The sequence below is a fragment of the Dama dama genome, chromosome 32 (genome assembly GCF_033118175.1).
Source record: "Dama dama isolate Ldn47 chromosome 32, ASM3311817v1, whole genome shotgun sequence".
Lineage (NCBI taxonomy): Eukaryota > Metazoa > Chordata > Mammalia > Artiodactyla > Cervidae > Dama > Dama dama.
In genome coordinates, this window is record NC_083712.1 from 13,893,996 (window position 1) to 13,963,981 (window position 69,986).

At 44.3% G+C, this 69,986-nt stretch overlaps 6 protein-coding genes across 6 annotated transcripts; 4 read left to right on the top strand and 2 right to left on the bottom strand.

The window, feature by feature from the left end:
* Positions 1-874: 874 nt before the first annotated feature.
* On the bottom strand, positions 875-4,459 carry LOC133050390 (beta-defensin 107A-like). Its single transcript, XM_061134540.1, has 2 exons — positions 4,390-4,459; positions 875-1,014 (listed from the first exon to the last, which is right to left on the bottom strand). The coding sequence occupies exons 1-2, from the start codon at positions 4,457-4,459 to the stop codon at positions 875-877; spliced, it is 210 nt and encodes a 69-aa protein (XP_060990523.1).
* Positions 4,460-10,843: 6,384 nt separating this feature from the next.
* Positions 10,844-12,583, bottom strand: LOC133050391 (beta-defensin 105-like). Its single transcript, XM_061134541.1, has 3 exons — positions 12,514-12,583; positions 12,132-12,173; positions 10,844-10,971 (listed from the first exon to the last, which is right to left on the bottom strand). Exons 1-3 carry the CDS (start codon positions 12,581-12,583, stop codon positions 10,844-10,846), a joined length of 240 nt encoding a protein of 79 aa, XP_060990524.1.
* A 2,514-nt stretch (positions 12,584-15,097) lies between these two features.
* LOC133050392 (beta-defensin 106A-like) lies at positions 15,098-18,037 on the top strand. The gene is made up of 2 exons (XM_061134542.1): positions 15,098-15,146; positions 17,883-18,037. The coding sequence occupies exons 1-2, from the start codon at positions 15,098-15,100 to the stop codon at positions 18,035-18,037; spliced, it is 204 nt and encodes a 67-aa protein (XP_060990525.1).
* An 8,517-nt stretch (positions 18,038-26,554) lies between these two features.
* On the top strand, positions 26,555-31,246 carry LOC133050394 (sperm-associated antigen 11B-like). Its single transcript, XM_061134543.1, has 3 exons — positions 26,555-26,609; positions 27,606-27,752; positions 31,113-31,246. The coding sequence occupies exons 1-3, from the start codon at positions 26,555-26,557 to the stop codon at positions 31,244-31,246; spliced, it is 336 nt and encodes a 111-aa protein (XP_060990526.1).
* Positions 31,247-39,958: 8,712 nt separating this feature from the next.
* LOC133050395 (sperm-associated antigen 11A-like) lies at positions 39,959-44,971 on the top strand. Its single transcript, XM_061134544.1, has 3 exons — positions 39,959-40,013; positions 42,137-42,326; positions 44,911-44,971. Exons 1-3 carry the CDS (start codon positions 39,959-39,961, stop codon positions 44,969-44,971), a joined length of 306 nt encoding a protein of 101 aa, XP_060990527.1.
* A 19,708-nt stretch (positions 44,972-64,679) lies between these two features.
* On the top strand, positions 64,680-65,807 carry LOC133050587 (beta-defensin 103A). The gene is made up of 2 exons (XM_061134851.1): positions 64,680-64,812; positions 65,477-65,807. Exons 1-2 carry the CDS (start codon positions 64,755-64,757, stop codon positions 65,620-65,622), a joined length of 204 nt encoding a protein of 67 aa, XP_060990834.1. The 5' UTR covers positions 64,680-64,754; the 3' UTR covers positions 65,623-65,807.
* The last annotated feature ends 4,179 nt before the right edge of the window (positions 65,808-69,986 follow it).

Genomic DNA, 69,986 nt, shown 5'->3' on the forward strand with positions numbered 1-69,986 from the left:
GCTAAAAGCTGTTCCATCTTTAGTGTTGGCCTTGTTCTGTGCTCATCCAGCAGTTTTCTATGGACATGCTGAGAACACAAGACCAAATGAGAAGTCTGACTAGAGCAGTAACTAAGTCTGTAACTGTGTGATCTTGAACTTGGACCGCTTCACCTATAATGAGGGTGTTGAATTAGATAACCTCTAGGGAGCTGACTGCTTGAATAGACCATGATTTAATCAGCCCTCACTGCAAGTGGCCACAAAGAGGATGCTACTCAGTCTGGCCAGCTTAAATTTGGACGAGGTCCAAACCTTTAGGGAACTCAATGTTCTAGATCAGACAAGGAACAGGAGACATTCTAAATAATTCCTCTGTATAAAGGAGAGAGAGGAGGAGGATGTGTCAGGGGTGCTGCTGAGGAGGTCACAGTTGGTGTCCAGCAAGGGGTCCGTTTACCACAGAGTTGAGTCTCCTCACATTGCAGATAGCAGAATCTCGGTGGAGACAGCCCCAGGTCACATGTCTGGTAGAAGCCAGGAGTATAACCTTGGAACTCAATTCATTGACTTGATCTTCAACCTTTCCATCCTACCTCTTTTATTAATTAGTTTACTCACTTTATCCATCAATAAAGTAACTAACAGCCCCTATGTGAGGAAGGGGGATGCAAAGCAAACAACACAGAGAGCTTCCGTCCCTGCCCCCAACTCCTCCCCGGAAGCTTGCAGCCTAGAAAGGGTATTTCCTGCAGCATCAGAGACTGGACTGACAACTTCAGAGAATCCCTATGTGGACGTCAAGGAGAAAAGATCCAGAGAGGTTTGCTGCACTGAGATCAAAGCCAGAGTGTCTTCTTCTCTTTCATTTGTGTAGCTGCTGCTTAGCTTTTAATTATTGACTCTTTTTTCTGCAGCAAAATGGTGTCAGTTCAGCTCTGCAGCCCCCAATCTTATCTTCAAAGGAGAGGCATTCGATTTCACAGCGACCATCCATTTTCAGACAGCGTATCTGTCTTTGAAGGCTTCTTGGGGCTAGAAAGCAAAGAAAGCAATTAGTCTTTAGTTATCTAGTACTTAATGCTTAGAATTCCCTGTCACCCAAATTCCAAGGAGATTCGGAGTGTGAATCTAGCTATCAGATAAAGCAGATGTGACCTAAACAGCTGTGTCTGAACTCACATCTCTGGTTCAGTATGTATAGTGTCCTTCCATTGTATTCAATTAGGAAAAATAAAGAAGAGTTCCCTCTGCTATTGTCTTTATTGGACGTGTACAAACAGAATGTTTCTTCCTGGGAGGAGACGATATACTTTTGAATTCCAATGAACAATCTTTTCTAAGAAGTGGTTTTTTTCTTGTCTCCAAAATAATAGTCTCTGATAAATAACAAAGATAAAGCTTGTGCTATTTACATTATAGGCAAATTGGTACTTTGGCATATGGTTGTGGAATTTCACACTTTTGGTATAAAGATTGAAAGAAACATAATGCACTAGCCTGCTCCATAAATACCATCAACGGAATATTATCTTTACCAGCAACCTTAGGGAAGCTGAGGCAATGTGTGCTCATTCAGAACAAAGAGACTAAGCTGAAAAGAGTAAAATGTTTTGAGAGAGGAATGATCGACAAAATATTCTCTGGAAAAGTAATTGAAAGAGCTGACAGTTATTCTCAAAAGGTGTAATGCTTATATGCTTGCAAAGCAACTCTGGGAGGGATGTGTGCATATTAGCTGTCACGCATCTCAGACATTACCATGTTGAAAGCTTGTTGATGCCCAGGGTAGGACTAACCAATGGGGAAAAAAAATGTCCAGAACTTAGATTTCTGCTCAGAGTAAAGGGAAACATTTTCAGTAGTCCAAAGTTGAACTCAGGATATTGTGAGTTATAGATCACTGAAAATTATCAAGCACCAGAGCAGTCAATTGATGTGTCATATGTTTACATTGAATTGGGGCAAAGAATAACAATAATAATGATAAGAACAATGAGAACTGAATAATAATAAAAGTTAACTCCATCAAGTGCGCCTGGTACTCTTTAAGCAGTGTATATAGAGACTGTCCCCAAGAAGTCATTTTCACCTTCCATCTGTTAGTAAGTAGTAGAACCTCTGAGTTTTAGCTGGCTGCTCAGGGAAGATCCCCTGGAGAAGGAAATGGCAACCCACTCCAGTACTCTTGCCTGGAAAATTCCGTGGGCTACAATCCATGGGATCGCAAAGAGTCAGACACGACTGAGCGACTTCACTGTCACTTTCACTTTTCAGATCCTTAGCTAAAGACTACTGTTTCTGGTTTTCTATTTCCATCTGGCCTCGTGAATGAGTTTGGACCAATGAAATAGGACTGGAGTGATACAAGCTGTTTCTGTGTAATCTTTTACTCAATTTTTATTCCTTCCTTTTAGAGCATCTTAGAATCAGTGACATAGTCATCTGTTTAGGATGGCAAGATTGACCTTCCTCCCTGGTCCCAGCATGGCTTACCTGATGGAGAAGAGCCTTCTTCCCAACCTACTCAATTACCTATTTTGGAACTTTTACATGAGAGAGAAATAAACTCCATTTTTTCTATTACTCTAGTTTAAGGGTTTATTTTTTGTTTTTTTCTCTTTAATGAAAACCAGTTAGCCTCTAATTAATATAATAAAATGTCTTAATCTTGAAAAAAAAAAAGCCCTATTGTTATTATTTTTTCCATTTATAGGAAATAAATTGAAACACAGAGTTCATAAATCTTATGAGGACTGGAGCTGAGATTGGCCTCAAATATGTTGGCATTATAGTCTATGTTCATCACCTCTTTTATTAATCATTAAACCCACTTGCAATGCTGAGATTCTCTGTGATTGTTGTTGTGGTTCTGGCCCTAGACTGCTCCTTATTGAGAAGCAAGCATGTCTGAGCTGAATTTTGGAAAGAAGAAGCTCTTACACATCTTCTACAGTTGATTCGAATCAGCTGGAGTCTGGCTGGAAGGAGATGGACAGGACAGCTTAAAACTTGTTTCCTTAGCCTGGATCCATTGTCTGACTTCACGCCAACCCCCATCCCCACCCCTGGCACCCCAAGAAAGAGACTGAGGCCGGAGTTAAGAAACTGACTTTACAAGAGATGCTTTGAAACATGAGGGCAATGTTCCTCAGCTCTGTTCTTTATTTCTAGTCCTGCGGGTTTTCAAAATTTTCAAAAATGCAATGCAAACAATGAGCTTCTAGGACGCCTTTCCTGTTCCCCCCAGTTGGAAACAGACTTCTGCTTCTGTGGCTTCTCTTTTACTTTTCTTCTTCATGGCACTTGTGAGCACTGTTTTGTATCATAGTTATTTGTGATATATTTGCATTCTAAACTTATTGCATGCTTATTTGATATTATGGGCAACCTATTTTTGACCAACACAGAAATAATAGACTAATAAACAGTAAGTACATTTAGAGCAAAGGCCACACTCTAATGTTCACCTCCACTTTACCTCCTTTTGCTGCAGTCCCTAGAACGATTTCTCATTAGTGGTAACACACATTCAGTAGATGTTGGGACAGGGGGGCTTGGCATGCTGCAGTCCATGGGGTTGCAAAGAGTCAGACAGGACTGAGCAACTGAACAACAAAAAACTACGGTACTGAGGCCAGATTGTGCAGTAAGTAAGTGTAGCAATTCAGAAACCGTGAAGAAGAAACAGACAGGATGCTGTGTGATGTATGGAGAACCCCATGAGGAAAGGCTTCATAATGGAAGGAATGAAGGATGGTTGAGAAGGGAATGAACATAAAAGTTGATTAGGGATGAAGTCTTGGCTGTTTTGAGTAAAAAGAACCCATTTCTAAGGACCCAAGGGCTTCAAAGAAAACTAATCAAGGCGTTAGTGCTTTAAAGGATATAATTTTCCATCAGTGTGTAAGAGCCAGAAAAAAGGTCCAGGGTAATCTAGGATTAGGAGATTTGCACCAGTTAGTTAGACTTGAAAAAATAGACTAAGGAGCATCATAAGTTTTGTTTCTCTTAGGCTACAGAAGCTATATTTCTCTAAATTAACAAGTTCTCTTGGAGTTTGTCTCTGACATTTTCTCTCATTTTAAAGCAATCACTTTGTCATACTTTGCAGTTAGGTCAAAGATTATAGGAGGAAAGAGATTTAAACATAAAGAGAACTCTGAACCCCTTTGTAGAGCTTTTAGGGAAATTAACGAGATACTCTTCTGGTTGAAGGTGGCCTGGATCAGTGTGGCCACATTGATTTGTGTCTAAGTTTAGGAAAAGATTTCCTGTAACTGGTTTGTTCTGGGACATTTTCAGGACATAGGGCTGAGTCATGTACTCTTCTGAAAGCTGAGCTTTCTTCTCAAAAGATAGATCCTGAAAAGACTGTCATCTTTACATTAATAAAGATTTCCCACTTACCTGAGAAAATCTGAGCAAGAAGAATCATGGCAGCAAACATTAAGAAGAAGGTTTTCATGGCTCCAGGCATTAGTGGAGAGAGGATGAAGGAGGTACAGTGGCAGGAATCTAGCTGCTTTATCGAGGGAAATTGATTAAAACAAGTTCTACAGCTCTGAAACAGTGGGACGTCAATTTTGGTTTGTAGTGTTCATTAAGAGTGAACTATTTTCCATGCTCCACTGAATAATATGTGGGCTGCTGGGTCAGGTTTTACCTAAGTAAACCCTTAGGAGAGAGTACCTTATCTTCTGTCTTCCTACCTGGAATGCTGTCTTCTACATCTCTGTTTAGATCTCTCCTATGTTCCCTAAACCCCTTCTCAAGCCCTACCACTACCATTCCTTTCATCTGTATCTAAGATTTTACATGCAGTTTGCTTTTGTAAGATTCACTCAGCCATTATTGATTGGCACCTGGTATATATCTTTTTCAAATTACACTCTATGAAAAAAAATTTATCTCCTCATTTGTATTATAAACTCCATAAAGGAAAATAACTTTCTTCTCATCTTCTTTCTTCCCATTCATTCCTTACAACAGTGTTTTTAACAATAGGTGTTCAAAATATATATATTTGACTTATTGGTTGTTAGCTGGCTGGTTAGAGGATCCCATGAATAATCAAGCAATCAGTATGAGAACTGTCATGAAATGTTCAAAGTTTTTACACATGTAAAATATTATTACTAAGGGTAATAATGTTAGTATTACATATGCCCATAGTTTATATTTTATGGGAATAGTATTCATTCAGCAAATATGTATTGAACAGTAAATACCATGTGTATTTGTATGTTACTAAGAAATTTGAATTTTATCCTAAAATCAAAGGAAAGTCGTCAAAGGGTTTTAAGTAAGAGAGTTGTCCAAAAGATTTGAAATGAAATAAGATATAGAGGGTTTTATAAAACATTAAGGGAAGAATAAACATTTCTATAGAGAAATGGACTAAAGACATGAAAGAGCAATTAAATAAAGGAAAGTGAAATTGTGAAAGTAGTGTCCAACTCTTTGGAGTTCCCATGATCTATACAGTCCATGGAATTCTCTCAGCCAGAATACTGGAGTGGGTAGCCGTTCCCTTGTTCAGGGGATCTTCCCAACCCATGGATTGAACCTGGGTCTCCCACATTGCAGGCAGATTCTCTACCAGTTGAGCCACAAGGGAAGCCCAAGAATACTGGAGTGGGTAGCCTATCCCTTCTCCAGTGGATCTTCCTGACCCAGGAATCAAACTGGGGTCTCCTGCATTGCAGGTGGATTCTTCATTGACTGAGCTATCAGGGAAGCCCAATTTATAAAGGAAGAAACATGAAAACAATCAAATGAGTTACATTTCTAATAAACTGAAATGAGCTCCTAACAGATGATTGTTTCCATTGATAACAAGTGAAAGTCTGGAGGGAAAAAACAACCTACCTGAAGGATATGAAAGTTACAATAAAGACAGACATGTTTTGGAGAAAAGTCAAACTTGGAAAAATGGACCAAAATGGAATGAGTTCTTTGATTGCAATGTGGCATGAAGCAGTTAAAGCTCCAAAAGTAAATACGTAAAAATAATCTGCCACCTTGCTAAACTTAAGACAGACACAAGGACAGAATCAAAGTTACTTAAAGCTGGGGACTTCCCTGGCAGTTCGGTGGTTAAGACTCCACTCTTCTAATGCAGGGGGCGTGGGTTCAGTGTCTGGTTGAGGAAATAAGATCCTGCAAGCAGTGTGGCCAAAAAGAATAAGAAAATAAAAGAGCATTCTGGAGGCCTGAAAGAGGGGCAGGTATTCCCATGCAAGGTTACAAGCCCAATACCGGCTGTGTGGGCTTTTTATCTCTCGATAAAGAAGTGTTCCCAGCCTGAACTTACCTTCTGTTGCTGAGTAGAGATCAAAAGACTACACGCACAAGACTGCCATTACCAGCAAAATAATAGAAAATGTTATTAACAACTGTATGCCTAAACGTTCAACTACTTACATAAAATAGGAATGTTATTATTAATCAAAAGATGGCTTTGAAAGGGCATCTTTTCACTCCAAAGTACAGAATGAGCTCCAAATACTCAAAAAAGGGTTTAGTTGACGCTTCACTTTTAGTTTCTAAAGGTAGAAAATAAGTTTATTGATTTGATATCTTTCTTCTTTCTAAATATAGGCATTTGAAACTATAATTTTTTTCCTCTAAGCATTGGTTTAGCTGCATCCCGTAAGTTTTGTGTTTTTTGGGTTTTTTTTACATTTTCATTCACCTTGAAATATTTTCTAATTTTTCTTACGATTTTTTTTCCTTTGGCTCATTATTTATTTGGGGGGGCTATGGTTTAATTTTAACACATTTGTGACTTTCCTAAGTGTGCTTCTGTTATTCCCTTGTGGTTGGAGAGCATATTATCTATGATTTCAACTCTTTTTATTGAGGATGTTTTCTGCCTAACATATGGCCAGTCCTTGAGATTACTTCATGTGAACTCGAGAGAATCTGTGTTTTGCTGTTGTTGGATGGGCTGGGCCATAGATGAGGTCTAATGGGGTTTACTTTTTATAAAAATGTTCTTTTGTCTCTAGTAGCCGGTTTGTCTGAGTCTGTTTTGTCTGCTTTTAGTGGAACCATTAGAGTTCTCTTTTGGTGACTGCGTGCATGGTATATCTGTCCTCACCCTTTTCCTCTCTGTGGTCCATGAGAATCACACCCATCTGTCTGCCCAATATCCTGAGGGCAGCTCCTCAGCGTGTTCTGTTCTTGTCCTACCATCAGAGGCGGCCCCAGCCACAGCTCTTTTCAGGCGTGAGCACTAGGGGGTGACGTGTCTAGTTCTCCAGGTAGCCTTCCTTGAATTCAGTCTCTTAAGCATTGATGTGAACGTGATATTTTCCTCACCTTTCCCCGTGAGAGGCTGAGTGAAGTCACAGTCACAGCACCACAAAGAAAGCCTGCCCCTGCCTTCTCTAATTTTCTTTTATACCCTCAGGTAGGTACAAGGCTAAGGGTTTCAGAACACATTTTGAGGTCCGCCTCTTTACTCTCCTTACCTTTGCGATTTAGCACCTCAGTCAGGAATGTGGAAGTTAATGATACTTAGTGTTTTGTCCTCTGCCTTTTGGGAATTTGAGCCAAACTGATCCGTCTTGCTCTGCAGCACCATCATTTCCTTGCAGTTACTGTGAGAGGGCTTTGAGGTGGAACCCAGAACCAGGAAAGGGTAATAACCATCTAGCATAAGGCCTACAAAAGCTACAGCTTCAGAATTGATGGAGTTCAATCCTTGCTAACCAGGAGCATTTTGTAGACCAACTCAAGTGGGGACACTGTAGGAGAGAGTCAGCCCCAGGGTCTCTCTTCCTTGCCACTTCTCTCTGCCCCATCCATCACCTAGAACCTTCCTCTTCAGAAGATTCAGGGGAAACCAATAATCAGAGATCTCAATAATATACTGAGGAATCAACAGACACTTATCTGAGGCATCCGCTTGACATCTGAAAGGGCTGACTTTTCAAGTAACAAGAAGCTAGTGTGAGCTGAGACTATATTATTCTGTAGGAAGGACCGGGTGTCTCAGGGAAAAAGAGGTAACTGAATAGAGAAGTTCTAAAAGGAGCAAAGTATGAAAGAAAGGAGAGAGCAAGAGGAAGAAGGGAAATTTGTGAATGGATGAGCGTTTATGAGAGGTGCCCTCTGAGACCATAAGCCGTCTGACTCTGGATGCTGTTTAAGGTAATGATTAAGGTAATAGCAGGGCACAGCCACGGGTCCACCACTCCATAGGACTCTGAGACATGTACATGAATTCTGTAAAAGAGCATTAGTTTGGATCCAGAATACTTTCAGTTTTTGGAGTCAAGCAGTATGGGATGTGGGATGAGTATGGAGTACCCTGGCTTTGTGATGTTCTGTGAGTCATCAGCTGCACACTCACTGTGGAGATCAGGGGAGAAGGACCATCCTCTGGCAGATGGTGACTCACCCAGATTTTTAGGACCAGATCCTCCACTTGCCACTTCCCTGAATTTTTTCCTGTGAAAATGAAGGAAACACTGGAGAGGCCCACAAGCATTCTGTCTTAGATTCCTTCTGGAGAACAACTGATCAAATGTAAATAGTCAGGCTCTATTGTCTGATCTATTTACATTCATGTCAGACATGAAACGGTTCCCACACCAGAAGCTTGAAGAAATAATTTAGACCGCTGGTGATAAAGTGCTGGAAGAACTGAACTTGTAGAATGGGAGCAGTGAGGCAACCCTAATATTAGCCACAGCTGAAATACCTCTCTGCCAGATGGTTGGAGGGAAAACAAGAGACTCTGGCGTGAGCTCAGGAGCAAGGACGAGATGGTGAGAGCTTGGCCTGAAGTAGGACTTCTGGTGAGGGAGGTGAGGATGCAGAAGCTGAAACCAAGAGAGATAGTGAGGGAGGGAAACCCTGAGTTCTCCTGTTCTCTTATCCACCACTCAGCTGCCAGGCATTTGCAGTAGACTGATACCAGCCAGAAAAACCAGAAAGCTTAGAGAATGTACTTTGCAGACAATATGCTGGTTATACAGAGCAAAGTAGGAAAAAAGACAGGCGTGGATCTGAGCGCAGAAAGACCAATGAGGCCATGGTCCTCTCAAATGTGAAGCAACATATTCATATATTAAAACTGAGTGAGCAAGTTTGAGTAGGGCCAATCATTTTGACCTTTATTTTGTGAACTGCAAATTTTTTCATAAGGCAGAGTTATAGAGTCAATCATTTATGCATAGCCCATGTTGAACATTTTAAATTAATCTGTAGCATTTCATCCATTGGCAGGAAGAGAAGGGCTTCCTTGGTGCCTCAGAAGGTAAAGAATCTGCCTGCAATACTGGAGATCTGGGTTCTATTCCTGGGTTGGGACAATCCCCTGGAAGAGGGCATGGCAACCCACTCCAGTATTCTTGCCTGGAGAATTCCATGGACAGAGGAGCCTAACAGGCTACAGTCCATGGGATCGCAAGAAAAGAGAAACATAAAGCTGGTGTCCTGGACCTTAGCTGAGTGGATGTGAGATGTTTTTAAAAAATACACATCATACACTCTCTAACACCTATTGTCTTGGGTCTTCTTAATTATCACCATGCTGAGTGGTGTGAGGTGTGTGTCTGAGTTGCATTTCCCTGAGGAGCAGTGCTGTTAATCATCTTTTCAAGTCCCTGTTGGCCATTTTAATGCCATGTAGATGGACCTTGAACATATTATGCTAAGTGAGATCATCAAAAAAAGACAAGTACTGGACTATATCTATTATATGTGGACTCTAAAAAAGCCAAACATGTAAAACACAGAGTAAGATGGTAGTTTCCAGGAGATGGGAGGTGGAGGGCTGAAGTCAATGTTGTTTAAGGGCACCAACCTGCAACAGGTAGTAAATAAACCATAGCGATCTAATGTACAGTATAATGAATGCAGATGACAGTTTTGCTGAGAGACTAGAACTTAATTATCCAAACAGTAAGAAGAAAGGATAAGTATGTCCTGTGATAGAGGTGCTCGACATCACTACAACAGAATCATATTATAATATAGAAATTTATCAAATGAATATGTATGTCTTAAATGTACATAGTTTTATGTCAAAGATAGTCAATAAAAATATACCGTAAGCACTAGAGTAAGTGAGTGACAATATATTGGTACAAAAAGAAATGATGTGGAAAAAAGGGATTTGTTACAGAACTATAACTCCATTCACAGTGATGCGGATGCCATGTCCATTTATTTTGTGTTAGAATTAGTCCATAAGGATGAATACACAGAACGTGGTGGTCGTCTGCACACCCTTTGCTCGTTTCCAGCTATGACCTTGAGCAAATGACAACCTTCCTGGTTTCAGTTTCTTCAAATATAAATGAGGACAATAAAATCTACCATATAAGATGTTTGTGAGTCATATGAGAAAAGTATATGGGCGAGATTCATAAGTTATAAGGGACTCTATAAATATATACTAATAGTATCTGACTGTGTGAGTAGCTGTTAGGTACCAACTCATGTCTTGACTTTTTTTAAATTTAAGTATAGTTGGTTTACAGTATTACATTTTTTTCAAGTGTACAACATAGAGATTCCATGTTTTATAGATTATACTACATTTAAAGGTATTATAAAATATTTTTAATCCCGTGCCGTACAATATATACTTATAGCTTATTTATTTTATACATAGTTCATACCTCTTAACCCCCCAACTCCTACTTCCCCCTTTCCTGCCTTCTCTTTCCCCACTGGCAACCTTTTTAGAGATTATCTTCAAAAAGAAGCAAAGGAACAAAACAAAGGGAGAAGGAAATGAGAATGATCCTGAATTCACACTGACTGTGTGACTAGGTTAAGCTACATAACTTCTCTCCACCTTCCTTGAACATCCAGTCCCATTTCCGAAGAGAGCTGGTGTGGCTTACATGATCCTCCGTCGGCAACAGAAAAAGTTCACTTTGCAATTTCCGACAATTTTCTCGTTCTCTTTGCACATCTTCCTGCATCTGCCCCGACCGAGCCAGCACGGCTCACAGGGAGACGTATCACCTGCACCAAGAAAGAGCTGCTGACTTGTCCTTCCTAAGGACTCTCTAGGAATGGGGGAAGTCCTCAAGGCCATAGAAGAAGGGAAGGTTTGTGTTTATGACTATAAAGAGTGTTTTCAAGAAACAGCCTGGACTTCTCTCCAAAGACCTCCACTTTTTTCAGAATAGAGTTGGGGAATTTAATGTTTAAGCAAGAGGAAGATGCAATCCCTGTCTCTCTGTGTTTAACAACTGCCTGGGTCAAAAGTATAAGCGCAGTTGGACAGTGTCATGTATGTTACAGAACTATAAAAAATACATACCTGATGCTGCTGCAAAAGTTACAAAATGAAAATGGGAGAGAGATCTTGTGGTTTTGAAAGATCTTTTAGGGTAGTTTCAAGACTCAGGCTCAGTTTTGCTTGGGCCAGGTAATGGCCGTGTGTCCTCACTAAACTCTTTAGTCTCACCTTCTGTAAAAATGGTGATTATGATAGTATCTGCCTCAAAGGGATGTTTTGAAGATCAAATGACATAATGCGCATAAAGTTGTTAAGAGCTTGCTTGGTACATGGTAAGCACTCAGTGCTAGAGGCAGCCTTTGTCGCTCTCCCACCCTGAAATTCTGTCTGAACCCTTTTAAATGTTGTTTAGAATTACCCAGGAATATTTCTTTCAGTTCTGTTTATAATATGCTTTTTTCCTATACTGGGTGAGTTTACAAAAAAGATCACTGGGCTATTCATTATGAACAGGTCATCTGCAGTGGTGAGGGATTTTCACTGAACCTCCCTCACTCCCTTCTTAGACCACTGGTATACATTTGGGACACAGTTTACTGGATTTAAGAGCAGAGGCTGTTAAGAGTTGGGTAAGTGTGCTCTGAGAGCAGTGTTAATTGGCTGGTACAAGCTTGGTCCTGTGACTTTGGTTTAGTTAGTACCATGATCTCATGAGAACAACCATGAAATCCAAAGCCAAAAGGACAAGCCAGTAACAAAGAGGTTTCTCTGTGAAGTGGAAAAATCCAGATATGACGCTTGGAACAAGAGGAAGAAAAGGTGGAGTTAGTCTGGATATCAGTTGGTCTGGGATGTCAGGCAGTTCTATTTCCACGGCTTCCTTGTCTCTGGAGGTTCGAGAGGCCAGAGTTCCTAAAAGTAAAACAGGGATTTATCTTACCTGCTGAGAGTGGCTGGGAATACTGGAGTCCTGCCTGGCACCCTAGATTCAAAACAAAGCACATTTTGAATATGAAAACCAATGCAGGGAAACAACACTGGGAAAGCTTTTACACAACACTGGTAAGAGTTTTCCCAGCTCACAGAGCTTGACTCTTTATTCTATTTTTGAAGGCTGGAACTGCTGGTATCCAATAAGTTTCTTTCTTTTTTTTTTTTTTAAAGGAATCATAGTTTGCTTTTAGAAAACGCTACTGCCAGTTCAAGAATTGCCATGAGAAGTGCAGTGGGGAGCTGGCTGTCTCTCCTCTTCAGGGTGGTACATAGAAGAATCATCAGGCTTTATGATCTGCCCAGTCAAAATCCCATCTACTCTCATTTACCTGACGGAAATTGAGCCAACATGAAGAAAAAGGCCAAGACAAAATAAAACACCTTCCTGCTCGGCACCATCTCTTCGGGAAGACTCTTCAGAAGGGAGATTTGGGATTCCTTTGAGAAGACGAGAGGCTCCCTTATATTTGAAAGTAATGCAATGTGCTCTTGGTCACTGAAGTGAATCCATAAAGAAAGCACACTTACATGCTCCATTTCCCAGGATCAAGGACCGGGGTGATGCCCTTGGCCTCCACAGGTCCTTGTGTTGGGGGAATGCCTACTGGGCTGGTAGAAGGGATGCCAGGCTAGGAGCTGAGAGACCGGGGCAGCTCAGTCCTGGTGCAGGGAGTAGGAGGAAGCCCCACCTCACTCTCCCAGCTCAGCGAGCTCATCTGTCAAGCAAAGACCACCTCACAGTTGTTGAGAGTGAGCACAGTTACTCTCCTATACCTCTTCCAGCTGGTCTGAGGATCTGGTGTGATGATGACAAGAATGTGTTGAACACGTGGAATGCTCCCAGGAGCCCTGGTGCCCTGTGAGAGCTTGGTAACGTGGAGTATCACTTCCCTGGCCTTCAGGCGTGCTGTCCCTGACTTTCCCAAGGAGAAAGGGAGGGGTAGCAGTCATTTTGCCAAGTTATTTGAGTCCTTGAGCCGTAACAGCCCCACTGAGAAGACCAAAGTCATAACTACCGCATCTCTTTAATTCATTAAGAACACGGGTATTGGGACTTCCTTGGTGGTTCGGTGGTTAGCACTCCTTGCTTCCACTGCAGGGAACCTGGGTTCGATCCCTGATTGGGGAACTAAGGTACCACAAGCCTCGAGGTTTGGACCAAAAAATAAATAAAGCTATGAAAATGGATGAAATAACCTAGGGAGCTAATGGACAAAAAACAAAAACAAACACACACACACACACACACACAAAACCATGGGTATTAAAAGTTATACCCATATCAGGCTTCCCTGGTGGCTCAGTGGTATAGAATTTGCTTGCCAATGCAGGAGACATGGGTTCAATCCCTGGTCTAGGAAGGTCCCACATGCCCCAGAGCAACTCAGCCCATTAGCCACAACTACTGAGTTTATGCTCTAGAGCCCATGCTCCACAGCAAGAGAAGCCACGGCACTGAGGAGCCCCGCACCACAACTCGAGAGTAGCCCCCATTTGCCACAACTAGCGAAAGCCCGCATGCAGCAATGAAGACCCAGTGCAACCAAAAAACAAGTAAATAAATCCAAAAAATCAATGAGATGACAAGATAATAGATGAGATAAATGAAACTGTGTATCACTGAGAATATCCGGAAGTTTGTCTTTTCCTGGGGACTTCAATCTGCTTAGGTGAGGCTGGAAGGAAATAGGAGAAAACACATTGTTTTGGTCAATCATACCTAACTGGATATACGTCAAGAAATGTCTAACAAAAACGTGCTGACAGAGGCCGAAGTTAGATAGGATATTCCCCAACTGCTTTTTAAAATAGTTTTTATTTGGAAAAATTTTAGATGTCCTGGAAAGTTGCAAAGACAATATAGAGTATGACCAGCTACCCACTACCCCCAGCGCCTCCAATGTTAACGTCCATGGTAACAGTTACTCATGTTAATAACCGTGGTTCACTTGTCAAAACAGACAAAGTCACAGTAGGACATGACTACATGGTAAACGCCAGGATTCCAGTTTCTCTGATGTTTTCTCCTGATGGGGACTGGGTTTGGGGTTTGGAGAAGGAGAGCGCAGAGTGATGTGTCCTTCCCAACCCATTCATCACATCAGGGTTACATAATGCGAATGTGACGAACCCCTCCTGAGACTGACCTTGACCACTTGATAGGCTGTCCTGCCAGGCTCCCCCAGTCTTACATGATTGCTCTTCTCCTTCCACAGTCTGTTCTTTGGAAGCAACTCACTTTCCTTTAAACTGAAATCATTAAGCTCCAGCTCCTGGATCGGGAGTATCCACAAGGACCGATTGGAATTCTTCTGCGCAGAAACGTGTCTGTTTTCTCGAATGTATTTATATGTTCATTCACTTATTGATATCAGCAGAACATGAGGAAGTGAACTGGTGAGCTTATCCAGATCACATCTGAAAACCACCTTTCCATAACATAGCTTTTGAGGCGTTTGTGGTTGGCTTGTTGTTGATTTAATTAATATTTATGGGAGTATAGTTGCTCTACAATATTGTGTTAATTTCTGCTGTGCAGCAAAGTGAATCAGTCATATGTATACATATATCCCCTCTTTGGGGGAGGTTTATGGTTGTTCCAACAAATACTTCTAAGATATCTTGACATTAGCAGTCATCATAGCAGTGGAGCGATGCGGATAGATGCATAGCCCCCTAATTCCACATTTTCCTAAAGGGAGGCATCGCGCTCCCTCTCTCCCAAGGGGGAGGGTTAAAGTGAACAGTTCAGGTCTTCCTCTCCACCCAAGTGTCCGTGGGCTACCTTGAGAGGAGCACAGGCTGCCACGCCTCACCGATCAAGAGGTTATCGGGCTGGAGAAATTTATAAATGTGCGTGCTTGCTGCTCCTTCCTCGTGGTCACTGTGCTGATCTCTCGAGACCTGCAAGTCATGAGGACGTCCCTCTTTCTCTTTGCTGTCTTCTTCTTTCTGGCCCCAGGTAAAACGAGCACTTTGGCAGGGAAGGTTATCGGAGGTGGAGGCCCGGAGAGAGGATCTGTCTCAGTGAGCTCCCGGGCACAGTCAGCTCTAGAATGCTGTGACCCCCCTCGGCCCAGGAGCCCTGCAGAGGGGACCAGAGGCTGTTTTCCTCTAATGCCTCTGCTGCAGATCCTTTGCATTTGTTGTTGTCTAGGATGGGCTGTCACAGGTTTGAAAACATCACGATATGCCAGAAAAGATACCTTTTGGTCCTCCCCAGTCTTACGCTCACTAACAAAAACTTGGAAAAAAAATTAAAAGCAAGGTTAGCCATTGATGGATCCCTTAAAAAATAGTTGTGATAGAGATTAAGACCGGGAGGGAAGAGAGACAGAGGAAGGAAGAAATGGATGAGAAAAGAGGGTGGAGCTTGGAGACACTGTGTATCACGCTGGTCATGGTGTTAGCACTTAAAACAGGAAAGCTTAAACTGCCGTTCCTTAATCACAGGCTGTGGTGCTGGATGCTGAGACGAAGCTGTCATGTAATGAAATGCATTTCTCTCTCCAGTGCCAGAGCCTTTAAAGGAGACTCCATCTTACCTCTAATTTACTGATACTTATAGCAACCCTCTTTGGCTTGGAAGTGAAGTCACTCAGTCGTGTCCGACTTTTTGCGACCCCGTGGACTGTAGCCCACCAGGCTCCTCTGTCCATGGGATTCTCCAGGCAAGAATACTGGAGTGGGTTGCCATTTCCTTCTCCAGGGGATCTTCCTGACCCAGGGATCGAACCCAGGTCTCCCGCATTGCAGGCAGACACTTTAACCTCTGAGCCACCAGGGAAGCCCAAATACATGTTACATGTTACATACATGTTACATAATTCAATACATGGATACATGTTACATGTATTTCACAGCTGTAGAAGTTAAACTTTAAATAGGCTGAGAAGCTCCTCAAAGTCCTGCAGAGAAGCAGCAGGGAAGCCAGGACGTGAAACCGGGTCTGTCTCGCCCCAGTGAAGGGAAAGGTCCTTTCCTAATCAGAACCCCAGGACCTCCAAGGGCTCCATTTGGATCCCACCCAAAATTATAGTCCAAGGCTAGGCTCATCCCACACCCCAGAGAGCTGATCGAAGGGCTTTCTAGAACCGATAGTGAGTCCGAGTTTGTGCCAAATACCAGTGATACTCCTGACATGATGCTCAGAAGTTCCACGGCAGCTGTGCATGTCTCTTGTCTGCTCTGCAGTCACCTGTGTGAGCAGATTCTGGGACAAGTGCACATGTGGGGATCTAGCACCTAAACTGTTCCTTCCATTGGCTTTGGTGGACATGTTGGAAACTGACCAAGGCACCCTTTCTAGATCACTCATACTTAGTGAACACAAGATGATATGCTACAAAGTTATCTAACCTAACTAAATGAAACTTACCTATCAATGAGCCATGTGTGCATACATAGGCAGGCACGGGGTTATGTCACCATCTAGATGGTGTCTGTGATGATCCTGAAGAAGCCCTGTAGGCACGAGGGTACGTGCTCATCCCAGAGGCGTTCTCTTTCTGGGCCATCACTGTGAACTGGACCTAATACAAGGACTCTTGTCAGAGTGAGGTCCCACGCCCCTGGCCTGAGACAGCCCTCTACTGTTAGGATGGCACAAGGAGTGTAGTTTCCTGGGGTAGGAGCCAGCGTTCACTGAGCTTTGAAATACTGGGGTATTTAAACTTATAAACTTACATGCTGATGCTCATATGATTAGCACATATGCTAACACTAATCCATCTGGCTTTAGTTTTATAGGTATGTGAATTAGGTGCCTTTATAAGTTGACATGAATTGCAATTTGTATACATCTGACACTTTCGTTACATATACCCAAATTGTGCAACTCTAAAATGTTGATACTGCTAAAATGCATTGCCAGGGGAATTCCCTGGCAGGCCAGTGGTTAAGACTCTGTGCTTCCATTGCAGGGTCACAGGTTTGATCCCTGGTTGGGGAACTAAGATCTCGCATGGGATGGCATGGCCAAAAAAATAAAAAACAAGCAAAACAAAATGTTAAAAAAAAGAAAAGATGCATTGCCTGTCTTTAAGTTGAAACTGGCTAGTCCAGTGATTGCTCTTCATCAAGTACTAAGGCCGGAACTGGCCTCCAGTGCAGAGCAGCAGAAGGAAAGTCTGGGAGAACCACTCCCAACTCAGTCCATCTTCCTGGTCTTGAACATTTTTGATGGAATGTGGCGAGAAAATGAGACTGAACCTCTTAAAGCAATCTCTCAACTTCTATCCTCTACAGTAAACATTTTGCTTTCTATTCATTTACTTCTTTTCACTCCAGTCCTGGGACATCTCCGCAGCCTCAGGTCTTGCTCCACCTTCACCAGATAGCACTTCGAGAGTGTGTTGGGGAAACTTACCAACACAGGTGTTTATAAGAACAAGTTGATGGGATCCCAACAGATTTTGATAAAAGAACATTAGCTTATGTCTCCCAAAGTTTGCTCCCCCCTCAACCCAACCTAATCCGACATACTTGAAGACAGATCTGTCCTTCCTGGTCTTTCATCCTGTGTGACAAAACGACAGGAAAGTCAGATGGGAAACACTCCCCCACTGCCATCTTACTGAGATGAGGCATTATAACAACTCATAAAGAAATTTTCACTGGTTAATTAAATGACTGTACCTGGTAACTAGGCATCTGTGAGAGAAGAATTAATCCAGGTGGCTCTTTCTTCCTTGTGTAGCCAGGAGTGGATTTTTTGACGAGAAGTGCTACAAGCTTAAAGGGAAATGCATGGAGTCTTGTCAGATAAATGAAGAACTTGTAGGTCTCTGCCACAAGTCTCTGAAATGCTGTTTGGCACTCCAACCGTGTGGGATAAATAAGGAAGGCAGTTAAGATCCCAGAGCAACACGGATGACCCAGCTCCCTCTTGCTTTTACTCTGGCCTCCAGTAAGAAGACACTTTAATAAAAATAAATGACTGTCTTTGATCCCTTTGTCAAGTGCTTCACTTAGAAGGGGAATATGAGTAGCTAACTTTGATGGTTCCCGACTCTTGGCTTAATTTTCTGTAGTTTTTTGATAAGGGGCTTGTCCCTAAGCCACCTGATATTTCTTTTTAAAAGGGGACTAGATGTTATTGTAATCAACAAACCTCTAGTTTGCTCTCAGGCCGTCGTCAACCTCTACCAACCTACTGAGATAGATAGATGACAGATAGATGATGGGTAGTTAGAGAAATGAACACATATCTAGATGGATAATTATATTAATGATATATGAATAGACAATCTATTTATTAAGGACTACCCTGTGTTACTCACCTATCTAAATTTATCATCTTGACTCCTTGCTGTTAATTGTAATTGGAGACAGTTCCTATGGACTTGTTCCTTATCTATAAGTCTGGAATCAAATTTGCTGATGGGCACAGAGATTGTCAATATCTCTATAATTGCCAGAAGCTCCAATGACCAGGATTCTGGTCTCACGTTGACTTTCTACTATTTTCCTAAGAACTGGCTAACCGCCAGATCACCTTCTGATTCTAGACTCTCATGTTACCTAGTTCAGTCCTTACCTGAACTAGGTGATATGAGAGCTAAGGACTCATGACAGGTAAGGACTCCCTGCCATGTTCCCTAGGCTTAAGATCCAACCTGGGTTCCCTGCTGGGTCAGAAATCTTGCCTTAACCTCCCTTTTAATTCCTCAAGGTCAATGTGCTTAATCCTATTGGAACCAATGTCCCTTTTAATGACATCTTTCTGTTTCGAGACAATTGTGGAGTCACACATGACTGTAAACACATAACACAGGAACATCTTCAGCAGGCAGGACTACACAAAAAGTTCTTAGACTTGCTAAAAAACCAAGATCCATGAAAAGAAAATACATGCGACCTCACAAAATCTGCTCTGCAAAATATCCTGTTAAGAGTTTGAAAAGATGAACTGGGGATTGGGGATAAGTGTCTGAAAACCACATATCCAAACAAATAACTAATATCAAGAATATATCAAGGACTCTCAAAACTCATTAGTAAAAACAAACAAAAAGCAACCCAATTAGAAAATAAACATGTGACAGATATTTTACTGACAGATGTTAAATATCATTAACATTTAGAGAGTTGCAAATTAAAATCACAATGAACCATCAATATACTCTTACCAGAATGGCAAAAAAAAAAAAAAAAATTGGTGACCACTATTTCTAGACAATCCTGGTTAGAATGTGGACAAGCTAGATCACTCTTATGTTGTTGATAGAAATGTGGAATGGTGCAGGCATTCTGGAAAAGAGTTTGGTATCCTCTTTTAAAACTTACACTTCTAGCACCCAAAGGATGCAGCAGTTGTGCCCTAGGACATTTATCTCAGACTATGAGAACTTGTGTGAGGTTTTATGTTAATCCGACTGGGAGTTGGGCTGAGTTTACTCTTTATTGCAGCTGTAGGTGTCAGAAGCTTCAGCTTTCTCTGACATCCTTGTTTTTGTCTTCCTTGGTATTTTGGGGTTCCCTGGAAACAACTCCTTTTTATTTATGTTTTATTTTATACTGCAATATAGCTGATTGGAGGAGGGCATGGCAACCCATTCCAGTAAGAGACTCCTTGGTGGCTCAGTGGTAAAGAATCTGCCTGCAATGTCGGAGACCCGGGTTCGATCCCTGAGTCAGGAAAATCCCCTGGAGTAGGGCATAGCAATCCACTCCGGTATTCTTGCCTGGAGAATCCTATGGACAGAGGAGCCTGAATGGCTACGGTCCATAGGGTTGCAAAGAGTCAGACATGACTGAAGCAACTTAGCACTCATAGCTGATTAACAATGCTGTCATAGTTTCAAGTGAACAGCGAAGGGATTCAGCCAAACCTCTTTGCGACCCTGTGGACTGTAGCCCTCCAGGCTCCTCTGTCCATGGGATATTCCAGGCAAGAATACTGGAATGAGTTGCCATGTCCCCTTCCAATGGATCTTCCTAACCCAGGAATTGAACCCATGTCTCCTGCATTGGTAGGCAGATTCTTTACCACTGAGCCACCTGGGAAGCCCATAGATGTATCCGTTCTTTCCCATCTCCCCTCCCATCCAAGCTGCCACATGATGTCGAGCAGAATTCCCTGTTCCATACAGGTCCTTTTTTGTTATCCATTTTAAATGGAGCAGTGTGTGCATGTCCATCGCAAACTTCCCCTGGCAACCATAAGTTCATTCTCTAAGTCTGTGAGTCTGTTTCTCTTTTGTACATAAGTTCATTTGTTTCATGTCTTTTTAGATTCTGCATATAAGGGATGTCATATGATGTTTCTACGTCCCTGTCTGACTCACTCCACTCACACAAGTCCTTTTTAAATAGTTGGTATATGCAGCTTTTGCATCTGTGACCTGTTGTTCCTACACCGGAGCCCCGTGGATATGGAGAAGGGAAGCAGTTTATAATTTTACAATTAAAGCCCAGTCCTCTCCTGCCCCATGTCTCCGCAGGGCCACCTTCACAAGTATTTCTCAGCCTATCCCCTCCCTGCCACCACTGAGGTGAGGCAGGAAGGCTGGTGGGGCGAGGGTTGACGGCAAGCCCCTTCTTCAGGATGGGTCGTGGCTCTAGTGATGCTCTCCCCGGGGAGTGAGCTCTTGTAGAGAATTCTCTGGACATATTTCACACAATTACTCTTCCTTTCTTCCTGCCAGAGTCAGTGGGAGTGTGTTATTGGTTTTTCCACTGGGATAACTTGGTGGGTTTCCTGGAGTTAAAACCCAGGAGGAGGGGGCTGGATCTTGGCCTGGGGCATTCAGGGCTTTCCACCTCTCCTGCTCGTCAGACTCTCGCAGCTTGTCAGACCTTGAATTTAGGCTGTCTTTTCCCTGAGGCTCATCATCAAAGATCAGTAGGCCTAAGCTGTTGACTGGAGAAGGAAATGGCAACCCGCTCCAGTATTCTTGCCTAGAGAATCCCGTGGACAGAGGAGCCTGGTGGGCTGCTGTCCATGGGGTCGCACAGAGTCAGATGCGACTGAAGCGACTTAGTGTGTATGCAAGCTGTTGACGGTCAGGCAGAGTCCATGGATTACACCCATGGACGCTCCATTTTGTCTGCTGTGCTGCAGTCCCAGGCTCTTCCTACCCGCCCACCTCGCCTCCACAGAGGTCAGGCCCAAAACAGGGTCGCAGACTCTCCCTGCCCAGTCCTGCCCGCCCCCCCCCCCCGCCCCCCACCCTTTAGCCTCCGCAGGCACATGCTGTGTCAGCGTTTTTGTCTCCTGATCCCTTTCACCTGCTCCTTGGAGATGCCTGTTGTCCTCATCCCACAGGTTTTCTGTCCCTGAAACGTGCTGAGCTCTCTCCCACCTTCACACCATTCTTCTCTTTCACATTATGTGCTTATCGATCTCTGTATGTTTGTTTCAGAGCGATCCTGGGAATGACAGACTGCGTCCCCATTTGCCTCTGCTATAATATCAACAAGAAGCCCCAGGCTGCAATTTACCTGGAGCAATTTAATGCCAGTTGAACTGAAACAGAACTGCAAGTCCTTTCATCTGAATCAAAGAATATCTTAGAGATCATCTAGATCCAATTCTTGTTTCAGATGGGCAAACAAGTGGAGGCACAAACAACTCCTCATCGAGGGTCTTTTCCATACAGTTTTTCACCCCCTCCCCATCCTGAGCACTGTCTCCAGGCCACTAGGGTTGTCCCTAGCACCTGCCTCCATGCTGCGTGAGTGCTCACCAGTAAATGCAGCTTTTTAAAATTCTTTTGGCCGTGATGCACTGCATGTGAGATCTTAGTTCCTGGAGCAGGGATCAGACCTGCATCTCCTGCATTGAAAGCATAGAGTTTTAATGACTAGACCACCAAAGGAAGTCCCAATAAATGCTGTTTTTGATAAGCGTGAGCAGTCTACCACATCACTCTGCCGTAAACAGAGCTGCTCCTCTCCTGCCCTGTGGTGACTCCTGCAGACTCAGTTCTGTGTCTCTCCAGCGACCAAGGGACCATGAGGATCCTTGTCCTGCCCTTAACCACTTTTCTTCTGCTCTCCCAAGGTTCTCCAAGTAAAAAAGGACCCTCAGCTAGAAACCCACGGAACTGCAGAGGACAGGGGGTGAAGAAAAAGCTTGACTAAGAAAAAACATCCTGCAGGGGCCGCAACCTTCTTCCATCAATCTTTAATCTCAGCCCTGATTGAGACCAGGAGTAATCTGCAGTGAAAGGCTGGGCTGGTGTACACCTCCCGGCAGCGAGCTCCATGACTCAGCAACCCTGGGACTTTAGATGTCACTGGGGGATTCACTAACCGTCCTGACTGCATTGCAGGACAGTTGCAGTTATTCACTTGGGATTTTGTGGAAAGAGATGCCTGCCCCTCCCCTTCCCATTGATGGCCCCCATCTGCTCCTGAAAACCTTTGATCTGCACAGAAAGGGACCCCACTCACACTCCTAAAAGTTTCATATCAAATCTGAGGGTTAGGATGACGAGAAGTGCTGTGATTTCGGTAGGCAGAACAGAAACGTAAATAGCAGCTGCTGCTGGACTCTGCTGAGGAAGTTTCTAAGTTACACTGAGATGTTGGCAATCTCCTGACCCCTGTGGTAATTTGTGTACCCAGAGGCAAACTGTTAGCTTCGGCAGGGACTCTAACTCCCGCCTCCTAAAGGCTGAGCCAAATGCTCCATAGCACAATGAGGGCAAGTCAGGTCCTCCGAGCCTCAAGTCCAGTTGTGCTGGGATGACACCGATTGATCAGAGAAACTCCTTGATCCTCTCCAAGCCACTTGGTGGATTTCCAAAGCTGCAAAGGGTACCCAACCTTGTCCCCATCTAGAGTGAGTTCCTGTAGTAATTCACATGGGTTATTTCTTTATCCTGGAGGATTCATGTTTAGCTTAACTCTTCCTTCCTTGTTCTTTCTTTCTGGGCTCTTTCCCACAGACATCTCTTTGAAGTCCTGCTATCAGCATATTCTAGGCCTGTCAAAGTATGATGGTAATTAATTTATCAAAAACCAACTTCCCTTTGACCTGTGATCACAAGACCAAGAACCGGTTGCGACAGAAACCTGGGTCTGGGGTTCCTCCAGGACCAGGGGATGTTCACGTCGAGCTGGTCACCATTGCCTGCATTTGGCTACTGAGGGCTGGGGCAGGGTGACCACTAGAGTCTGAGCCTGAGAAAGGCCTCAGGACGCGGGCGATGTTGGGGGAGAGTGGGGGAGTGGAGTCCAGACTGCCATGACCACCCGTCCACATCTCTGCTGCTCCTCCTTTCAGTGACTCTGGCTCTTACATACGTGCAGCCCCTTGAAATGCCCATGAAGCAGGAAAGTGGGTACATAGGAGGATGATCAGTTGTATAAGAAAGACCTAGTATCACTTGGTTTACCCAGAAATGAATTCATCGGGTTCCTGCCAAAGGCAGGAGGCACCTGGCTGCAGAGCCGCCTTAAGCAAAGTTCTGGAGAGAGGCTCTTTCAATCCACCATCCACCTCCCCACCTGTGCTTCCAGGGCTCTCCTGGCTCCGCTGTGAGATGCGACAAGCTTGTCATGTGAGAGCTGATTGTTCAGTCTCAGAGAACACACTGAGTGAGGAAACCGCCTCTCTGGCTCTCGGTCAAGGGTCACAGGATCAAGATTCCACCTCCTTCTCCCCAATCCTGTCTCCTCTACTCACTCCAGTCCAGTCTCTCCAGGCATGTGCCCAGCAGGTCACTATGAAGCACACGTGTGTACCTGTCCTGGGTGTGCAATCGTGAGCATGAACGCAACATCCTCCTCCCACTCAGGGAACCTGGAATTCAACTGAGAAGACCAAATTACTTAAACACACACACACACACACACACACACTACAATTTGGGATACAGATTGGAGAAGGATATGGCTACCCACTCCAGTATTCAGGCCTGGAGAATTCCATGGACAGAGGAGCCTGGTGGGCTAGAGTTCATGAGGTCACAAAGAGTCGGACACGACTGCGTGACTAACACTTATGAAAGAATTTTTAAAAAATTACATCAGGAAGACAATAGTTCTGGAGCACTGAGCCATGTGAGGAGGAGCGGGCAGAGTTCCCTGCCATTGACACTGAGGTGGAGAGCAGAAGGTTCAGAGAGGTTATTCGTGGCAAGACGAGGAAAGTGTTCCAGGCAGAGGGAAGGCTGCGGGTCGGGGCCCTGAGACAGACAGGGGCTGGTATGCAGGAGCCCGCAGAGTCCAGGGGGCTCTGGATATGGGGGAGCGAGGGCCGCTGGGGAACAGCTGGAGTCTGAAGAGAAGGCCCAGGCTCTAAGCAGCCAGCTCTGCGGGCCAAGCTAACAGGCTTGACTGGATTTAATAAAAAAAAAAAAAAGGAATAGCAAACTTTTGCAGGGACTTTAAAAAGAAGTGTGACATGAACCAATTAACTTAAAAATAAATAAATAAAGCCATGCTGGAAGCAAATCGGATGGTGAAGTCGATCAGCGAGGAAGGTGGAGGGGGTGGGGTTGCCGGGGAGGCCGCCATCTTGGGTCTGTGTCACCGCCGCTCCCCGGCGTCCTCCAGTCAGCGTCACTGTCCGCGCCAAAGCTGTTGCCAGAGCCTTGCCTCAATCCTCGGGTACAGTTAATCACACTGCCTTATTCTCTTATTTAGTGGGAAGTGACCTTGACGCAGGCAGGATATGCGGCTACGGGACTGCTCGCTGCCGGAGGAACTGTAAGAAACACGAGTTCAAAGTTGGAAAATGCCCCAACACCTATCCGTGCTGTTTGAAAAAGTGGAATGGCAACTCACCGAATCCTTCGAAGGACAGAAAGCCGAAGGGAGCCTGGCTCCTAGAAATGGCCGCCAGCCAGACCTCTGAGCCTCCCTTCTCCGGGCCGTCCCGCTGGACCGTCCCCAGCGGAACCAGTCTGGTGGAGTGAGGGCCGGCCGAGGGCGCTCACGCGTGCAGAGCCGAGGCGGGAGCAGTGAGCACAGGGCCTCTGCCTGACGGCGGCGGGCAGCAGTGCAGGTCACATGAACGCCTCGGTACTTCAGAAGATGAGCCAGAAGCAGGTCCAATCCGCCACAAGCCTAAGTGCACACCGTTTTATTCTTTTGCCTGAATCATACTGAATGATCTTGTAACATTGGGTTTCTTTTCTGGTCAGCAGTCCCTGCTCAATAGTTATACGTGTCTTTTATTAATTAAAATGGAATAAATCAATACTGAGTGCAATTTGTCTGGCATACACTGCAATTCAAAACACAGACCTCCAGGGAGACAAACCAGAGATGCTCTGCGAGAAGGGTTGACCCCAGTGGATGTGTGTGGAGGGTTCCATCCGGCAGATGGCAGCAGTGAGTGATTCCGCCCCGGGCTGGGTGGACGCTCCCGGCCGCCTTAGCCTGAAAAGTGAGAGGTGTGATAAAACACTGGACCTGGGTTTCTTGCCCAAACTGCATTTCAGTGAGTAGACCAGCTAATAAATGAAGGAGGGGTGATAGAGAATATCACTATTTTGCAAACACCCAGGGAAAGAGTGAGCTGCTAACGAATGTCAACAGCCACTAAAATGAGAACAACAATCCCGGATTTGGTGTCTCCTAATAGAGGAACTCAATGCCACCTGTGAGCTGTGAGGCTGATTGTCCCCTTTCTCCCCAAAATGAAAAATGACCCTTCCCTTAGTGTCACCCAGCGTCAACATGGGCTCAGTCTTGTTTTTTCCTCAATAACCTTTCCTTCCTGGGTTGTTTCCAAAAACACTCACCATGTTCTATCACATCGTGGGAAAATACTTTGAAATATATAACTCAGAGAAAAGAACTATTTTTTTTTTTTTAATGTGGCCTGAGGGCTCTTACCATACCTGGAAAATTCAGTGCTAACTCCTTAACACAGTTTAAGAGCCAACCAGGGTTCAAATAACGCTGGTCTGTTTCAGTCAGAGTTGTTTTCTTATAGGAAAAGCAAACGTGTAGAAATAAGTTGCCCATATACAGAAAAACTTGCATCGATTTTGAAGATACATTCTGAGGACAAGATAGCAGTACTGTGACAGCTTTATTTATGTCATTTTAATGAACAGCAGTGCTTTAGCCATCAGCACTTGAAACTGGTGATTTTCCCTTAATGCCATTTTTCTTGCCTTTCTCCTCTTCCTCCTCCTCCTCTCTTCACCTGACATATCTTATTCACCAAACCTACCCAAAGCATTCAGGCATATTATTTACTTCCTGAGAAAAATGGCTCAATGTTTGTTCCGCTAGCGGTGGGAAAATAATGCATCTATCTACCTGTGTGCTTTTGTGAGTAGGAAGTTAGTGCGGCTGCAGCCCCTCCCAGCTGGCACCCCCAGCCCGGCTATAAACAAAGCCCTCCTTGCCGCCCACCCGCCCTCAGCCAGCCCTGGACGTCCCAGCTGCAGCCCCCTCGGTGACATGAAGCAATTCCTTGCTCCATCCACTCTTCTCCTTGTGGTTCTGCTCTTTCCAGGTAAATCAGAAACGGGACCTGGGCCTGAGGGCTGGGATCTCTCTGAGATGGTCATTTCCAGGGTAGGAGTCCCCTGGGCCTTGAGCAACCCAGCTCTGGGAGCCCGTCTCCTGGCGGGTTGCTCAGCAGGTATCTCTGCCTGAGTTTGTGAACAACACTTTTTCTTTTTCTTTTTTTTGGTGCGCCCTGAAGCTTGTGGGATCTTCCCAGACCAGGGATCAAACCCATACCCCTGCATTGGAAGGCGGAGTCTTAACTACTGGACCTCCAGGGGAGTCCTGTCAATGACACTCTGAAGGGGCTGGTGGCGCAGCTTCCAGGAGAGAGGCTCCCAGTGCTGACTGTGCTTTCTCATCCTTTTAGCATCCCTTACAGAGAAGGGCAGTGTGTGTCAGGAAGGACCTTGACATTCAGGGGGTCTCCACGACTACCTTGGTGACAGCCTGGCGGCTGCTCAGCTTGACTTCCACGGGGACTCAGGCTCCCCCACTTCCCATTTCAGACATCGCTCATCTTTGTCTCTGCCTCTCACGCACACAGGTCACATTTGCCCCTCTTCCGGCCCACTCCACCCATCCTCCCCTTTCGGAATCTGCAGCTTTATTGAGGTGTGGTCCTCACACAGGGCGCTGAACCTACTTACCGTGCACATTGTGATGAGTTTGGATGTGTGCAAACACCCGTGGCCCTGTCCCCATGGCCAAGGGGACAGATGCCTCCGTGCCTCCCAGAGCTTCTGTGTCGCTCTCTGTGCCGTCGTTTTCCTGTGGTTACAACGCTTAACATGAGATCTTCCCACCCAGCAAATTTGGAAGCTCACAGGCCGTACTGTCACCTAAGCTGGACCGTGGGCCTGGGACACGTCTGTCCTGCGTGACCACTGATGGATGATCCCCTGCCCCTCTCACTTCCACTCTTCGCTCGTCTCTTGGAGCATAAGCCCCTCACTCTCCTGGGTCTGTGAACATTCTCTGCTGTGTGTTTACCCTGAAACAGGACTTTCCGGAGTCACACATGCTAACCACCAGGACCCCGAGGGTCCCAGGAAGCAAGAAGAATCCCCGGGACGGGGAACAAACAGGTCTCACCCACTTCACTACCAAGTAAAGCGCTACCTCGGGCCTCGCCAGCCCCCCTTCCCAGGTAAGTGACAGAGCCCAGGATGGGTCGGTCCATGGGCAGGACCTTCAGAGGAAGAATGGATGGGAGGTGACTGTGGGGGCAGGTGGGCTGAGCGGTGGAGTGTCCTGAGACAATACGTGCATGACTGAGTCTGCTCTGCCTGTGGGGAAGGTTAGGGAGGGGTATGACAGCCCCCCGGGGCAGGACCCCCGAAGGTCTCGTGAAACGTGGGAGCATCAAGCAAAGAGAGTGGAAGGAGAGTGCAACACAGCAGGTTTGGAGACTGACTGTGATGCTCTCAGAGTGGTCCACAGACTGTGATCTGCCTGCTGGAGATTCCGGACCACATGATTTCTGTGTCCCCGCTGTGCTTTCCCTATGTCTCCAAGGTCACATGCAAACTTGTGGAGAATGTAAACCTGAGCAGAGAATTAGAGATCAACTGCCACGTTCGCTATGTAAAGCCCAACACGCAGAGCAGGACTTAGCATGTTACAGGTTCTCAGTGTTGATGCCTTGAGTCACTACTCAGGTGAATTGGTTTTGCTTCATGAAAACAGTGCTCAGTGGACAAAATATTGTTATAAACTTGCCTTTATTGTACAGGAGATTCATAACACTGGATCATTTTGCCTTATATCTTACGGAGGCCATCCAGAAGACTAGGACGTTTTCACAAACAATAATGATACTTTTTATTTTCTGCTCACTTAATGTGGGTATGTTCCAACTGCTTCCCATAATTTCATTTAATCTTCACAATAGGCTTAGGAGATAAGCCCTATTATTGTCCCCACTTTGCAGATTAATAAACTGAGAAGAACAAGTGGACTATCCCCAGGGGATGACAGAGCTGTTAGCAGCTGGGCCAGTCAAAGGTCTCCAAATACTCTGCCGTCTTTCCTCTGGTTGCTCCTATTGATTGGTTAGAAGATTCCAGGGCCAGAGGCTTCTAGGACCAAAGTATGTCCCACCTGTTTTAATTAATAGGATAATGATTTGTGTATAATAAGCACCTGCGATGTGCTGGGTGCTTTGCTAGAACTCACACATAGTTGAAAGATAGGCTTTATCACCTCCTTTTGAAGGTTAGGTAACTCTCAGCTCCTTGAAGAGTTGCTTTCTTAAAGCACGGCCACCTAACCAGCAGAAAAGTCGTGTGGATTCAGAACTGTCTTCCTCCAGAGCCTGCAATATTATCTTCTCTTGTTTCCATTCAGAGCACTAGTTTTCTGAATGTTTCAGAATTCATTTTGGTGACTAGAGATGCAGATTGAATAGGGGTCTGGACTGTGTGTGGGTGCAGTGAGAATGCGCTCCTGTGTTGGGTGACAGGTGTGTGTCGCTTCTGTCTCCCGCTGGAAGGACCTGGAGAGGACAACCAGACCATTCAAATGTCTACTCCAGAATAACCTGAAAGCATGCGACCTATGTCATCCTGAGACTGCAGCACGCAGAGGGATACAGTAGCTCCCCTAAGACAGGATTATTTTGAGTAGATCCGAACACTAGACAAAGCCACAGAGTGAATATCAGAGAGAGTGTTGGATCCCCCAAAGAAAGGGATCGCTAACAATGACTATTGTGCAGCTTTGGCACAGGGCACCCTAAACATGACATTTCTCAGCAGCGTTGAGACGATTCTGGAGTCATCTGCCATCAAAGCCATAATGCAGACAATCTTTGGATTGTGTTGGGGTTTAACTCAATGAATAACAGATCTGAGGAGATAACTCTCTTGGAAGAAGCAGAGCTATATACCTGGAGTTGATTTTACAGTTTTGAACTCGAAACCGTGCACCTTACGGGGTATTGAAAACAATCAAAGACAGAGGAGTAGACAATAGCAGTGCCTCTGGGATTTCCAGAGGAAGCAGGTAGAGAAGTCAGTGGAACTGTTGTTCATTAGGATAAAGTTTCAGTGATGCTAGAGGTGTGCTGTGCGTCATAAAGGCTATAGCTAATGGTGCGGGCTGTGCATTTAAATAGTTGTTAAGAGAGTAGATCTTATGTTCTCACCACAAGAGAAACAAAAAGCAAAATCAAAGAGACACAGGGAAATTTTTGGAGGCGATGAATATGTTTATGACTTCGATTATGGTGATAGTATCAGGGTTTCTGTCTTTCTTTTTTTTTTTTGCTGGGTGGGGGCTGGCTGTGTTGCACGGCTTGCACGATCTTAATTCCCCAACCTGGGATCAAACCCCGGGCCTTGGCAATGAAAATACTGAATCCTAACCACTGGACTGCCAGGGAATTCCCTACTTTCAGGTTTTTATAGGTTAAAAAAAAAAGACTGTTGTTCTGAAAATGAACTGATAAGAAAATAATTTGGTTGATCAATTGATTCATTGATCTAATCAAATAATTGTAAGGCTTATTGATGACAGAAATTAGGACAGGAAGAGGGTAACACCTCTTCAAATCTCAAAAGTCAAATCTCACAAGTCAAATCTCACATCAGCGGCAGTGCCTCTGAGAAACAAAGCACCCTGGGCATGGTGTCCATCAGAAACTTTCCCCACTTACTGCTAAGTCTCTGATATTGTGCCTCTGCTTTCATTGTGTTCATCAACTTTTTCTTTTTTTTTTTTAATTTATTTATTTCTTTGGCTGGCTCACGTCTCAGTCACAGCATGCAGGAGGCTTAGTTGCTCAGAGGCAGGTGGGATCTTAGTTCCCAGACTAGGGATCGAACCCACGTCCCTGCATTGCCAAATCGGATTCTTAACCACTGTACCACCAGGGAAGTCTCCCAGCTTTTTCTTTAGTCTTTGCACCATAATATATTATTTAAGAGAAAAATTTGTTTACCAATATCAGTACCTGAAGTACAGAGTGAGATATCAATACAATTACTCCAGTAACTTGACTCATGTTTAAGGTATCAGATCCAGGCACTCTCTCACAGCAGTGGGGAGAAAGCACATCTTTTTAACTCTTTGCAGTTCTACCCTCTGCCACACCTGCTTTCGGGCCTGGGTGTGTCATCTCCCTCACAGGGTGGCTCTTCCCACTTGCCTCAGGGACCATTAGGCCACTTAGGACACGTCTCATGAGGCCATGGCACTTCACACTTGGCCTCAGCAAGTCCTCTTTGTCCTCCTACACAACTTCTAGATTATTTAAAGTACAACATTTGTGTCCTAAAGCATCCCTCACCATTTCTCTTGCCAATTGCCTCTGAATTAAAAGTTCATTTTTCAGGGAAAGTAAAGGTGACATTTAAGCCAGAATCAAGGATCTGAGTTTGACCGTATATAAAGAAAGTCCATTTCCTATCCCTTGCCGTCCTCCACCGTATGCCTTAGGGTTAAGACAACTAGTGTTTGGTTCTTGAGATGGTCTTAAGATGCTAACGTTGACTGTTTCTTTATACAGATGCAGATTCAGGATTCAAAGTTGTCAGGTGCACAAAAGGCAATAGCAAATGTCAAAAATTTTGTAATTACATGGAATTCCAATTAGGCTATTGCTCTAAAAAAAAAGACGCCTGCTGCTTACCTTTGAACTGAGGTGTTGACATGGAAGCTGAAACTTTGTCGGCTGCCTCCTGGGCCAATCATCCTAATGCAGGTGTTTTGGACAAGAGCTGAATGGCTGAGCAGAGAGAACTGGGGCTTTGTCGGTGGCCCCAGTCTAAACTTTCACTGCAGCGAAGGAAAAGAGGAAAACTGCCACACGTGATCTTTTGATGTGATCTTAGAGAAAATGGCTAGCTTGAGATATACAATATTTTCCAGATCAACACAGTTTTTTACTGGTAGATGTGGATGTAATAAATTCTCCCAGGAGAACATTCAAATCATTTGTTCTTTTATTTTAAACATATTTTTGAGTACCTCCTTTGGTTCCTAGGCACTGGGAAATGTAATGAATTGGAAGTAGGACTATGTGGGGGAAAGATATCTCAATAAATAAAACCAAAAGGATGCTACATATTCTAAAATGTGCATGTATCCAGCATGTGGGGAAGATAAATACAAACAGAATTAAGAAAGGATTCCTGAGAAAATTTGAGCAGGATTTTGGAGTATGATTAGGAATTTGTCAAGTGAAAGAGAAACAGAGATTCTCAGGCAAAGGGTGCAGTTGGTAGGAAGCTGCAGAATCTTAAAAGAATGATTTGCTAAGAAAATGTGGAAAAGCTCAGCATAACTGTAGAAGAGAGGGACTGATTACAAGTAGCACATGAGGAGGATGCAGGAAAAGTGTGTGACGTTGTCAAAGAAAGAACAAATATTATACTAAAGACTTGGGACGGCTAGACAAGAGAAGGTTCCCAGGTGCTCCTGGGGTATGAACATAATCATACTTGAGTGTTGGAATGGGCCTGGATAGCAGATGTGGGAGACCAGAGGCCGGAAAGGAAGACCTCCTGACAGTGGAGGCCAAGGTCAGTGACTGTAGTGGAGACAGTGCTCTGAAGAGGGAACAATTAAGGGGTTTCTGCAGAGACAGGGGTTACACCTTTGGTGACGGAGGAGAAGGAAGGAAGGGGAAAAGTCCTGGAGATCAGGTGACATCAGGAACGAGGAGAGCAGGAGGAGCAAGGGGCTGGCTAGACAGGTCTCGGGAATGTTGGATTTGAAGCCTGCAGCATTCACCATGTCCAACTGAGACCTGCAGGGACTTAATGGATCCCAAGAGCGAGGAGACAAGAAATGAGAGTCAAAGTTAGCCATAGAAAAGGATGAAATAACTGGACACATGGCATTATTTGTCCATAATAATGCCAACAGGATACAGTTTTTGTATATTTGAAGTAAAATTGATTGTGAAAAATATGTCCAAAAGCAAACGAAAATATTTTCATTTCCAGTGTTAAGATAATTGGTGATTTTAAGTGATTTTATCTTAAAACATGACTCTGTCAAGTTATTGAACTACTCTTCAATTTTACATTTAAAAAGACAAAATTGATGTGCCTAAGGATAAATAAATATGTATGTGTAAGCAAAGACTACTTCAACCCCAGGCAGAGCCAGTCTATAGTAGACTTATGTGGCCTCAAGAAGGTCATAAATTTAACATAAGGAAGGACTTCTTGGGCATTGAGATTATGAAACAGTGAAGCATGTTATCCAGAGAGGATTTTGCATTTCTGCCTGGAGACAAGGGAGTGAGTCCCCTGGCTCCTCAGGGTCAGTTCTGAGCCAGCAGTTCTGTTAGTCACCTTGTCTGTCTTTTCAGGGAAGCAGCTGGGTGCAGGGCCCCGGGCCTGGCCAGGCTTATAGACACCTGCTGTACTCCTAGTGGGAAGAGACCTTTTAGGCAGCAGGTTGGTCTGGGTCATTGCAGAGCCAGGTGTAACACACCTGACTGCCTGCTGTCTGCTCCCCTCCACCCACTGTCCACACACTGTGTCCTCTCTGCCCACTGCACCCGGAGAAGCCTTCCCCCAGAAGGCTTTGATCGCTCTGATCCCACTGACTCATCCACCCCCCCAGAGCTTCCCAGTCATCAGGAAGCCCAGGGTCTGCTGGGGCGAAACCAGGGTGGCCAGGCTCTGTCAATCACATCCCCATTTGGCTTCCTATGACTAATAATGGCCACACCTAATCTCTCCTTCCGGTCCACACATGCGGTGGTCACCACGGCCCTGCAGGTTCGGCCTGCTCTGAGCTGGTTTGCCCTTATCTCCTGGGTCATAGGAGGTGATCTAACTAGACCCAGCGAATCTCTTAGCAATAAAAACAAAAATTAAAATTAGTCTGTCCTAATGAAGAGAGTCAGACACGGCTGAGCAACTAACACACTGACATTAACACTAATGAAGAGAAATTGAGTTCATTAACACAGCATCTTTCTTGATGGACCAGAGAGGTTTCCTGGGGTCAGATGAGTCACATCAGTGTTACTGATGGGGACAGCAAGAATGGGATTGACCTCAGCAGCCAGGGGCAGCAGGTGCGTCCCACAGGGGACTGATGAAATGGCTGTTAGGTCTATGTGCACCAGTGGGCATGGGCTTCCCTGGTGGCTCAGAAGGTGAAGACTCCACCTACGAAGTAGGAGACCTGGGTTCCATCCCTGGGTCAGGAAGATCCCCTGGAGAAGGAAATGGCAACCCACTCCAGTATTGTTGCTTGGAGAATCCCATGGACAGAGGAGCCTGGAGGGCTACAGCCCATGGAGTTGCCAAGAGTCAGATGGGACTGAGCACACATGCCTCAGTGGGCACTGTGGTGAAGCTTGCAGGAGAACAAGAAGGCTTCAGAGGATCTGTTGTTTCTCTTCCAGCAGCTTCCTCCTTTCTCTGAGTTCTGAGAGCTCCTCTAGGAAAGCTAGGTGCTACTTCCTACCTGTCCATCCAAGGCTCCTGTAATGGGTAGTTATCATGTCTGCCTCATTGTAGAACAAATTAAGAGCAGAGTTTGTTGAGCCAACCTAGATGACGTGGCAATCAGGTGACATGCCAGGACCCTGACCCAGCTTACTTTGAGCCAGAAGTCTCAAGGTGTGGATGTGGGCTTTTCTGCCTTACACAACTTTGCTATACCTAAGATGACACACATTCCTTTCTCAGGATGTTTCCTGGCAGCACTGACTGGGACAGGCTTCTCAACAAGCCCTGGACAGGGGCTTTCCGGGCTGGAAGGCTTGTGGCCCTGTGAGTCCCGGATGACTGTGGATCTGAATGGGTGTGTACAAGCAGCACTTGCGGGAAGGCCAGGTGCTTGGATTCTAGTCTCAAATCCAATGATGATTGTGTTGATGCCCTGGGTAACTCTTGATGAGCACAGTGGGCAAAAATGTCCTGAGCCCAGAGACTTGTGACTGTGTGAATGAGTAATTCATCCTGGGAAACAAGTCACATGACCACAGTTGGTGAAGACCGTGAAACAGACGTCTGTCCTGGAGACCTATTTCCATCAGTTATTTGAGAACCTCGGGAGACAATGGAAATGTGGACTGCACGGGCTTGGTGTGCTCCCCTGCAAAGGATCATGTTGAGCCTGGAAGAGAAAAAAAAGACCTGCAAGACAAATGAGACAAGAGTTTGGGGTAAGATGTTAAGAAAACAGTAAATAATCGCCCCAACTTTCTCCCTGGCTTAACCAAGGATCGGGTTAGCTGTACAGAGATTTTGTGTAAAATGGGGGATTATAGGAAGTAACTGAAGAATTGACTCAGGATAGTGAAAAGAAGCCCAAAGGAGTTTCCAGGGCTTGGAGGAAAGGAGGCTGGTTATGCTGACCAGTCTCTCTTTAACTGAAGTTCCCAGATGGCTTAGTGGTAAAGAATCTGCCTGCCAATGCGGGAGATGCAGGTTCGATCCCTGAGTCAGGAAGATCACCTGGAATGAGGAAATGGCAACCCACTCCAGTATCCTTGCCTGGGAAATCCCATGGACAGAGGAGCCTGGTGGGCTACAGTCTGGGGGGTCGCAAAGAGTTGGATACAACTAAGCACAACAGCACACAACAGCAGGAATAAATACAAAAGAAAGACACACCAGATGGACTCTAGGATGAGAGGGAGTCGGTGGGAAGATCACTTCAAATGGATATTGTGCTAAGAATCCTTAGCCGCAAATAAGAACAACTGCCCTAAGGCAAAGTCAAGTGGTGGGGACCCAGTGTATTATTTCACTTAGTCTACACGCAAGGGCTGTGTTGATGTAATTCATGTAGCTGGGTACCAAGGACTTGATGGAAGCCTCTGATGAACAGAGAAATTGGTCTTATTATAGATAATCAAGACTCTCACTATGGCTTTTATGGGAGTGTGAGATAATTCCATTGGGATACTGAAGGCTGAAAATTCTGCTTATTTCTTCGGGAATAAAAGGGAGATTATGAAACACTCTGTGTGGTGAAATAGACATATGATGAATAAGAAATGCCTCAGTAAAAGTGAAAAGCCAGTTTGGACAGAGAAAACATAAGTATGAACCTAAGCATGACTTGGAAAGGGAAAAGATGAATGTAGCCAACCACTAAATGCTTTTCACTAGTAGGTGTTACTTCCTGAACCAACAGAATGGCAAAGCCACAGAGTTTTAACATTGAAAGTCCTGCTTTCTGTCCTTTGTTACAAGGACACCTGAAAATGAGTTTGAAAATGGCAGATCTAAAGGTGGAAAGTAACATCTGGTATTCCTTTTCTTAAAAAACAAAACAAGCACTGTAAAACAAAGGTAAATTTTATAACATTTTCAAGAATAGCATTTAGATGTAATATTTTCTGATTCCTTGACTATTTTAGAATGATTTTCTTTCTTTTTTTTTAAACCCACAAGAGAGAATCAGTTATGGAACCAAAGCCTTGCAACACAATTTTCCTCTTAAAATCTCAAAGGTGCCAGTTCCTCATCTAGCATTTAGTATAGTGGGAGAGATACATAAGGCAGGTCTGCTTTTGTTCTTGATTTTTGTAGGGTTTTTTAAAATTTCTTTTTTTTTTTTATGCTTTCAACATTTTATTAAGATACATGTCACTGCAATTCTCATTTAATTGGTTTTACCTGAAAATTGGTAAGTCTTATCAACTGGCTTATTTCATTGATTTTCTACTTTATAAATGATTTTAAAATTGTATTTTAGCACTGTTTCCTTTTTTAAAAAGTAATTATGATAAAAACACTTAGCATCGTATCTACCATATATATGTTAAGAGTACAATGTATCATTGTTGACAGCAGGCACAGTGTTGAATAGCAGATCTCTAGCTTATTCATCTGAAAAGTCACATGTGTTGATTAATAATTCCTTCCAGCTCACATTATATCTTCTCTGAAAATTCTGTTTCCTTCTCAGGAATGCCATAATCTTTAGGTAGGTTGACTTGCCTTCCTCTGACTTTCGCGTCTCACCGACTCTAACAGTTTTCATGTCTGTGTCTCTTTCCTCTTCCACCTGGAATGCCAACCAGTGGACTGCAGGGAGATCCAACCAGTCCATCCTTAAGAAAATCAGTCCTGAAAAAAAAAAAAAGAAAGAAAATCAGTCCTGAATATTCACTGGAAGGACTGATGCTGAAGCTGAAACTCCAATACTTTGGGCACCTGATGCGAAGAACTGACTCATTTGAAAAGACCCTGATGCTGGGAAAGATTGAGGGCAGGAGGAGAAAGGGAGGACAGAGGATGAGATGGTTGGATGGCATCACCAACTCAATGGACATGGATTTGGGTGGACTCCGGGAGTTGGTGATGGACAGGGAGGCCTGGCCTGCTGCAGCCCATGGGGTCACAAAGAGTCGGACATGACTGAGCGACTGAACTGAACTGAATTCAACTGTATTCTGTTTTATGTGGTGAGGGATAGAGTGGTTTGTGTGTGCATGTGTGTATGTACTTAGCACCATAACTCACCGCATTAGTGGAAGAAATACCTTCTGGCTGTTCAAGGATCTGTTTCCTGGGACTAAAAGTAACCATCCTTGTGTCCTCAGGTGAGTTACTTTCTCAAAATGAGGTGATTATAACAACACAATTATTAATTAATAATGTATTAGTTGTCTATTTTATATATAGAAGTGTGTATATGTCAATCAATCTCCCCTTTCCTCCCCTTTCCCCTTTAGTAACCGATAGGTTGTTTTCTATATCTGTAATTCTATTTCTGTTTTGTAAATAAGTTTATTTGTACCATTTTTTTGATTCCCCATAGAGCAATATCATATGATATTTGTCTTTCGCTGTCTGACTTCCTTCACTCAGTATGACAATCTTTAGGTACATCTGTGGTCTGTTATATGGCTACATTGCAATTCATTTTTCCATTCATCCATTGATGGACATTTGTATATTTCTACGTTTTGGTGATTGTGAATAGTGATGCTAAGAGCATTCATGTACAAGTTTTGTTTTAATAAATAAAATATTATTCAAATACATAAAACAGAAATAAGTATTTCCTAAACTTATTGAGGAACCATCAAACTTTTTCTACAATAGCTGCACCATTTTACTTTCCCATCAGCAATGTATGAGGGTTCTGATTTCTCCACACTGTTACTAATACTGTCTACTTTCCAATATATTATTCTTGCTACTTTTTATTTTAATGACTATCCTAGGGCAAGTGAAGTGGTATCTCTCTGAGTCTTTGATTGCATTTCCCAAATGATTAATGATGTTGAGCATCTTTTCATGTGCTTGTTGGCCATTTGTATTTCTTCTCAAGAGAAATGTCTAAGTCCTGTGCCCAATTTTTAATTGGGTTGTTTGGCTAATTATTGTTTAATTGTATCAAGTTTTTTTAATATATAAAAATGTTTGATGCTGTTTTTCAGTCTCTCAATCATGTCTGACTCTGCAACTCCATAGACTGCAGCACGCCAGGCTCCCCTGTCCTTCACCATCTCCCAGAGCTTGCTCAAACTCATGTTCATTGCGTCGGTTATGCCATCCAACCATCTCATAATGGCATAAAAATGTTTAGCTATTATCAAATGTTTCAAACCCGTGTATCTTTCCTCTCTCCTTATACTGTTTTCTTCTATTTATAAGTGTAATACACACCAGAATAATTATCTTCTGTGTTGGAACAAAATGAACCACAGTTTATTTCAACCCTGTAATTATAGAAACCAATGAACCTATGACCAGACTAATAAGACCATTTAATGAACTTGATTTTCTACTTTAGCTTCCTTGAGAATGGCACACCTGATTCTCCAGACTGTTTATGCAGTTCTTCCTTAGTGGTTGCATTCCAAGTCTGTGATTGACTTGAAAATAGATTAAAGTGTAGGAGAAAATGTGGGTGATAAAACCTGATACTATTAATTTATTTCTCACCCAAATGAGCTGATTTTCCAACATAGTTCATGAAATTTCCAACTGTATAGAAAACAGTTTCCAAACTATAATTTCACAACTATTTGGGCTTTAAGGCTAGAAAAAATATACCATACACCTTTACCTTAAATGTTCTCTACATCAGGTAAGTATAAATAGCAAGGATGAATACAAATTATAAAGCATGCTTTTTATTGTGTCATTTATGAAGGTAACTTTTTAAAAAATGACCCATACATTTGGGTATATGCACTTTAGTGTTTTCATTAAACAATAATCCTTGTCTCTTGTAGAGAGATCAATTTAGAATTATAATTATTCATTGGAATTCTTGAACTTTTAGGATGTATTGTTTTGGTATGGAAGCCTGTTTTCTAAGGGTTAAATCAATCTGTTTATACATTTAAAATTTCAGTTATTTTTAATTAGCAGATAATTGCTTTACAATATTGTGTTGGCTTCTGCAATACATCAACATGAGTCAGCCATAGGTATGCATATGTCCCCTCCCTCTTGAACTTCCCTTCTACCTCCCACCCCATCCCACTCCTCTAGGTTGGCAATTTTTATGACAGGTGAATTTAGACATAGGTTCAGAGCAATGAGACATAAAAAAAGAGTTGCAAATTTTAATATTTATTATTTACTGTTTGAATCACACTTAGACACTGTCTTAATATCTATTTTATAACTACATAGTGCTTTGTGAACCTTTTTGTTGGCACAGAGAGGTAAAGTTCCCAAGTAACTTCCCCTTAAGCCCTATTTTAGTAGGTGCTTTTACAAAGTACAGACAAGCCAGTGAATAAGGGTATCCTTTGTTAGGACCCACTTCCTTTGCTTAATCTTTCTAGAACTGGAATCTCTGAATTGAATGTCTGCCCCCCATTCTGGGTGCCCACCCTGCTCACCTGTGCACTTACTCACCTCCAGAAGTATGGGGCTGCCACCTGACATCTCTTTGTCAAAATCCATTTTCTCGGTAAGACTCGTGGTCAAACATGTTTGCTGCAAATTGGTTAAACAGGGGCAGGAGACCACCTAAGTGGTCTTGTAGCTATTATGCAACTGGGAGTGTGTCCGTGTGTCCAACTGTGGTAGATGCTGGCCAGTCAGAAGCTACTAGAAGGCAGGGACCACATCTTTGTGTGTCTGTCCCCATCACCTGGCCTACCACCAGGTACTAAGTAACCATCACCCCAGTGGTTCTTCTGCCACTGAAGCCTCTATGTGCCAAGTTATTGGTCAGGTCCTGAATACGATGAAGCCTGTCTATTTTTAGGCAGAAAAGAGTATCCAGTAACTTCTGCCCACAGCCTTAGTCAGTAGACCAGATAAATGTGCTCATTCCTCATTAGTGTCCCCAAACCTATAAATGTCCCATTTTTGTGACCTGTCCTCTCCATTTCACTTGGCTCTTTCATCAGATTTGCTTTTCTGCACAGCAGGGCGGGGAGACCTGAGGGAACTTTAAAACATGAAGGTCCTCTTTCTGTTCACTGTTCTCTTCTGTTTGGTCCAAATGAACTCAGGTAAATGTCTCCTGGTCAGGGTAGAAAGCTGCTCCCAACCAGTAGGGATGAGCTGGGAGAGGCTGGGGAAGGCTGTGCAGGAATTCCACTGATGTGTGTGTGTGTCCCTGGCGGGGATGGGCGGGAGGTGTCTGTGTGTTGGTGGTGGGTGCAGGCGGATCCCTCTGGGGCTCAGCTCTGGACCATTTTGATCTTCCCTACAAAGAGGTTTTTAGAGGCTAAATATGAGTTTTCAGGGTCATAAAACAAGTCAAAGAGTCATCTTTGCTCCAATACAAATAGAAAAGATTCATCACAGTCTGAGAAGTTTGCAGAAAGAAATTACAATCGCCTCGCCCAAATGTCAAAGCTGGAAAGGAATGAATCTTCTATGGAAGCCCCACAGTTTACAGGGAGAGGAAACAGCACTCTCAAGAAAGGCTGCTGTCCTGCAGAGCAATTTACAGTCACAGTCACAGCAGCAATTCCCACTGATGATAGCATTCCGCCAGCTTCCACAGAGAGCCTGTTTTACAGAGGAAATCCGAGGCACAAGCTGTTAAATGAGTTATCCAAGGAGAAATCATTAGCTACTGGGAGAAGTGAGGCCAGCTCTGATCTCCAGATTTCTGGGCTGTGGTTCTTTGATCTTTATTAGGTATGTTGCCCATCGCTTCATTGGGCTCTTCTCCCCCAACCCTGGTAGAACTGAGATAACACAGGCTCAGAGAGTGTACCCTGTTTGGAGATGAGATATTGTGCAAGGTTGTTTTTTTAAATCATGTAAGGCCAACACTGTGAGTATTTTGGGTTTTGAACAATTTTATTTATTTATTTATTTTGGGGTGCACTGAGTTTTCATCACTGCACACAGGCTTTTCTCTAGTTGCAGCGAGCAGGGACTATTTTTCACTGCAGTGTGCAGGCTTTTCATTGCTATGGTTTCTCTTGTTGGGGGGCATGGGCTCCAGGGTGCTCAGGCTTCAGTAGTTGCGGCATTTGGGCTCAGTAATTGTGGCTTCCAGGCTCTAGAGCACAGGCTCAATAGTTGTGGCACATGGGCCTAGCTGCTTCCTGGAATATGGGATCTTCCTGGATCAGGAATCAAACCCGTGTCTTCTGCATTGGAAGGTGGCTTCTTTACCACTGAGCCACCAGCAAAGCTTGTTTTCATTTTTTTTTTTTTTTTTTGAGTCAAGATAGATTGACATTTGGAGATCTGATATAAGACCTTTCTTTCAACCATCTCATTCCCAAATAGAAAATGCTGGTTTTTAAAAAATTGAGATATATTCAACATACAATATTAGTTTCAGGTGTACAACATAATGATTCCACATTTGTACAGATTGCAAAATAATCACCCTAAGTCCATTCGACATCCATTACCACATGTAGTTCCTTTTTTTTTTTTTTTTCTTGTGACAAATAGAAAATGTTTTCCTTATGGGAACGTTGGGTAGTTCTGCTTGACCTATAGATCCACAAGTCATGGTTAGGAGAACTCAGTTTTCTTTTCTTTATTTCATTTTAGGCTATAAAACTGAAAATTAGGCCACAGACTGAGGATCAGAACACTTTCCTATTTTCCTAAAGACCAAGACTCATCCCTCCAATCATTGCATTCTGTTCTCCAAAACTCCATTTTTCCTTATTGTATTAGCTCACATCCACCACCAGGAGGCTTGAGAAGCGTGATACAATACAATAACATATACAAATACATGTATTATGTATACCTTCCCAACAACCTTTAGAGGTATGGATTATTGTCCCTGATGCTGGGAAAGACTGAAGACAAAAGGAGGAGGGGGCAGCAGAGGATGAGATGGTTAGATTCATGTTCATTCACGTTCATAGACTAACCACTGACCCAATGAAACATGAATCTGAGCAAACTCTGGGAGATAGTAAAAGACAGAGGAGCCTGGCGTGCTACAATCCATGAGGTTGCAAAGAGTCAGAAATGACTTAGCAAGTGAACAACAAAAACAAAATTTATCATCCCTGTTTTATTGTTCCAGTTGAAATGGAACCTGTCCAGACAAGTTTTTAAGAGAATGATAAACATTGTGGAGGTGGCCTATGTTCATCTTTTATTCTTTTGCTGTGTGAACTAATTTGTTTATTTGTTCTATCCATAGGGGATGTTCCACCTGGAATTAGAAATATTATCTGCCTTATGCAACATGGAACCTGCAGACTTTTTTTCTGCCGTTCTGGTGAGAAGAAATCTGAAATCTGCTCCGACCCCTGGAATAGGTGCTGCATACCACATTCAGAGGAAGAAAAAAAATACAGACCAGAGATGGATGGCAATCAGGCACCTAGAACGTAAGCTTCCAGAAAGCAGGCGGGATCTTGAAGTATGCTAAGGGTTTAGAAGAATGTGTGACTTATAGCAGGTGCTCAACAAACATTTGTTGAATGAATCCAGCATCAAAGGTGAAGGTCTGATAAAAGATTTTTCCCAAAAGCTTGCCTACTTTCTTTTTTCTGTTTTGTTTTTTTTTCTTTAAAGACTCTCAGAATTTCATAATATTCACCTCCTTTCCAGGGACTGCCCACAGTTAAGGGTAGACCAGAAACCAAAGTGCAAGTCCAGCTCATCTTCAGAGAGTCAGAAATGCAGCCAGTCTACTGGCCTCTTTTCCACCGAATGACATCTGTCTTCTCATCAAACCCGAGCCCAGCCTCATCCTACTGATTCCCAGACTATCGTGCACCCGATCTCCTTTCCACAGCCTCCTCAAGTCACAATAACAATAGGTCACATGTAAATAGGATTTAAAATTTTTTCAAACAATCTGAGGTTATCTCGGTTGATCAATGCAGTCTTATGGGGTATATGATAAGGTTGAGGCAGTTCCATTTTAGGGATGGGAAGAAGTTGGAAATCAGAAGGTTAAACGAACATCCCACTGCTATTACCAAACCAGTGCTCATTGTTCTATGTTCTTTCTAAAGAGCATATTTCTGAGTAAACAAAGCAAGGCAGAACTTGATGTTCACAACCCACTGTCCTTTGTTTTTCTCTGAATCTGCTGAAACGTGTCACCCATCCCATATCTTTGAGCAGTCATCCGAAGGGCAGTAAATATTAATTACAGGTAAGAAATGTAAAAAAGTAACAAAATCAAGTGTCCTGATGTACCAGACCATGTGCCAGGTTTTTTCTAGACCAGTTAGAGAGCCTGATAAGGTACCTTCTTTCCATATTTGTGTTCACTGCCTGAATCCAGTTTGCTCTCCCATAAGCTGAATTTACTCTAAGAGTCACAAGGAAGATCTGCCTCTGGGTTCCTGTCTTGACTCCCAGCTCAGGCGTCCATCCACACGCGGCACGATGCCTTGGCTTCTCCCCAGCCCTCCTGCACTCACTCTTGGTTGATTCCTAAATACCATCAGACAGGCTCGTGGGGGTGTGAGGAGTGGAGCTTGTCTTAATCGCAGGCATCTCTGCGGAGCCCTTGGTCATCCCCTCAGAGGACTGAGGGCCAGTTCCAGACCTGCAGGGACTGTCTGCTTGGGGAGGGATCTCACTCAGGCTTAGCTCTTGCTCCCAAGGGAAACATGACATTCTCCATGCTTCAGGGCAGGCAGACACATACTCTGCCAAGAGTCCTGCCATTCCATGTCCCACATCTCTGTCCCCTGGAGATTTCACACACGCACATGCACATGCACGTGCGCGCGCACACACACACACACACACACACACACACACACACACACAAACAGAGGGATGGGCCCGTGTCCAGAATACTGGGGAACTGGGATCTGGTTCTACCTCCTCTCTTGACCTTATTTTCCTCAAAAATAAAATGAGGGAGATGGTTTAGACCTCTGAGAGCCCTCACAGCTTCCCACGTGGGTGTAGAATCAGGGCCCCATCAACCATCAGGGATAGGTGGGAGCCAGGCAGGGGGAACACCCAGGATTTGGGCAAGTCTCTTCTCTTGGTGGAAATGGAGTTGGGAGCATGGACCCTCTACTGACCCAGGAGGGGCTGCACTCTTCCTGGTGGTGATCCTGGGCCCTGGACAGCCAGACAGAGGGATCTGGCTGGGACCAACAGGGTCAAGCATTTCTACTTGGGAAGTCTATACACCTTCTCCATTGCTCTTTTTTTCTGAGCTAAATATAATTATCCCCCACCATTCATCTCAAAGATGCAGCTTCCTCTTCTGAGATGGCTAATGAGTAACAGGGCAGGTCCTCCCTAGACTCCAAAGGGCTTCAACGTCCCCCACTCGGGCCCCTCCGGGGCCCTGCCCTGCCCAGCATAGCAGAATCTATCACTAGGGTTCATGGCCCTCAGGCTCCTTGGTGCTCCCCACCTCCCCTTTTTTTGACTTCCCTGGTGGCTTAGATGGTAAAGTGGAAGATCCCCTGGAGAAGGAAATGGCAACCCACTCCAGTACTCTTGCCTAGAAAATTCCATGGATGGAGGAGCCTGGTGCAGGCTACAGCCCATGGGGTCACAAAGAGTCGGACACGACTGAGCCACTACACTTTATTTCACTTCCTCCCCTGTTAGGACCTGTCACTGTGCTGCTGTTAATTACTCACATGTCTGCTTATCTCGCTGCACTTGGAAATCCTCAGGACAGGTCTGGGTCTTACTCCTCTGCAGGACTTTAGTGACCAGCCAAGCACAGTCAATGTGAAACAGATGAAGGAATGAATAATTCAAGCCTCAGACAGATCTTCAGTCCACCGCTGCTGCTGTCCTTTTTCTGACTTGAGGACAGGACATGGGATATCCCCCTGTGATGATCGCCACATCCCTGTCACAGCCTAACGCCTGCCTCCCCCTCTTCTCTCTCACAAACGGCCAGAAAGTAGGACAAAGCTCTCAGCAGCTCTGCCCTGTTGTACTGCCTCACAGCTGAGCACGTGACCCATTCATTTTCAGAGCTCCCGGCTCCCCGCTGCGAGCAGCAGAACTAGAGGAGCGAGGCTGCCAAAAGCCCTGAAGAGTCTCCACCACGAATGTTCACCCGCCACCCCATGCCCACCAGATACGGAATCTTAGGCCAAAAAGGGGCCAGAAAGGTCATTTAACAAAATCACCCACTCTCCCCACCACTACATAGGCAACACAGTATCATGGAAAGACTCTTCACTTGATCTTAGCCAAAAGGCTGAGAAGCAATCATGGAAAGATTCTTAAGCAAGGAATCAAAACCCCCTAATTCTAGTCCAGTAACTCATCCCTGTCACGCTCTTCATTTGTAATGTGGTCATATGTTTCTATCCGCTGATCTCAAACGGGTCATTAAACTTTTGTTATTTAATGTTGGAATCTTCTTGATTCAAATAAGACACAGGGAGAGTGATTTGAGATTGTTTTTCAATGTGGAAATAGTACATATTGTATTTGAATTCCTGTAGGTGGAGCAGTTTAGTAATGAAAATACAGACATGCATATACATGGACACATTTACACAAGCTCTTTCTCTGTACAGTTATAACATGAGAGGGTGTTCGAACCCTTCATGGGTGAAACAGTCCCTCAGCTGAATGTTGATCATCTTTGTCATGTTCATCTGGACTCTTCAGATGAAGGCACTTGCTCTCCCCGCGTCTTGGGGTCTTTGAAGACAGAGCTGAGAGGGGCTTCCCAGGGGGCTCCATGGTAAAGAATCTGCCTGCCAACCAGGAGACACAAGAGATGTGAATTTGATCCCTGGGTCAGGAAGATCCGCCTCCCTCCCCACGGGGAGGAAATGGCAACTCAGTCTAGTATTCTTGCTGAAATAATCCCATGGACAGAGAAGCCTGGTGTGCTACAGTCCCTGGGTTCAGACACAACTCAGTGACTAAACAACAACAAACTACAGAGAAATGTGAGAAGCTTGCCCCCTCACCTGCCTCTGAAGATGACCTTTGCCACCAGATCCCACCTGTGAAACTCTGTGCTGGGGAGGTGAGTGTGCTCATCTCATGAAAAATCTCTCAGGCCAGATGCCACCTGCTTGTTTCCCAGAGCAATTCTGTGCTGTCTGAAAAATTACGCTGTCCTTGGCGATGCAGCAATAAAAGACTGAGATGAAATTTTAACACCACCACCCCCAACAAAAAAGAAAATCGTTCAAACTAGCTCTTGTGTGAGGCCACAGGCCATACATGCTCACAGTCATGTTGCACTAGCTCAGCCTGTTAAGCTTCCTCTTCCGGAACCACCCGCAGATTCTTCCTCCATGAAACACCAATAGTGCCGTCTTCTCAGAAGATGCATGATCATGTACGTAAAAGCCAGGGAAACCCAGGCCCCTAGAAGCTCAGAAATCCACCGTGGTCCCGGGCTCCATCTGTTACTTGGGGGTGAAGTAAGGAGCTTCCAAACTCAGGAGTCTGCAGCCTGTCTCTGTGTCTGAGAACAAGAGTGAGGCACCAGGCCTTGTCTTCAACGAGAGCTGTTGACCTCCCTGAGGTCAAGGCCCAGGACTCCAAGTTTCTCCTCAGGGAATGCTCTCTCTCTGTCTGGAATGGGGTGTTGCCCATCTGACATCTCTCCTCAGACCGCTCTTTCTCCGTACAAATGAGCTCACCTCCCCTGGCCCCCAACAGTGAGATATATCGTCCAGAATATGCCTGTCTGTCTGACATGAAGTGGATCATGTGACCCGTCTCCTCTGAGGACACCTTCTCTCTTTCTGAGGAGGAGGGCCAGCCTTTTCTCTCACAGGTTTTTAGGGGTCTGTGGGTTCATGTGGTGAAATGATGTTTATCAGGGTTCACTGCAACTTCTCTGTGTTCCACTCACTCGGAGCCTTACCTGTTGGGTGGCTGTGGTGGTGCTAGCAGGGAAAGGTAGTGAACTGCTGGAGGGGGCTCCCGGGAACCCCAGCTCTCTACCTGAGGCCATGGTTCTCAGTCTGGATGCACAACGGTTTCACTCAGGTGCCATTACAGAGTCAGCTAAGGATCCACCCTAGACAATCCGTCAGACCCTATAGGTGGTGCCTCGGGGGCCACATGTAATTCTTAAATGCTGCCAAGATATCCCTGAGGACCACAGGGCTAGGGAAGACAATTCCTGAAGGGGGAGGACACCTGCCTGGACTTGGACTGAGAGCTGGTCCGAGCTGGTCTGAGCTCCCCCAGCTTCCTCACAGGAGCAACCCAGTGACAACAACAAGTGAAATGTGTGGCTTTTCCAGTTTCCTGTGGTGCTCACCTGGAACCGCACCACACCTGCAGCAGGCATCACACCTGAACATCTTGTTCCGTGAGTCACCGCCGCGCAGCCGTCTTCTGGTCAGGCCGCAGCGGAGCCAGGGAGCCCCAGGCTGGCTCAGCGTGGGAACCCACATCCCGGGAGCCCGGCCGGCCCTCCCCTGCTCCCCGTCATTCGGACATCTCCACCCTCTGCTCCTGTGCAGGGAGGACACCGTGAGTCTTGGGAAAGGAATTTGGTGGAGAGACAGCTCCTCTTGAAAAGAAGGATGGAACACCAAGATGGCAGAAAGCGTCTTTCCAGGATTTCCCACTCCAGCAGCTTTCCTCTTCAGGTGCTAGACCCTATAGGTGGTGCCATGGGGGCCACATGTAATTCTTAAATGCTGCCAAGATGTCCCTGAGGACCACAGGGCTTGAGCAGATGACCCCCCCATGGAGGGCGAGGGTCTTGTGGTACCTGGTCCTCCCCTCCTGGTGCTGTAGCTGATGCATCCCTGTGCAAGCCCTGCACCCCTGCTCCAATAACCAACTACGGAAGTGCCATTTGAGAAAAGACGTTAGGTTCTGGTTTTTGACTAGAAACTTTCCATTGACACCTTCATTTAAGATTAAAAATTTTCCTAACGGGTGTTGGCGTCCTTGAAAAAAGTCCAAGTTAAACAGTCTTATAAGAATTGCTTCCTTAACATAAACAGTATTCTTGATACAGAAACACCTTTTTTTTTCTTAAACTCATATAAAAGCATAAAATAAAATAAGTAATTACGCCTAAACAAATTTCGGAGTTCATTCAATAAATGTAAAGTTAAGATTCCATGTGATAAAAATACATTGTTCATAGTTCAACTTTTTTTAAATTAATGCATTAAAAAAATGGTGCATTTTTACACTTGATGGCATCCGTGGAGATAAAAAGAGTGAGAACAGAGATTTGTGTCTAATAGGAAACCCCAGCCCAGGAACTGTCATCCAGGAAATCCCCCCTCTACCTCTTCCAGATAATTAGTCCCCTGCTATTAGGGGGACATTGACTCAAAGTTAGTTCTTCAGATCCGATCATGAACTGACACCAATTTGCTCAAGGTCCATTCCTGCCTGCCAGGAAGTTTGAAAGTCTGAAATCCTCTTCCTTCTCAAGACCTCCAGAAACCCTAATTACTTGTTTGAGTCTCTAGTTTCCTCAATAAGACTTCAGGGAACCAATACAGGGCTTTAATTTGGAGGTAAGAGAACTTTTCTATTGAAGGTGAGAATTCTTGGGGAAAGAAAGGAGGTGCAACCCAATTCACTTCTCCCCAGAATCACTGTAGTCTGAGCAGCTGGCCCTGGCTCATTGCCGCTCTGGCCAAGTTTGAAATTTGTGTTCAAATTTCAAAAGAGAGGAAGAAAGGAAACCAGGAAAAAGTTTCTCACCCCCACCTCCAAAAAAGAAGATCTAGATATGAGGTGCTGAATGTATTGATTTACTAGATGCGGGATGGGGGTGGAGAATTCTTTCAAAATGTGCACATATTTTGAATCATCATGAGGTCGGTATCACGTGTATGCTTAGTCACTCAGTCATGTCCGACTCTTTGTGACCCTCTGGACTATAGCCCACCTGACTCCTCTATCCATGGGATTCTTCAGACAAGAATACTGGAGTGGGTTGCCATTCCTTTCTCCAGGGGATCTTCCCAACCCAGGGATGGAAACGGGGTCTCCTGCACTGCAGACAGATTCTTTACCATCTGAACCAATCATGATCTTACAACTTTATATGTCAACTATACCTCAAATTTAAAAATGAAAAAGTCCAAAAAAATTTTTAAAAGGACACAGTCAGACTGAAAAAGAAAGAAAATGAGAAGAGAAGAAAGTAACCAAAAAGAAGGGAGGGAGGTTTTTGAGAACCAGGAACCAAGACAGGAACAATGAGAGAAGATTTGGGGAAAGAAAGCTGTGGTACATATACACCATGGAATATTACCCAGCCATTAAAAAGAACAGATTTGAATCAGTTCTAATGAGGTGGATGAAACTGGAGCCTACTATACAGAGTGAAGTAAGTCAGAAAGAAAAACACCAATACCATATACTAATGCATATATATGGAATTTAGAAAGATGGTCATGATAACCCTATATGCGAGACAGCAAAAGAGACACAGATGTATAGAACAGTTTTTTGGACTCTGTGGGAGAAGGTGAGGGTGGGATGATTTGAGAGAATAGCATTGAAACATGTATATTATCATATGTGAAACATCACCAGTCCAGGTTGGATGCATGAGACAGGGTGCTCAGGGCTGGTGCACTGGGATGACCCTGAGGGATGGGGTGGGGAGGGAGGTGGAAGGGGGGTTCAGGATGGGGACACATGTACACCCATGGCTGATTCATGTCCATGTATGGTAAAAACCACCACAATATTGTAAAGTAATTAGCCTCTAATTAAAATAAATAAATTTTAAAAAATAAGGAGAAAAATAAAATAATAGACATAGCAGCTGAAAGTAAAATGGGATCCTCTTGGAAACAGTGAGTTCACTAACATTAGAAGTGTTCATAAAAGGCAGGATTTAACCATCACATAAAGTATTTTATTACATGAACTTGAAGATCCCTTTAAGTCTGGAGATTTTGTTGACTGTTAATAACAAAGCTAGAAAACAGCTGTTTTTAAAAAGTAAACAAACTCCCTAGAAGTGTGGCTTTGACCATGTCAACTTGGTCATATTTCCTCATATAGAGAAAAGACCCACTCACGGCCCTATGCTTGGCTCATTTGGGATTTGAGAATGGTTAGTCTGAGATGAGCTATGACTCCCACCTTGAGCTCTTCTCCCCACAGAAAATGAGGGTTGATTCTTATCTGTTATCTCTTTCCCAAGAACCTTCAAAGGATGCGTCATTACGGAGCTCTGTGGCCAGGTTTATGGAGAGGAGGGGTCTGTGCGTTCTCATCACGTTCTCCCACAGTCACTTGGTGGCGCCAGCCTGGCCAGAGAAGGAAACTTCCTGGTCAGGAAACTCCCCTGGGTGCGGAAGGGGGTTCTCAGAGCTGGAAACACTCAGAAGGAGACTTCTGACGTGGAGAGATCCAGAGACCATGGCGATGTCCTCCAGAGCAGAGGAAGAGAGACCACTCGGCGGGAAGACACACACACAGGGAGACAGAGACAGAGAAGGAGGGAGGAACTAGGCCATGACAGATACAAGCACACAGAGACAGAAGAATAGAGGCAGAGAGAAACAAGACCAAGACACACAGGGGAGGTGAACGAGTTTGGGAACACGTTATGTTTTCCTGTCTTGAGTGAAAAGGTGCAGTCTTGCAGGGGCTCTGCAAGCTGGTATCTGGAGCTTCCACACTTCCCCAGCGAAGAGGCAGAACTCAAAAGGGTCCCGAAGTGAGACTTAAACAGAAACTTCAGGCAGCTGAGCAAGACAGCCTGTGATACTGAGCATCACTGTCTCTAATAAAATCCAGTTCCGAAGAAGCTAGAGAACCCACCACCATTGTTGTTCAGTTGCCTAGTCGTGTCTGACTCATTGTGACCCCATGGACTGCAGCATGTCAGGATTCCTTGTCTTTCACCATCTCCTGGAGTTTGCTCAATCTCAAGTCCATTGAGTCAGTGATACTGTTTAACTATCTCATTCTCTGTTGCCCTAGAGGCAAATGTGGCCCTTTGGAAAGCAGTGCATCCTGCCCTAGGCACCCCGGTGAGCCATTACAGTCACAACAATATAGGACAGTCTGGTGACTCAAAACACCAATCTCCAGGAGAATAAAGTCCAGGCCATTATCAGTTATTTTTCCTAAAATGTGTATTGTGCTTGAAAACATCTAGAGATTTTGTTGGTTCCCCCCTCCCCCAATTTTTGTAGGTTGTCATCCAGTAGACAAATTCCTTAGCTGGGCATGCAGGTCTGAACAGGTGTTGTAAGCTGTGAGTATGTGTATATAACCAGAGAGCTAAACCCAAGATTTGGCCCTGGGCCAGAGTGTTTCCAAAAACAGACATGTCTTGTGAAATGCTTATAACCAAACGCAAAAACACCCTCGAAACAAAACACATTTTAAGACAGTAACTTAAACAGGTACATGTATACATATATTATATAGACTGTATTTTTCATGAACTGATCCCTAGTGCTCAAAAGAAGAAGATACACGCAAACAGCACAGATAAATAGAAACATGTGCCCATGACTGTCAAGTAGAGTGGTGAAAAGGAAGGAAGGAGAAGGAGAAAGAATGGGAAGGAAGAGAGAACAGAAACTCTCTTTTCACAGAGATTGTTAGAGGATAAATGACATCCTTTAAGAGGAATGGTAAGGACCTGCCAGAAGTGGCAAAGGGGGAAGCATTTCAGGCTCTGATGTATCAGGAGCAGAGGGAATATAAGACACATGCAGGTTTCACCTGAGCTAGAGTGAGTTCTGTCATTCTGTGTGTGTGTGTGTGTGTGTGTGTGTGTGCATGTGTCTCCCTGTAAAGGCTGTGGGAGAGAGGAGAGGTCTTCTAGATCTGTGGTGGGGAGAGAGAACGTAGGAAAGGCACTGACCAGATGCACAACCTGCCGAGTCTCCCTGAGGTCTGGGCAGCAGGACCCAGCTATCATGACACAGCTGGGTTTCACAAAGAGTAGACTGAGCCATTATATGGGCAATGTCCTGGCCTCAGACATAAGCAGAAGGTAAGAGAACACCTTTGCTGTGTTTTAGGGGAGCTCTCAAAGTAAGACGGAATATAATTTAAGCAGCTTCTTAAAGCCCTTCAGAGCCAGGTATTATGACTAAGTGAGACAGGTCAGTGAAAAATGACTCATGAGGGTCCCACCCTACTCTGGGGGTCCCATTCTGTATAAAGGGGGAGAGATCTTTGGATACTCCTTGAAGTTACAGTATGAAAATATGACTTAAATCATTTATTTTTCCTGAAAAATGCCAGAAATCTGGGTTTTTCTGCAGAATCTTTAGTCCTTTAAATGTTCATAATTATATCACAATAAGCTAGTATGCTGTGTTTTACCCATGGGTTGCCAATGCACAACTCTGGCTCAGAGGCAGAAATCAGTTTGACTCAATTAAATGAACTATGAAGATTTAAACCTATAATAACCTCAGAAATGCATGATTCCTGTTTCTTCGGCAGGCAGAGAGGAAATGGAAGGCCCACACTGGGTCAGCAGCTAACCTAAATTCACACAGTAAATTTGTCAAAAACCTTGAGACGGAAAAGCTCGTCTCCAGATCCCATAGAGCATTGTTTGTAGAACGCCTCACCATAGTAGCTAACCATCGCTGCGTAACAAATGACCTCAAAACTTAATGGCTGAAAGCAGCAAATGGGATCTCACCATTTCTGTGCATTGTGAAAACCATCGCCCCTAAGCTAAGGTACTTCTCGATCAAAGCGTTCATGGAGTTCCAGTCCGGCCGTCAGCCAACCTGTGGTTCTGTTAGAAGGCTCTCATCTCTAAGCTCACTCTGGGAGTTGTTGGCAGGAGCTGGTGTGTCCCAGGCTATCAGACTAAGAGTCAGTTCCCACTGGCTGTTCCCACGAAAAACCGTCTTCAGCTCCTGGCTACATGGGCCTCTCAGGGAAGCTCCAAACATGGCACCTGGTTCCCCTCAATGGCAGCAAGTAAGAGAGCAAGTGGGCACCCAAAACTGAGCCCACTCTCCTCTTATCTCGGGAGTGGCATCCATCACTTTTGTTTGTTAGAAGTGAGTCAGTGAGGCCAGGCCACAAGCAACAAATGGGGGTTACACAGCTTTATAAGGGTAGGTGTCTTCAGAGGCCACCTACATACTCATCTCACAAATACATTCCAGGAGCCAGCCCACTGGCTAAACCCAGCTGCTAACTGTTTTCATAAATAAAGTTTTATGAAACAAAGCCATGCCCATGTGTTTATATATTGTTTATGACTGTTTTTGCACTTTACCTGCAGCACTGAGTGGTTGCAACAAAAAGCATATGATCAGCAAAGCCGAAAAGTACGTGTTGTCCAGGCTATTACAGAAAAAGTTTTCTGGGTTTCTTTTTTTAAAAAATTTTTGTCCATGCCACACGGTATGTGGGATCTCCATTCCTCAACCAAGACTGAACCCATAGAACCTGCAATGGAAGCACAGAGTCTTAATCACTGAACCACCAGCGAAGTCCCAGTTTTCTGATTTCTGATGTACGCAGTCATAAGATATTTTTGAAAATACGGAATATTGGGGTGGAGATGCCAAATTCATCATTTGATTGAATTTCTCATGGGGCTCTGGCATTGTGAATGTCACAGTGGTACTTCTATTTGTGTGCTGGCATGCTGAGTCACTTCAGTCGGGTCAACCCCATGGACTGTAGCCTCCCAGGCTCCACTGTCTTTGGGATTCTCCAGGCAAGAATACTGGAGTGGGTTGCCATGCCCTCCTCAGGAGATCTACCCAACCCAGGTATTGAACCTGCATCTCTTACAGCTCTTGTGTCGGCAGTTTCTTTACCACTAGCGCCACCTGGAAAGCCCAATACTTCCATAAGAGAGTTAAATGGGAAATCTCAAAACAGCTCTATAGTTTGGGTCGAGTGGATGAGGTTTAACTTCAGTTCCCCAGGTCCTTCTCTGCTCATTTTCCACCACATACGGTCATTCACCCTTCCATTGGGAAACCCTACTCACAAAACCTTTGACAAAAAGATGGATACAAAAAGCATAGTTGTAATGACCTCAAGTAGTAAAATACATATTTAGCACTCTCTGTGACCCTAATGGGGCTTCCCAGGTGGCTCAGTGGGTAAAGGATCCACCTGCAATGTAGGAGATGCAGGAGTTCAGTTCAGTTCAGTTGCTCAGTCATGCCCGACTCTTTGCGACCCCACGAACTGCAGCACACCAGGCCTCCCTGTCCATCACCAACTCCCAGAGTCCACCCAAACCCATGTCCATAGAGTTGGTGATGCCATCCAACCATCTCATCCTCTGTTGTCCCCTTCTCCTCCTGCCCTCAATCTTTCCCAGCATCAGGGTCTTTTCAAATGAGTCAGCTCTTCGCATCAGGTGCCCAAAGTATTGGAGTTTCAGCTTCAGCATCAGTCCTTCAAATGAACCCCCAGGACTGATCTCCTTTAGGATAGACTGGTTGGATCTCCTTGCAATCCAAGGGACTCTCAAGAGTCTTCTCCAACACCACAGTTCAAAAGCATCAATTCTTCTGTGCTCAGCTTTCTTCATAGTCCAACTCTCACATCCATACATGACCACTGGAAAAACCATAGCCTTGACTAGATGGACCTTTGTTGACAAAGTTATGTCTCTGCTTTTTAATATGCTGTCTAGGTTGGTCATAATTTTCCTTCCAAGGAGCAAGTGTGTTTTAATTTCATGACTGCAATCACCATCTGCAGTGATTTTGAAGCCCAGAAAAATAAAGTCTGACACTATTTCCACTGTTTCCCCATCGATTTGCCATGCAGTGATGGGACCAGATACCATGATCTTAGTTCTCTGAATATTGAGCTTTAAGCCAATTTTTTCACTCTTCTCTTTCACTTTCATCAAGAGGCCCTTTAGTTCTTCCTCACTTTCTGCCATAAGGCTGGTGTTATCTGCATATCTGAGGTTATTGATATTTCTCCCGGCAGTCTTGACTCCAGCTTGTACTTCCTCCAGCCTAGCGTTTCTCATGGTGTACTCTGCATATAACTTCAATAAGCAGGGTGACAATATACAGCCTTGATGTACTCCTTTTCCTATTTGTAACCAGTCTGTTGTTCCATGTCCAGTTCTAACTGTTGCTTCCTGACCTGCATACAGATTTCTCAAGAGGCACGTCAGGTGGTCTGGTATTCCCATCTCTTTCAGAATTTTTCACAGTTTCTTGTGATCTACATAATCGAAGGCTTTGGCATAATCAATAAAGCAGAAATAGATGTTTTTCTGGAACTCTCTTGCTTTTTCGATGATCCAGTGGATGTTGGCAATTTGATCTCTGGTTCCTCTGCCTTTTCTAAAACCAGCTTGAACATCTGGAAGTTCACGGTTCACATATTGTTGAAGCCTGGCTTGGAGAATTTTGAGCATTACTTTACTAGAGTGTGGGATGAGTGCAATTGTGCAGTAGTTTGAGCATTCTTTGGGATTGCCTTTCTTTGGGATTGGAATGAAAATTGACCTTTTTTCAGTTCCCCAGATCCTTCTCTGCAGGAGACTTGGGTTCAATTCCTGGGTAGCGAAGATCCCCCGGAGAAGGAAATGACAACTCACTCCAATATTCTGGAGAATCCTATTGACAGAGGAGCCTGGAAGGTTCCAGTCTATGGGCTTACAAAGAAGTCAAACCTGACTGGGCATGCATGCCCATGACCCTAATGGGCCTGAACTCCAAACTTGAATTTTACCAGTTTACTTCATTTTTCTCAACCTCAATTTCCTTATTCTTAAAATCCAGATTGTAACACTGACTTCACAAATGAAGTGCATTTTTTTGGGGGGGGGGGGGTCACAAAAAGTGCATTATAGCAAGAATTACAGTGCTAAGTAGGTAACAGTTCAGTAGGCGCCAATCATTATGTGTAAAGTCTTAGATGGTTTCCCATAGCTTATTTTAGCAACAGTCAACAGGTTCATTTCAAGTTTCAGTTTTTATATACTAGTGGCAAAAACCCTATGTTTTCACAAGTTTTCCCTGAGGTTTCCTCTTTTCCTCCCTGCAGTCCCTACCCATTAATGAGTTCACTACATGTCTTTTTACTAAGAGCCACCTGTACCCCAAAATTCCTGCTCGAGGAAGCAGCCAGCAGACTGGGTAGGCTAGTGGCAAGAGTTGCTGTCAGGTAAATTTTCACTCGGGCTGAGGGTGAAATGCAAAGAATCGGATTAAAGTATAAAAGTATCAACAGAAAGTAAAGCGTCCTGCACACTTCATTCTACTTGGAATGAAAACATTGCTGTCAGATGGGTAGGAGGAGGTCTTTGAGGAGACTTACATGAATGTTTGAGGTATTGTCCTCGATTTTGCCCTCAGGAGTCAGGAGAGTAGCCCCACCTTGTTGGGTGTGATTTTAGACTCGGGAAAAATGCACACTACCCCATATCACTACTAAGCCTTCAGATTCCTGAACAAGTTGGAGCCTGTTAAAAGGTGTCACATCTCCAGCCTGGCTCTCTCTCCAGAGCGTGTTTTCCTTCACACCCACTGGGAGTCACCAGCTTGATCGTCTCTGCATGTTGATGACAATTCCATTTACCTGTCCCCTGTGCAGAACACTGGTGGTCTCCCGAGTCTGCTTTGTCTCACTCCTAATTCCTTCTCGCATGCTCAGTCGTACAAACTTCGTATTCTACCTCCTAGGTGCTTCTCACTCTCAAGTCTGTCTCTTTATCCCATTGTGTTTTGGGGGAACTAAACAGTACTCACTTCAGCTCTTAGTTTCCTGACCTTTAGCCTCATAATCCTCTAACCTGTATTATATTTGCTGTAAATTTTGTTTGCTAAAACATAAATTTGTTTGGATTGTTGTCCTTTGTAAATCCTTTGTTGACTCTGCATTTACCTACTGATAGTCTCTATTTCCTAACTCTTCTGGTATTATTTCTCCTTTGTAATAGTTTTTTCCCTAAGTTTCTTAGTTGACAATACCTCAAATTATTCAAAGGATGAAAGCAATGTAGGACTTGAGTACTTTCTCATTAACACAAGGACACAAATAAAAAGGCACTGTCTATTAAAGGTGATAAGAAAGGTCCACAAATAGTGATAGGATATGACATTTACTAAGGAGTTAGGCAGTAGCTCCAAGTGTGTTACAAAACATGCCCTGCATGAATGCAAAGTAAGGAGCAAGCACTTTCAGCCAGGGTGGTCAGCATCATGAAGAGCTGGCATTTAGTCTGGGTTTTGTATTAATAGATTGTGTAAACACGTGTGGGATGAATTGACTGGACACACAGATTGCATTTGAATAATTGGGAAAAGAGAAGAATCAGAAAGATTTTAATTTCTGCCTTCTATTGCCAAGCAGTTGAAAAGCCAAGATGATGGAAGATTACATGCTGAGGTGATGATAGGGTCCCAGGAGGCACTGCTCTTTAAAAAGATGTAAAGATCAGAATATTGAGAGAGTGGTCCAGAGTAGTGATAAAGATGGAAGCCATCTGTGTAGAGACATAGATAACCCACATCCCAGGGATTATGTGCAGCAATAAGAGGACCAGAAGTAAAACTTTAATATTCAATATATAAAGATGATGGGATACCTTATTTATCCTCTCTATGTTGTGGCTTCTTCATATGTGAAATGCAGAAAATTATATTAACCTTATTGAATTATTGCATGATTCACATGAAATAAATGCATATAGACTTCTCGGCAGAGTGTCTGGCACAAAAAATGTCTGTGCTCAACAAATGTCAGCTATCATGATGGTGATCATCATTATTATCATCATTATGATAATGTTAAATTCCTGAAGATACTCTCTTTTAGGGGCTTGAAAGTGAAAGTGAAAGTGTTAGTCGCTCAGTTGTGTCCAACTCTTTGAGACCCCAAGGACTGTAGCCCACCAGGCTGCTCTGTCCATGGAATTCTCCAGGCAAGAATAGTGGAGTTGGTTGCCATTCCCTTCTTCAGGGGTTCTTCCCAACCCAGGGATTGAACCCAGGTCTCCTGTATTACAGGTGTAATCTTTATGGTCTGAGCCATGAGGGAAGCCCTTTAGAGGCTTAGAGAACAGAAAAAAGAAAAATCCCATAATGAATCAAAGACAACCATCAAAAGAGAGCAGATATGAAAAGTGTATGTCTTTTATCTTTTAAGTCATCATGCCCAAAGGTCCTAATATAGATTAACTATCCACAAAGTTTTCTGGATGTTGAGTTGAAGTAGATGGACAGGTTTCAAAACTGAACATAGTGCCACAAATTACATGTTGAAAAGAAATCAAGTCAAAGGATTACGGACAAAGAAACCATTGGATTGGCGATGTCAAGGTCATTGTTGAACTTGGAAAGGGTGCCTTTGATGAATTTCTTGAAACAGATGCCAGAAAGCAATAAATTTAGGACCAATAGGTTGAGGGAATATGTAGTGGTATAGACCACTCTTGGGAAGTTTGGTAATGGAGACAAAATAAGCTTCTGCCTCTTCTGTCCTGAGAGGTTCTCTCCCCTATGCAATGGCTCTCATTTTTTCTTCTTGTAATATTCTTAGGCAATTTCAAGTAAGCACAGTTTTCACTTGAAGCAAAGTCAGTTAGGGTAATTTGAGAGGATTTGGACTTGTGACTCAAGTAGCACCTAAGAGGAGCTCTCTATGCAGAGTTGATGCAGACTATGGACGTGGACTCACTTTGCTAGTTTATTTGTCCTTTCTCAAAGCTGACAAGTATCTCTATGTCTGCTGGATCCATGAGTAAAATCCTGAAGATTGTTTATCATCAAGGCAGTGGTGAGGAATCAGTGGATCTGGCTAGGTTACAGTGGTCCACATTTAGAGGAGTGGGGGATAGCTGTATGAAGGTCAGGCATGGTGGGTGTGGAGGTAGATGTTGGTGACCTCAGCATGTTAGATAAGTTATGTCTTAGATCTATGTCATCATGAATTCTTGTCATGGTTCCCTTGTCTTCCGAATCAAGGCAGGTTTGTCCCTATGCTGTCCACCTGGCCACGTTAGACTGTTAACTGTTCCCTGACTTGCTCTGTTTCCACACCATGTGCCCTGGCTCCTGAGGAGAGCAGTGTGTCTCTGATTCTGCTCAGCCTCATCAACCAGATCACGAGTCCATGACTCACGGTGATCCAGGCATCCCTCACTCCCACACTTGTTTTTTTTTTTACTCCCTCCCTTCACCTTCTATTGATATTTCCTTTTATTTTGATACAGTGGATGAAGCGAAATGTCAAATAAAATGTTCACAGTTCAAGAGTATTTTCAGAAATCTTAGAGGGTCAACAATGTTTACTCATGCCTGGAATATGCAAGAATGCCAAGAATACTTGCTGTCTGAAGATGATATAAAATACTAGTCCACACCCAGGGGGTTTGGTGGAGACTAACATCTCAGTCACGTAGTGTGAGATATAGCCTGTTCTCGCTGGGTCCACTTCCTCATGTTGAACTGTAGTTCTCTAGTGTGAATTTGAAGGGAAGACAATATCTTTTAAAGCAGGAGTAACAGTTCAGATCCTTTGGGAGATAGGCAGATATATTAATGCATAAAGCAGGGGGATGGGACAATGTGCTAAGCTGATTTTTCAACTTCCACGGAGGCCAAACTACTAACAAAACTAAATACCTCCACAGAGGGCCCCGGACTGAGCACCTACAATTTGCCACTCCCCCAGAAGTAAAAGGTGTCTATGTGTCCTTGCATTCTCAGTCGTGTCTGACTCTTTGTGACCTGGACTGTAGCCCGCCAGGCTTCTCTGTCCATGGGATTTCCCAGGCAAGAATACTGGAGTGGGTTGCCATTACCTTCAGTGGGAAATCTTCCTGACCCAGGGATTGAACCCGAGTCTCTTACATCTCCTGCACTGGCAGGCAGATTCTTTACCACTGTACCACCTGGGAAGCCCAAAAGGCAGTCAATGGTTACATAGTTAAGGAAAGGCTTTGTTTCTCCTGTTTTCTTTATTAGATTCTTTTGGAGAAAATTAGTTAAGCTAAAATAACAGTGATAAATTGGAATTCTAGAAACTGCCTCACATACACACCTACAACAGGAAGCACACAATTCTGACATGCTTTAACAAAGGACCACAATAAGTTGGTAGCAACTGGCAACTCCATGTCATTGTCTCGAAGCTCCCACTGGATGCTGAATCTTAAGATTCTGATAAAGTAGATAGGAGGGAGAGTGTAGCCAAGTGTCATTCTAGCTGGCGACAACACAGTATCGCCACCACAAGGGGAAGAATGAATAGAACTTCAATACTGCTATGATTTAGAGCATGGCTTTGATCCAACTCTTTGCAACTCTATGGACTGTAGCCCATCAGGCTCCTCTGTCCATGGGATTCTCCAGTTAGGAATACTGGCGTGCATAGCCATTTCCTTCTCCAGGGGATCTTCCTGACCCAGGGATCAAACCTGGGTCTCTCGAATGGCAGGCAGATTCTTCACCATCTGAGCCACCAGGGAAGCCCTGCGGTCTTAGAAGACAGTCAAAACTCAACAACTGAAGAAAATATGATAAGTTGAAATAAATGTAAGGACCTCAAAAGGGAGGAGTTTACTATAGACAATTGGTTATAGAGGTGATAGGAGAGCTGAGAAATCAAATAAGTGTATGGGGAGTCACCTCATAATTTGCAACAGTAGGGAAGTCACTGGTGCTCCAGGGCTTAGGACTCTGAGCTCTCACTTCCCCGGGCCTGAGTTCAATACCTGATTCAGGAACCAATATCCCACAAGCCACATGGTGCGGCCAAAAACTTTTTTTGCAATAGCATAAAGACACTACTATCCCTGGGACCAGAGGGACAGAGTGAGGAAGGAGGTAACCTTCCCAGAGCCTGGGACAGGGGGCACCTCACAGAAGCTGGGGTCCTGGTGAACCTGCCTGATGAAAGCCAGGCCCTCGGATGAAGCAGCATTCTGGCCGAAACTGGAAGCACAGAGGAGATGCCTTCAGAAGCTCAGGAAGATGATTACCTTGGCTTCTTACCAGTTCCTGCCTTCTCATTTTCTACCAGTGTCTTCTCCCTTTGGCAAATCTACATGGTGCCTAGAGGCAGGAATGCGTGGGAAATGCATGTAGTTCCCTACAACACTGCCATTAACTAGCTGGGTGGCCCAGGGAAAGTCACTCAACCTCTCTGAACCTCAGTTTCTTCATCTGCAAAACTGGGCTAATGCTTATCCTTGCTGACAAATAGCAGTGGTCATGACCATTTTAAATGGCTGCAGAGGAGAGTGGCTGAGTCCCACTTAGACAGTATTAAGATAAAGAAGGGAAGTCCTAGCTCCCTTGTGAGGAGCCCATGCCACAGTCTTTAGGCTGTCTTGCTACTGCTCACCAGCCCTCACTGGTCATTCCTCCCCAGGGCCACGTGGGTGATCCACGGGCTACGTGGTAATTTGCAGTTTACAAGCCAATTTCATATCATTAACTCATAGGACTTTCCCTGTGGACTAAACAAGACATACTCTTTGTACTTTATTGTTGAGGTACAGATGGTCAAAGAGTTTATGAAACTTGTTCAAGTAAACCCAGATAATAAACGATAGCACTGAGAATTACATGGTATTACCTTTGGGCCCCAAACTTTTTTTTTAATTAAACTTTTAATCTTGTATTGGAATATAGTCGATTAGCCATGTTGTGATAATTTCAGGTGGACAGCAAAGGGACTCAGTCATACATACATAGGTATTCATTCTCCCCCAAACTCCCCTCCCATCCATATGTTATGTTATGCTACATAACATACAGCAGAGTTCCCTGTGATATACAGTAGAACCTTCTTGGTTATCCATTTTATATACAGCAGTGTGTACATGTCCATCCCAAACTCCCCCACCATCCTCCCCCATCCTTCCCCCTGGCAACCATATGTTTGTTCTTTAAGTCTGTGAGTCTGTCTCTGTTGGACCAGAAACTTTGATCAACCAAAACTCTGCTCCAGATTTCAAAAACAGAGTTAAAAACAAAAAAAGGATTAGAGGAGATTAGGAGAAGTCTGATCTGAGAGAAAATAAGTCTCTCCTCTCTCAACCTAATCAACACCAAATTTTTAAAAATGCTGGCTCAGAGTCACCAGGAAAAAACCCAGCAGGTCCTGCAGGAGGGTTGTGAGGGTCTGCATCTCTGAGCCCAGAGACTCAAGCCCCTGGTCCTGGGGCATGGCCCCAGTTCTTGTCAATGTCAGACTCATAGGTATAAATTAATTATTCAACAGTAAATGTGCACCTATTAATTGAGAGGCCAGAAGTATTTGTGACACATAAAATGGTACAATAAGACAAAAAGGAGGCAAACCAGAGTTAGCAGTGGTTCCCCTGGGTAGAGAAGTGAACAGTCTCACTCTTCTGTTGTGTGAATATTCCACCACAAAAAGTTTCACCCAACTTTTAGAAACATCTTAATATACAGAAATGTTCCTCAAAATTCATCCTGTGAGTGGGGCAAGTACCATAGCCATAGCCCACTCCCCAGCACCCAGCTTCCAAATTAGCTGACAAGAAAACGTGGCTTCCACTCTCAGAGAACCTCTGATTAAACAGTCGTGTTGCTGTAGAAAGCCCCCCTGAATTTGAAGGGATAGGTTAGACTCAGGGTTCACGTGGAGGTCTGGTCTCCAAGAAAAGTACGTCATCGCAGGTAACTGGAGCTCTGATGATGCCAACCCTGAGCCTGGGCCGAGAGCTGGTTCTAATTCTCTGTGACACCCCAGCCACCACTTTTATCTCACGAGAGACCAGGTATGAGTGCCCGCCAGCCCCACACTTACCTCCTTCCATATTTAAACGTGTCTGCCTTTGGGACTGCAAATTGGTGCAGCCACCATGGAAAACGGGATGGAGGTTTCTCAAAACACTAAAAATAGAAATGCCATATGACCCATCTGGGTATATATTCAGAAAACTAAAAATACTAATTGAGAAGATACATGCACCCAGTGTTTGTTATAGCGTTATTTATAGTAGCCAAGACAGGGAAGCAGCCTCAGTGTCCGTGAATAGACAAGGAAGATGTGGCATTTGTACACAATGGAATACTACTCAGTCATAAAAAATAACGGAGCTTTGCCTTTTGCGGCAACTTGAATGGACTGGAGGATATTATGCTCAGTGAGATAAGTCAGACAGAGAAAGACAAATGACCTATGAAGCTGGGTATATGTGGAATATAAAAAATGTAACAAACTAGCAAACATAACCAAAAAAAAAGAAGACTCACAGATATAAGGAACAAACTAGTGGCCACCATTGTGGTGAGGAAGGAGCAGAGGGCAACATACGGGTAGCGGAGTAAGAGCTACAAACTGTTATGTATAAAATAAGCTACAAAGAAATATAGTACAACATATGGGGAATATAGCCAATATGTTATAGTTTAAAAAGCATGAATCTTAATATTGTACACCTGTAACATATGATATTGTACATCAACTGTATTTCATTTAATTAATATAAAAATGCCTACTTTGTCTCATATTCTGAACTGATGAGGAAAGTTAGATTTTAAAGATATGAAGTGCAATTACTCCAAATTTTTCTTAAATCTTTGCTTCAAACTTGCCTTTCAGTATGAATTACATTGCTTCTGCATTTCCATGGTCCTGTGCACCGCTATTATGGCCCTTTGTTAAAATCCACTCTCTATGGTTTAGTTGGCTGTGTGTCAGTCTACATGGGAGTTCCCTGAGAGAAAGAGGCAGAACTGGCCCCTCTGTATTTCACCCTTCTATCCCCTCACCTACCCCAAGCCCATGGTACTTTATCTATGGTAAGAGTTCAGAGTTTGCTTACAGAATCCAATAGGTACAACAGGTGTCTGAACCCACAGTCCTAGAACCCGGGCTTCACCCCAGAACCCTGGTGGATCTGTTACAACTGCTTTCACACAAAGTAATAGCCAACCACCACCATGGGGACTTCAGCTTCCAAGAAAATAACCTCTCGAGTATAACCCCGTGATCAGATTCTGTAACATTTAATTAAGACTAATAATTTTTAAAAAGGCAGTTGTCTTCCTAAACATCGAATCTCTATCCAGTGGAAATCCCTGATCCTCAACCTCCTTGAATGTCATGAGCCAGCTGTAACTGGGGGCATAAATATATCTTCTGAAGTCTCTGGTTTGTAGAGGGAGTGATACCATCAGTGAGGACACATTAGCCTGGATACCATCGGTGAGGACACATCAGTGAGGACACATCCATCTCTCTCTGATGAGGGAAAATGAGACACCTTCCTGACTCATGAATTTGGTGGTTTTCAGACCACAGTAAAGTATATGCTGTGTTTGACCTGAGATGCCACACTCCATCACAGGCCAAGGACACAGGGCAGAGTCTCTGGAATGCAGCCCACTTTCCCTCCCCTCCCACACTACTTAAAAGGTGATTCCATTCTGGGCGTATCCCCACAGGCTCAGGGCGTGACCCCCTCCAGTCTACACCTAGATTCTGAATACACCAGCCTTGGACTGGACTGATGGGGCTCAGGCTCGCCCAGGACTTTGGGAAGAAGCAAAAGCTTAGAAGACACAGTGGGCACAGGTGAGCTCCCAGCTACATGCCCCAGGACTGCATCCAGGAGAGGGAAGGTCTTTCCTGTCTCAGACAGTCAGACCTGAGCCAGCCCTACACGAGCACCCAGAGCTCAGAGGCATCAGAACAGGCCTGTGCTCACATCAGGCTCTGAGTCTCTGAGGTTTGTAATTAACTCCTGGGGGGAATGGGCGTGGTCTGCTTTGTAAGGGACCTTGGCATGAAGCATCAGGAAATACATCATATTGTCATCACTGTAATATTACAGGAATTGCAGCTGCTGAATGCTTCTCCCTATGGCTGCGGACCTGGAGCCTTTATAAAGTGAGCGAGCACACCGTCCTGTCCAGTCTCACCTGGGAAGCCAGCCAGCCATGAGGGTCTACTACCTTCTCTTTGGGTTGCTCTTCTTGTTCTTGCTGCCTGTTCCAGGTAAGATGCGCTGGGAAATGACAGAGCTGAATGGATTGAGAATTTGTCAGTCAGAGTCAGCCCTCTCCATTCATTTGGGAATTTTAGATAAAGTAGATTTATTGTCTGGGAACTAGACATTACCAGTTTCTCTCTCTCTTTTTTTTTTCTTGACAAAGACCATCAGGAACTTCAAAGGAGGGTCTCCATCCCTTCTGATTCACTCTTAAGAGACTAATCAGCTCACAAACCATCCCTCCATGGGAAGATTGTTATAACTGTTCATGAGACAGGAAGAAAGTGATGTAAATCTTTAATACCAACAGGAAAAATGAACTTAATCTGAGGACAGAAGCACAGGTTCCCTTTGACTAGTTTAGCGGTTGGAGGTACAGTCTTTCGGCCTCTTAAGGACCCGGGAGACCATTGTGGCCCCTGTCTCCCAGGTGTCAGGTCACAAGGGGGCTGCCACGGTCACGCCACTTTCTCAGCTGAGCCGAACCCACAGAATCATTGTTAGTAGCTAGCCCCACCTTCTTCTTTATTCCAGATGGTAAAGAAAAAGGAAAAAGACATAAAAGAACAAAAAATGGCAACAGATAACTTATTAAAGGGATTCCAAAAGCCTTGGACTTGCACCATGGCCTTCCTAAAACCTTTCGTGTGCTCTGTTTCTTCACCGCAGGCAATGGTGGAATCATAAGCGGGTTACAAAAGTATTATTGCAAAATAAGAAGCGGCCGGTGTGCTCTGATTGGCTGCCTTCCAAAGGAGGAACAGATAGGCCGCTGTTCCCTGAGTGGCCGAAAATGCTGCCGGAAGAAGAAATGAAAAATCCAGCAAAACGAAGAGAAAGTAGCATAGTGTGAAAATGCCTCCTTGAAGACTCCAGAAGCCAAATCAAATTAAAGACTTTTTACAAAAAATTAGAAGCTTGATTATTATCATGATTATTTTTTAACATTCTCTTTATTGTGCTAGTTGTTACCAAACAGGCAACTTAGAAAGTGTTAATGACTCACCTTTAATTCAAATAAAGTATAATCCCTAGAGGAAGCCACAAGAGGCTCTCAGATGATGTTCCAAAGATTGTCAGACTTTATTCCTCTTTCACAACTTTCACCCCACAATAAGGCTGGACCACTTTTTATTTCTGAAACACTTCCTTTGCCTTCTGTCACCCATCTGAGCTGTGCAGTCTGTCCATCTGTCATAGCATCTCCCCATCAAATCCATCTCTGAAACTTCAGGGCATCCCTGAGGGTCTTCCCAGGTCCTTCTGAGCACTTTCCAGCTCAGAGACACGGGAACCTGGCTCCTCCTCGACCTTGCCTTCAGCTTTCCTCTCACTCTTGCCTCTGTTCTGACTGACCTCAAGCCTGGATAAAATCTCTCCTCCAGCTATGTCTCCAAACCCATCTCTCAGGGGCGCCTCAAATTCTACCTCCTTCTTAAAAACACACATTTGTTTCCCCAACAAATATGATCTTTCCTTTTAAAAGGGTTCTGATCTGAGTGCTCCACCTCTGAGTCCTGTTTGACTTTTACATTCACTACATTTGCATATTTCCAATCTCCATATTTAGTTGCAGGATGTTGAAGGGCACTTCATCACTTAATCACTCCTGGCCCAAGTGTTTTGACACAAAAGCTACTCAACAAGTGTTTACTCTGACCCCATGGACTGGGGCCCACCAGGCTCCTCTGTCCATAACATTCTTCAGGCAAAAATACTGGAGTGGGTTGCCATGTCCTCCCTTACGTGAGCTGAATTACATTCCAAGGCACTGTAACTATTTAGTGGTCTCTGGAGGGTGATACAAAATGATTCCAGCAAACGTGGTGGCAGGCCCATCACCCCTAACAAGAGCCCCCAGTCAAGGAAGTGAGTTCTCAGTAAGAAAGGGCAAACACTCAAAGACAACAGCTTGGACCCCACAATTCAGCATTAAAAAAAAAAAAAAAAGGACGTGATGGGACTGTATGCTGCCCTTCTACAGTACACAACTAGGAACCAGGCAAAACCTGTGAAACTACTGATTCAGACTGTGGCACAAGCAATGCAGGACCGTAATGAGGAGAGCAGAAAACAGGTAGGTGAGGGACTTCCCCGGAGGTCTGGGGCTGGGATTCTGTGCTCCCAATGCTGGGGGCCTGGGTCACCCCTGGTCAGGGAACTAGATCCCACATGCTACAACTAGATTCTGCCTGCTGTGATTAAGGTCCAAGGCAGACAAATTAATGAATTCACTAATTAAATTTTTAAAATGTCTGTGCTCAACCATTTAAAAAAAAAGAAAAGAAAACAAGTCAAGTGAGACTTATGACATCTCCAGCCTCTACAGATTTCCAGGCCTAAAGCATAGGGAACAAGAACCCAAACAGGCCAACAATTCTTCTGAGTCAAAGAGAGTGGGGTCAAAGTTCAGAGAGTGCAGACATCTTCACTTCTGGACAGAAAACCGGCAACGGGCATCAGGATCAGGGCTGTGTGCCTGTGTGCTAAGTCGCTTCAGTTGTGTCCAACTCTTTGCCACTCTGTGGACTGTGGAATTGCTAATAGCATAGGGGAAAACACTGTGCCTTTCATTCAATTCTAAAACTGCTCTGAAAAATGAAGTCTATGATACTAGATGGAATTTTGGTTCAGCCTTATGGGATAAACTGTGATGCTAAGATTCTAGACACCATCTTAAGGAAAGAGATGATCATTTCAGTAAAAAAAAAAAAAAAAAGACAACAAAAACAAGAATCAGATATCAATTATCTATAAAAAAAAAAAAAACCCACTTGAGCTATCAAATATAAAGGCAAATGGATTTAAAATGAAAGGATGGAAACAGATATGCTGCTGCTGTTGTTTAGACACCCAATTGTGTCCAACACTCTTGTGACCCTTATGGAATCATCCAGGCAAGATTACTGGAGTGAGTTGTCATGCCCTCCTCCAGGGATTCTCTCCCACCCAGGGATCAAAAACATGTCTCTGCATCTCCTGCATCTCAGGCAGATTCTTCACTGTTGAGACAACAGATATGCTATGGAAACATTAATTTAAAGAAAACATAGGAGGCTGTATTGGTTAATAGACAGGCTTCCTGGCGGCTCAGATGGTAAAGAATCTGCCTGCCATGTGGGAGACCTGGGTTCAATTCCTGGTTTGGGAAGATGCCCTGGGGGAGGGCATGGCAACCCACTCCAGTGTTCTTCCCTGGAGAATCCCCATGGACAGAGGAGCCTGGCAGGCTACAGTCTATGGGGTCACAAAGGGTCAGACATGACTATGTGACTAAGCATGGGACACAATCAAGTAACTTCTAGGACACGGAGCAGATATAGAGAGGGGTATTTATCCTAATGATAAAATGTGTAATTCATCAAGAATACATATGACTACTGAATCAGAATGTACTTAACAAAGGAAGTTTAAATATTAAAGAAATCTTATAGGAATAAGCAGAGAAACAGACAAATTAGCAATTACAATTGGAATTTCCCTGGCAGTGCAGTGGTTAAGACCCCTAGCTTTCAACGCAGGGGGCACAAGTTCCGTCCCTGGTTGAGCAAGTAAGATCTCTTATATCATATACAAAATTCAGTGCAAGATAGATAAATGGTTTACAAAAACCACACAACTCCTTAAAGAAAGCATAGGAGAAAAATTCTTCGGCGTGGGTCTCCACAAGGATGGTTTTGAGCTTGACACCAAAAGCACAAGCCACAAAAACAAAGCTAGACGGTAGGATCCATCAAACTGAAAACTTCTGTACAGCAAAGGAAACAATGAACAACCTGAAAAGACGATGTTGTTTTAGCGCTCCAAGGATCTCTAAGGCTGGAGGAGGCCGCAGCAGTGCTGCGGGCCAGAGAGTGGGGTGAGAGAGGATGGTCACGTCCCAGGTCATGTCTGAGTCCCTGGGATGACCGCCAAGCATGAGTACTTGGCCTCGCTCAAGCAGGAATTCAAGAACGAGTCACGGTGAAGTGAAAGAAGGTCAATCCAGGGAGGAAACACTCTACACAGAGAGCATTGGCCATCCTGGGAGGCAAGCCCAGCACCGGGGTATGGGGCTGTCAGTGTTTATAGGGGTGGGTCTATTCATAGGCTAATGAGGGGGAGGAGTATGCCAGCTATTTTGCGGAAAGGGTGGGGATTTCCAGGAACTGGGTCAGCACCCACTTTTAGGCCTTTATGATCAGCCTTGGAACTGTCACGGCGCCTCTGGGTGTGTCACCTAGCTGCCGTGTTACAAAGGGATTTAAAAATATATATTTACTTCAGGTCTTAGTTGCGGGTATGCAGGATATTCATCTCAGCACACTGGCTTAGTTGCCCCATGGCAAGTGGAGAAGGAAATGGCAACCCACTCCAGTATTCTTGCCTGGACAATGCCATGGGCCAAGGTCCATGGGGTCTCAAAGAGTCGGTTGGACACAACTGAGCAACCTCACTTTCTTTCTTTCACGTGGAATCCTAGTCCAGGCCAGGGAATGAACCCACATCCCCTGCGTTGCAAAGCAGATTCTTAACAAGTGGACCACCAGGGAAGTCCCTGTCATTCTTTTAGAGGTTGTGCCCCACCCACTTCCGGTCTCATCTGCACCAGATAGCTGGCCTTTGACAGCACTATGGGAGCTTTCGCGTTACAGGAGAATGCCCTGGCGAAGTTCTCAGGACCCTGTGCTGACTGCAGGCAGCAGGCAGGACCGGTGTGAAGAGAGGGTGATTTTGCTCCAAGTTACACCACTGCCACTTAGCAGGCTGCGGCCTTGGACACACCTTTTTGTTGGATTTGCAGCCAATTTTAATTGACTTTTTAAGTCAGTTTTGCCTGTGGCTTCACACATGGCTTTCTAGTCCTCAGGACCATCTTGTATAAAACTTGGGTCATACCTACCTGGCGGGTTTGTCTAGGGGAACTCAAAGAGATAACTTGAATACACGTGGCCAGCTACTGAGCAAGTTTCATTGCAAAATATAATTGTGGGACGAGTTCAAAGAAAAAACTACTAAAAGTGTCAGTGGGGGAGCACAGCATTAGACCCAGCCCTGGTCCCCTTCTGAGGACAGGTGTGACCGGGGTGTGACCCAGGTGACCATCAGAAGCCATGGCACCCACCCCATCCACAGGAGAAGGGAACTGGGAACTACGGCCTCTGCCCATTAACACTCAGGGCTCTGTGCTGAGAATACC

Excerpts from the sequence above, each read along its gene's own strand:
- LOC133050390 (XM_061134540.1), bottom strand. The coding sequence starts at position 4,459 with ATGCCTGGAGCCATGAAAACCTTCTTCTTAATGTTTGCTGCCATGATT. Across the intron at positions 1,015-4,389 it reads TCTTGCTCAGATTTTCTCAG|CCCCAAGAAGCCTTCAAAGA; the intron begins GTAAGTGGGAAA and ends TTTGCTTTCTAG.
- LOC133050395 (XM_061134544.1), top strand. The coding sequence starts at position 39,959 with ATGAAGGTCCTCTTTCTGTTCACTGTTCTCTTCTGTTTGGTCCAAATG. Across the intron at positions 40,014-42,136 it reads TTTGGTCCAAATGAACTCAG|GGGATGTTCCACCTGGAATT; the intron begins GTAAATGTCTCC and ends TTCTATCCATAG. Across the intron at positions 42,327-44,910 it reads GGCAATCAGGCACCTAGAAC|AGCTCCCGGCTCCCCGCTGC; the intron begins GTAAGCTTCCAG and ends ATTCATTTTCAG.
- LOC133050391 (XM_061134541.1), bottom strand. The coding sequence starts at position 12,583 with ATGGTGCCGAGCAGGAAGGTGTTTTATTTTGTCTTGGCCTTTTTCTTC. Across the intron at positions 12,174-12,513 it reads GTTGGCTCAATTTCCGTCAG|GGTGCCAGGCAGGACTCCAG; the intron begins GTAAATGAGAGT and ends TTTTGAATCTAG. Across the intron at positions 10,972-12,131 it reads TTCCCAGCCACTCTCAGCAG|GTGATACGTCTCCCTGTGAG; the intron begins GTAAGATAAATC and ends TTCTTGGTGCAG.
- LOC133050394 (XM_061134543.1), top strand. The coding sequence starts at position 26,555 with ATGAAGCAATTCCTTGCTCCATCCACTCTTCTCCTTGTGGTTCTGCTC. Across the intron at positions 26,610-27,605 it reads TGTGGTTCTGCTCTTTCCAG|GACTTTCCGGAGTCACACAT; the intron begins GTAAATCAGAAA and ends ACCCTGAAACAG. Across the intron at positions 27,753-31,112 it reads TCGCCAGCCCCCCTTCCCAG|ATGCAGATTCAGGATTCAAA; the intron begins GTAAGTGACAGA and ends TTCTTTATACAG.
- LOC133050587 (XM_061134851.1), top strand. The coding sequence starts at position 64,755 with ATGAGGGTCTACTACCTTCTCTTTGGGTTGCTCTTCTTGTTCTTGCTG. Across the intron at positions 64,813-65,476 it reads GTTCTTGCTGCCTGTTCCAG|GCAATGGTGGAATCATAAGC; the intron begins GTAAGATGCGCT and ends TCTTCACCGCAG.
- LOC133050392 (XM_061134542.1), top strand. The coding sequence starts at position 15,098 with ATGAGGACGTCCCTCTTTCTCTTTGCTGTCTTCTTCTTTCTGGCCCCA. Across the intron at positions 15,147-17,882 it reads CTTCTTCTTTCTGGCCCCAG|CCAGGAGTGGATTTTTTGAC; the intron begins GTAAAACGAGCA and ends TTCCTTGTGTAG.